The following is a 52,130-nucleotide window of genomic DNA, read 5'->3' as shown; positions in this document are numbered from 1 at the left end:
CCTATGACCAAGAATAATTTAGATTAAATTATAAAAGATTTATCTCTCAATATTATGATCACTATCACAATGATAAATCTCTAAATTTAATCAAGGACCTTATTATATTAACATTTTAATATAATAAAAATAACAAATTATTTGACACATGATTGATTGGGTTGTGGTCATACTCCTTATTTCCAACAATCTCCCACTTGCACAAGAGCCAATCATGATAGATTGGATCTCGGGCATACTATTATCACAATAGAGGTCAAACTTGATTACAATTTTTATAGTTGATGACAGTAATATATTGAGTTATCTTAATGTAATTATCTTAATATAATATATGTAGTTTGTAATTTGGATATTTATTAATATTTTAGATTTAAAATTCTTAGGAATATTGTAGTTGTTGTGGGGTTTAGGAGTGGATTTCACTATTAATATATGTTTTGTTGTTATTATGCGTTGTTGAATTGCGACTGTATATTCTTGTTTTATCAACCAACTCAATGTGTAAGGAGCATTCATAGGCAACAGAAGATGATAATGCATGATAGTATAATAACGTACCTAGATAGTGCCGGATTACTATATATTGCAAGGCTAAATGATTATTGGTTTAAGCTTGATGAGCCACTGATTAGTGAATTTGTGGAGCAATGGTGTTCCGAGATCCACACCTTTCACATGCCATTTGAAGAGTGCACGGTAGCTTTACAGGATGTGGCATATCAGTTTGGCCTCCCTGTTCATGGATTTCAAGTTAGTGGATGTCTCAACTACTTTGAGCAGTTGATGGAGGGGGAAGCCTACATGGGTGTGGTTTGAAGAGTTGTTTGGTGAACTTCCACCTGACGATTATATTGATGAGTTCTCTGTGTCGTTTGCCTGGTTTCAGAACAAGTTCAGAGTCGTGCCAGCTGATGCATCAGAGGTCACGGTACACATTTATGGTTACATCATAATGTTGTTGTTCACAATGCTTTTCGCGGACAAGTCTGGTGCCAGAGTTCAGTTACGGTGGCTCCCTTATGTTACGGACTTTGACGGACTCGGCAAGTATATTTGGGGTTCAGCCACATTGTCCTAGTTATACAGGTGTCTCTGCAGAGTTGCTAACCGAAATGTTAATAACCTACTTGGACCACTAGCATTGCTGCAATCTTGGATGTTTTGAAGGTTCCCCACATTCAAGCACAGAGAGTTTGACACCATTTTTTGGCCGCTTGCATCGAGGTGAGTGCGTTTCATGAAGTGGTTTATAGTGCACTAGTTGATATACTTTTTTCTTAAGTTTAATGCTTATCACTATAAATCTTCTAGGTAGGGTAGGTACCTGCCATCATCAGACAAAAAGGGTCCTCGGGTCATCGCTACTCGACATAGACTAAGGTTGAGTGTAGATGATGTAAGTATAAGCTTCCATTACTTGCTTTCAATTATACTGGTTTGCTGTTTAGGGTTATGCCATAATACTTAAATCTGACTAATTGACATGTTGCAGTTTTGTTGGATGTCGTACAGCGCTCCTAAGGTTATCCAAGTAGTCCATCCTGATATCCATAGACCTGAGCACACGCTATTGTGGAAGTCGACTACTGCGTTGATTTACTTTGTATCAATTGAGTGGCATCAAGTTAACAGAGTTCTATATCAGCTTGGGGGAGTTCAGCACATCCCCGATCCAGCCATTAACATTGAGGTTACGTTTGTTTACAGAGACGAGACACTAAGACACAAAATTGTGTTTGACAAATGAGACATAGATAGAGACATTGTGTCCAGAGACACTGAATTAATGTATTTTCTGTCTATTCTTATAGAAAGGACACAAAGACACTAACAAATGACACAACTTATATTTTATTTTTTCTTTCATTATTTTTGTTAATTTTTCATAATTATATTTCTTATTATATTTTTTTCTCAAATTTTTTGAATGAAAAAAATGAGAATAAATTGAAGTTTCATAATTTATTCTTATTTATCATCAAATAGAATACAAAAACACTAAATTTTATGTCTCTATCCTTTGTGTCTTGTCTTGTCTTGTTTTAAAAAACAAATGCAGCCTGACTTCCTGTTGTTGAAGGATAGTCGAGGACCGACCCGATGGTTCCCTAAGGTATTTGCCACATGGCATGAGTTTTAGGACCAGAGACATCAGAGTGTGCTCGCATTTCAGTTGGTACCAGATCTTCGACCTTCGGTGGAGTATCTTGATTGGTGGTATAGGGTAGCTTGTAGATTCTTTTCACATGATTAGGACCTATTTGACCCTCGCCAGGCTGGGATTCTTGTAGATGCTCTTGCTCGGGGTCATATTGCTATGCTGGCTAGACAACAGGGACCAAACTTTCCAGGCAATTGTCGTAAGACTACTCGTGAGCATGTTGGAACTCGATACAGCCAACCTATGGCACGGGGGGTCGATGATGCATAGGGTTTGGATGAGGCAGGGGACATTGATGATGATGACAATGGGGGAAGTCAGAGTCATCGGGCAGGTTAGGGACACGATGGAGGTGGGTCTGGTTGGGGTTGGAGTGGTGATGTCTTCAGTTGGGGAGGTGGTATGGGTGGCTCTGGGTAGGGGAGTGGTGCTGGAGGCTCCGGTCGGGGATTTAGTGCGGGTGGCTCTGGTAGAGGAGGGGGTGCGAGTGGCTCTGGGCGGGGGAGTGGTGCTAGAGGCTCCGGTTAGGGAGGTGGTGCAGGTGGCTCTGGTTAGGGAGCGGGAGGGGTGACTCTAGGTGGGGAGGGGCTACAGAAGCTAGTGGCTCTAGAGGTGGAGGAGTTGGGGGCTTTGGAGGGTAGGGTGGTGGTGGAGTGGTTGAGGCTTCCATGCTATTCTTGGACTTCGGCAGCCCGAACCAGATGGAGTAGTTGTTTGGTGCTGGTAGTGATTTTTTTGCTGAGATTGGGAAATTTTCCAGCATAGGTGGTGATTATAGGCCACAGTTTAAGGGGAGGTGCAGTGGACCTTAACGTGTATCTGAATGAAGCGTCGACTGGTTATCACGGGGTCTATTTGCTATGGGTGGTACTCCGACATCTGCCTTTGGTAGACATACATAGAGACCATCTACTGATCAGTCAGAGCAGGTTTTAGCACCTATGGTTCAGCCACCAAATCCATATGTACTAGTCACCCAGAGGAAGAAGCGTGTCATTAAGCTAGCGAAGTGTGGTACTGGGTCACATATGTGTTAGCTAGTGGGTTTGGGTATTTCAATGTTATTTTATTGTTATTTCTATGTTATTGTATCTTTTTGCTATCATGGTACACTGTGTCTGTAGCTTTTATATTTTGAACTCTTTGCATAGTAATGTAGTGTTTCCTTGTTATGTTGTTGTATTATCTGAGTTAACGTCAAGTTGGATGTTAAATTTAGTTCATCAAGAAAAATAACTATACCATAAACATGATTTACATGAATTCACTAACACAGATGACATACACCATATTGTCTAGGACATTGTTACTAAAAAAACACAAGTAGTGCATCACTTGAAATATAAGATAAAGCTAACATAAAGCGAACATGAAATCCTAATGGCAAAAGATGACTTGCAGATAAGATAACCTAATAGGAAAGTCACAAACAGCTACACGTTGCTCCCTTCATGAGAACCAGAAGCACATGGGCGATGGGAACATTGTCTCCTAGTATGACCCAGAAGCCTACACATACCATATCTTTTTGGGCAATCATGATCAGTCTCATCTATACTATTTCTTATCCTTGTAGTCCGAGGACGACTGACTATTGCTTACATCATGCCGGGATCATCGTGAATTGGTGGCGAAAAACCCATCTTATAAACATTGAACACGATGCTCAGGTGATACATGTCATCAACACAAGTCCTCCAATCCAGTCTGTAATACGAACAATCTGCAAACACATGACGACGTGGATAATGGAGGGCTTGAAGGGCTTAAAAATATCCACAGTCACATGTGCGCAACGATAGCGAAACCCTACATGCACTGAAAGCAATTCTTCCCCTTGTCGGTACAATCTCATCCACAACAAATTTTGAGTTTTCTCTGTCATATAGTTCAATCTGCATGTTTTTGGAGGCCTGTAGATTCTTCTCAATCGCCCTCATAAGTGTCTGGCAAAATTTTTGCCTAGCCCCGAGCTGCGACTCTGCTTTCTTTCCTTTCCTAACAAAGAGCTCAGCCAAACGCCCATATGTTGACTTGACAAGTGAACTCACAGGTAGGTTACGTGTACCCCTTAGGATGGTATTAATACACTCAGAAATGTTGGTTGTCATATGACCGTATCGGCGGCCGCCATCCCGGTGTTGGGTCCACAACTCTAATCCAATCTGCTTACGCCAATCAACCATTGTCGGGTCTTCTTGCTTCAAGATATTCATGTAATATTGATGCTCCTGTTCAGACTTTATGTATGCTGCATTCACAAGAATCTTTTGTGCATCCTTAGGTTTGAAGTTTAGCGCGAAATTAACAGCTGTGTCTTGCACAGTATGCACGATATGCGGTCGGTGGGATCCACTCAGTGTCTTCGGCAACCAACGCAGCCTTGATTGTGTTGTGGCGGACAGAGATAATTAGAATGTCGGGGTGCGAAGTCACGTGCTGACGAAGTTGACTCAGGAAAAACTCCCACTAATCTATGTTCTCACCCTCGACTAACCTGAATGCAACTAGGAGAATGTTTGAGTTTCCATCTTGTGCAATCACCATTAGTAAAGTACCTCATACTTGTCATACAAATGAGTACCATCGACAGATATCAATGGCTTGCAATACTTGAAGGCCTCAACACATGGAGGAAACGTCCAAAACAATGAATGAAAAAACACCCCCATTCCATCAACTGTAGTACCAACCCTAACAGGTGAAGTACGCAACACAGTTATAGTGCCAGGCATATATATATCTGAACCCCGATGATCCTCCTCGGAATCAGGTTGTAAGACTCCTCTCAATCACCATATATTTGTGCAATCGCCTTCTGCTTAGTCATCCACACCTTCTTGTAACTGCGCATGAAACCAAATTTCGATGAGATCATATTCTACAATACTTTCACGGAGATTGATGCATCCGTCATTAGGAGTGTTCGGTTTGCAGTTTAATTCGATTTTTTAAAGACCAATCAATCCAAACCAAACCAATTAAAACTAGATCGGTTTGGTTCGATTTTTCGATTTTTACGTTAATAAAAAAAGGAACACGTTCTAATCACATATAGTGTACTCAAATATTGTCTTAAGCTATTTTCAACCAATATTATGGAACAAAATACCACATATCAACATATAATTAACAAAATAATAAGTTCAATTTGATAAAGTCATAAACTAAAATCATACAATACAATAATTAACAAAATGCTCTAATACTCTAATAGCATTAGTAGCCCTGCATACGTCTTTTCATGTCTCCAATAATGTATAATTTTTTTCTTGTTCTTCAAGACTTACTGAATTTTTATTGGAATGGCTCACTTGAACTTCTACCATGTCATCTATGGCTTCAATATGTTCTCCAACCCATATGAATCCATTACCATATTGCACAAGATGATGATAATATTGCTTTTGCTTTTGCCTCAACTAAATAAGGTGGTATTGTGAGCATTGACCTCTATTAAGCTGGCACAAAAATGTGAGCAATTAGCATCAGCATCAATAACAACAATAAAATCATTAATAATATAACAAAATTTAAGGATATAACTTCTATACATATATATATATATATATATATATATATATATATATATATATATATATATATAATTAGAGTATATTGCATACAGTCTATTCTATATAATCACCTATAGTACCATGGCATCAAAATTCTAATATCCTCGTTCAAAGACATTTGCAAAAAATCTTTGTTCTTCCTCTTACAAATCACCTCAACCATAATTATACTAAAAACAAACACATTCAATTCACAGCAACAAATTAAAACATAACCAAATAAAAGAAAAAGAATTCAGAAAAGAACCAAATATAAAAAATAGCATAAATAATAAAAAAAATCATAACGAAAAATCAAATAATTAAAAAAAAAACCTAATAAACATAACAAAAAATAAACAGAGCAAAAAAATAAACAAAACAAAAATCAAACGCTAAATCATCACTAACAATTTCAAAAAATGGCAGAAGCTATCAGTGAAGAAATAAAAGAACAATAATCAACAACAATCAGAAATAGAACCAACCTGACATGGAGGCGAGGTGCTTCCGCGAAGTACTATCCGGCGAGTCGGCGATGGTACTGTGAACGATGGAGGAAGACGTTGCTGTGGCCTGTGGGTGGCTGGGTGCTGTCCGCAAGGTGTTGTCCGACGAGTCGGCAACAGTGATGTGGATGGTGGAGGAAGACGGTGCTGGCCGCAGGGAGGAAAGGGTTCGACGGCTAGGGCAGGCACTTGATGTTCCTTCATTAAAGAGAGACTGTGAGAGACTGAGAGTGGCGCTGCTAGTGCTAGGTTTAGGTTATATGGGGTTTGGGCCTTTGGGGGGTTGGTTTTGTTAGGGTTTTTTAGGTGGACTAGTTCTATTCGGTTCGGTTAGGGTTTTCAGTGTCAAAACCGAAAACCTAACCGAACTGCAGAAAAAATAGCAAAACGTGATTTTTTTATTTTTTTGGTTTTTGGTTTATTCGATTTTCGGTTTTAGTCAGTTTTGTTCGATCCGGATCGTTTTTGAATATCCCTATCCACCATGACCAGCGATAGAATTGACGCACATATATATGACATGATAATCGATCTACCTGTGATCAGTTGATATCTCAGTTGCAAGACATATGTGTGGCCCGTTGTACTTTCGGACTTTCCAGTAGCCTTTCCTCTGCTGCATAGTCACATGTATTAGCCAATTACATCCATTCCCAAACTGTACACACTTTCCGTGATACTTCAATTAATCAGACTCAAACAGTCCCCAACGAATATTATAACTCTTCACTGTCAATACAACTTCCTCTTTGCTTTGGAACTACTGGTAGATTTGAAACTCGTCTGTGCCAAGCATACCAAGCCCGTCTTCATGAATATTAGGCCGCTGTTGATCTGAAAATGCCAATTGATTCATTGCCTCAATATCCAAATTAGAGAAGTGTGGAGGGTACTGTTGTGTCTGAGAGCTTGACTAAGCTTGTGATCTCCCAAATCATGTTGTGTCTTCCTCATCGTCGGTATCATCACCAATAATAGGTGGTTCCGAATCTGACCTATCATTGCCTATAGCCTCAGCAAGTGGATCCCTATCTCTGACCTCCATAAATGCTGGTGCACCATCCAATATAGGTGATGCTCTCATTCCAACTGCAAGCTCCCTGAAGATACGCATATCACCCAAGCCGTCTGCATTATCTGCCTGAATGGGCAAATATGCTGCAAATGATGGAGACGAAACATGAGCCGTAACCTCATGATCAGTTGGAATGGTGCTAGAACCTCCTTCTATCACGCCGGTGCAGATCCACTCGAACTACCCTTTACATCAACCATTCTCGCAAATAAGTCCATATCCCCCAAATATAGAAATCTAGATTGACTGTGAAATATAACTCGCATGTCGTCATCGCCTAGCATCTCATACTTTCTAAACTTAACATAACCTTGCCTGAGTGAGATAGGAATCCGAAAAAATAATTACTTTACATGTTTTTTGCCACACTTTTCTAACTTCTGTAATATACTATTTTGTAAATCCAATAAACTTGTTGAAGGATTTACAAACACTCCAATATGCTTTTTACTAGAGAATGCTACACCCTCACTTGTGTTTTCATCAATTTTTTCTCAGTGATGAACTAGCAAAAACACACTCTCAACCATCTCTTCCAAAACTTTTAATTCATCTATGGCTCGTTATACATCATACTCGTTTATTTATAGGCTCTTTGTCTTCATAAATCATCCCAAGGTCTTGAACTTTATGTTTTCGAACGTAAATCGTCCCAGCCCATTGTGCTTTAGATTTTTCACGTAAATCATGCTAGGTTGTTGTGTGTTGTGTTAAACACATAAATCGTTCTATCCCTATTGATTTAGGTCAAAAACATGTAAACCATACTACTCTGGGACAAGTTATATTTAACTTAGAAAGCTTAGTGCCTTGAGACGATTTATGTGCATTTCTTGAAGGAATTCCATGCATAAACTGTCATAGGGTGTGGTGTTTAATATATTATCTAATACACAAAATTTTGGGATGATTTATATATTAATAGGTTTAGGGAATTCGCATGTTGAAATTTCATTTTAAAAAAACTGATAAAATTTTTTCTTTTTATTTTATTTAAATAAAAAAAAAAGCCTAATATTAATTGTTGTATTGACTATATTAGCTCTCAATTCGACATATTTCCAAGCATTAATCATGTAGACATGTAGGAAAAACACTTAGCATGCAATATAGGCAAATAAGGGGTTGGAGTATTTGTTTTTGGTCAATAAGGTAGCGTTTGGTGCAGAGACAGATACTGAAAGACTGAGACTGAGAGACGTAAATTAAGAGACAGAGACTGAATAAATTTTAGTATTCTGTTTGGTGCAAAGTGGGAGATAGAAATTGAAACAAGAATGAAACTCTAATTTAATTTGCACAAAGAGTAAAATTGGAATTAATTAATTGAAATGAGGATATTTTAGGTATAAAATGTTATTAAAGTTTCAATCTTCGTCTCTAAAAATTTCAATCCCCTGTGTCCCTACTTTTTGGAGGTACTGAAATACTGAAATTTTGGGGACAGAGACAGAAATTTTAGTACCAGTCTCTGAGCCAACAAACATGATACTGAGTCTCAGTCTCCCAGTCTCTGTCTCAGTAGCTCAAAATAAACGCTACATAAGGGAATTAAAGTTGTCCATGCAGAATGATCATGTAAAAGAAAAATGTGGGCAAAAACTATGTCCAGCGCATTTTTTTCACACCAAGTTGAAAGGTCCAGCGGTCCACTATATTTTTAACAAGAGGTACAAAAATAACAATTATTCTCCAGATACAAGTCATTTACACATATAAGTCCATACAAGTCATTTACATTCACGTGCCCTACACGTTCTTCTTCTTCTTCTTCTCCTTCTTCTTCTTCTTCTTCTTCTTCTCCTGATACTTCGTCTTCTTCTTCTTCTCCTTCTTTTTCGTTATTTTTCTCTTTCGTTATCGTCGTCACCAACACCACCACCACCTCCTCCTCCTCCTCCTTCTTTTCTCGTTGGATTTTTTCTCCTTCCTTTTGCTCCTTCTCCTCTATCATCTTCATCAACATGATCATCATCGTTATAGCATCGTTGTCTTCTTCTTATACGTATCGTTGTTATTGTTATTGTTATCGTTATCGTAGAAATTTTACCATATTGATGATGTTGCCTGATCTAAAATTTTTGCCATAGAATTTTCTCAATTTGTGTAGTTGCAGCAAATTTTGGGGTAAAACTAAGACATTTAGGTGTATTATTTAAGAATTTTCGGTGAATTTATACTAATAAATTCTGCGTAATTCAAAGCTCTTCCTCTTTCTCCTCCTCATCTTCTACTGCTTCTTCTTCTTCTTTTTTTTTTTATCATCATCTACTTCTTTTTTCTTATCCATCTTTCATTTCTTATTTTATCTTCTCAAGTTTCTGCTTTTTTACTCTTTCTTAACAAGAATAAAAAAAATCAAATAAAGAATAAGAAGAAACACATAATGCTACAAAATTAGTTGGAAGAGGATGAACCTACATTCATTCAACTAAAAGAAAGAAAGAAATAGGAAAAAAAAGAAGAAGAAAAAATGCAGCATTAGAAAAAATATTTATGTAGTTGCAGCAAATTTCAGGATAAAACTAAGATATTTAGATGTATTGTTTAAGAAAAAACACATAATGCTACAAAATTAGTTGGAAGAGGATGAACCTACATTCATTCAACTAAAAGAAAGAAAGAAATAGGAAAAAAAAATGCAGCATTAGAGAAAATATTTTTGTACAGTTGCAACAAATTTCGGGATAAAACCAAGGTTGCGAGAACCGGACCGGTCAATGAACCGGTAAGACAACTGGTTCACTGGTTCAATAGTCCGACTGGAGTTCAACTGGGGTTCAACCAGTTTAATTAAATATTAAATAAAATTATTAAAAATTAATATATGTAATGCTTGATCACTATCTAGTTGTTCTATCTTTGTTAAGAGTAGTTAGTTGGATGGCTTCTAATTAGTACTCTTTTGGTACTCTTACTTTGAATTATGAGAAGAACCTACTCTTACTTTGAATTATGAAAAGAACCTGGTGTCACCAGGTATTGAAATTATTATCCACCAGTTAGAAGAGTACCAATTAGAAGCCATCCAACTAACTACTTTTAAGTGCATGTTTGGACGCCATTATTTTGTTAAAAAAAGATCTTTTTTCAATGAAAAAAGATCTTTTTTTTATTTTTTAACGTGTTTGGCAAATTTCTAGTAGTAAAAGTAAAAGCACTAGTAAAATAAAAAAAAATCTTTTTTGAGAAGCTGTAATTTACATCTTTTTTTAAAAGATCTTTTTTCCTTAAAAAAAAAAGATGTTTTTCATGTAATAAATGAACAAAAAAGTACTTTTATACTGTTATACCCAAACATAATTGATAGATAAAAAGACCTTTTTACATGAGATATCCAAACATAAAATTACTTTTACTTCTCTATAAGATCTTTTAAAAAAAGATAACTCAAAAAAAAGATCTTTTTTTAAAAGCTTACCCAAACAAGCCTTTAACAATCTTCAAAAATAAAAATTTCTAGTTAGTAACAACTACAATTTAGTAATTTTAAAAACACAAATTTACACAAATTAAATACAACCAATAATTAAATATTGATTGTTGAACAGATTTACAGAAAATTTCTAATCACATCAAGAAGCCAACAATACATGCATCAAAAAGTTCAAAACAGAAAATTTTGAATTACATTAGGCATCAAAAGTTCAGAAAACAAACTCAAGAAATCAGAATCCCTACAATTAAACAATTAAATCAACAATCAACAAAATTAATAAGTACCACCAAAAGATAAAAAAATTGAAAAGATAAAAAAATTGAAGAACAGAGCAAAGCAGAATTCTCAAATTCAACATACATCAAATTTATTCTCAAATTCAACATACAACAAATTTATTCAACATTTGATTAATCATATAAAAAACAAAATTAAAAAATTAAAAAACAGAAGAACAGAAGCCCAGAACAAAAAATGAAAATAGTAAACAGAAGCAAGAAACCCAGAACTTAACTCAAGAGAAGAATGAACAGAAGCCAGAAAATAGCACGACAGAAGCCAGAAACCCAGAAGCCAGAAACCCAGAACCCGCGATGGTGCGCCACAGTGGGAGTGGGAGTGTTCTTCACGACGTCAGTTGTCCGTCATATGCAGAAGCTCCAGCCTCGAGCTTATGGTTGGGAGTGGCCGTGGAGTGTTCTTCAAAGATTTTGGGAGATTAGGGAGATTAGGGATTTAGGGTAAACTCAACTGGTAAAGTGGCTAGCTGCAAGTCACGGCGAGGAGCAGCAAAGCAGCGACAGAGAGACAAAGAGCGCGACAGAGAGAGAGAAGGGAGAGAAGGGTTCAGCGATGACAAACGATGCGGGGTTCTGGGGGCTGCGGTGGCTGTGGGTGGCTAGGGTTCTTCCTCTTCTTTCAATCTCAAGCTTTCTTCAGTTTGAGAGAGGAGACGCCGAGAGGGGTGAGAATGGGAGTGGGAGGGGGAGTGGGAGTGGGTTGGGGGTCTTGGGGGACGGGTAGCCATTTAGGTTTTTTTTTTTTTTTAATAAAGTATAAAACGGCGTCGTTTGGATGGAGTATTCAAACCAAAAATCCGTTAAAAAATCAAACGGTTCTACCGGTTCACCGGTTAACAGTCGATTCGACTGATTTTTTATTGGTTTTTTGTCAAACGGTTTCTGACCTTACCCGGACCGATTAGGTGACCGATTCCCGGTTAATCTGGTTGAACTGGCCAGTTCGATTCGGTTTTCAGAACCATGGATAAAACTAAGACATTTAGGTGTATTGTTTAAGAATTTTCGGTGAATTTATACTAATAAATTCTGTATAATTCAAAACTTTTTTTCTTTCTCCTATTCATCTTCTGCTGCTTCTTCTTTTTTATCATCATCACCATCTTCTTTTTTTTTATTTATCTTTCTTTTCTTGTTTTACCTTCTCAAGTTTTTTCTTATTTTATTCTTTCTTAACAAAAATAAAAACAAAAAATCAAACAAAGAAGAAGAAAAAACACATAATGCTGCAAAATTACTTGGAAGAGGATGAACTTACATTCATTTAACTAAAAAAGAAAAAAATAAGAAAAAACGAAGAAGAAAAAAATGCAGCATTAGATAAAACATTTTTGTGTTGTTGCAGCAAATTTCAAGAGAAAACTAAGACATTTAGATGTATTGTTTAAGAATTCAAAATCAATGAAAAGAGGAGGAAGAAAAAAATTCAGCAACAACAGCAGCAATAAAAAGAACAACGAAGATGATAAAACACGCGATGAAGGAGAAAGAACGCGAAAAAAAAGAAGGAAGAACGCAAAGAAGAAAGAAAAGAAAGAGGAGGAGGAGGAGAAACGCGAGATACAAACGTTGGAGAAGGAACGTCGTAATTTCACGTGCTCGTTATAAAAGTAGATTTTGTTAGGTTAGGTTAACTTGTATAAATTTATATGCCAAAAAGACTTGTATGTACAGCAGATCTCAAAAATGAACAACCGTTAACAAACTAACAACCTCTCTAAAACAATTGTACCTATCAATCTATCATACAGTTACCAGGCAAGTTCCATAGAACTCCCATGGATAACTCCTTTGATGGAGCTCTCATATTTATTAGCAAATATGCCCCAAATCCCAAATTTAATGTTGACGGCTGCCTACCTGCAAAATGCCAAAGCTGGGTGCGGAGGCATATTTGAAAATCAATATGATCCCATCCATGAATACCTAGCAATCATACAAAATCAGTATAGTATCATCATTAAAAGTAACTATATATAATAAACAAATATTAAAAGCACGGATATTCATTTGACACTTGTCAGAATACGTTTATACACATTTAAATACCATCACAAATCAACAAGTCTAATTTTATTCTTAATATGTATTTTTAAATTTGAATTTAGAAATAATATATATTATTATTTATTAAAATAAAAATATTTTTAATATTATATATAATTAAAAAATACATTAAAAATAGTTTAAAAATTAATTTATATTTTAATATCAATAAAATATAAAAATATCATTACAATTCATCCAAAAAATATTTTATATTTTACATATATATGCAATATTCCAGTGTCTTATAGGAACTTAAAATTAATGTGTTTGTCGGGTGTATGTTCGTCTCCGTGCATCTTAGGAGAGATATATTCTATAACTTCAAAGAGAAGTTATCTCTGAATCAACATCGATGATTATGACTCGCTGCACCTGGATGACATTAGGTGTCCCAGATCATCACAACCGCTATCACTCCAACGCCAAACAACACAGCAAGAAACTTGAAATAGGCTGAATCCACCACTATTGGCCTATGGGGTGCGTATCCCTTCGACAAAAGATGGTTTATTGATACATAGACGAACACCCCACAAGCTAGACCCATCGATATAGCAAAGATCCAATCCGCGACAGCACCTTGTGTCGTGGCGTCTATTACAATTCCAATGGCTACGCCAATTGGACTGGAAATTGCAAAGGCAAAAGCATAGGCCGCACATGATAGTAAAGGACGGTCAGGAATCATTCTTAGGAGAGCAATACCCATGGCAATTGCAGCAAATATTTTGTGCAGACTTATTGTCCATAAAGCTTTCCAAGCATCTGCTTTTGTCTCGGCAACTCCTATGGCTAAGCCCTCGAACACGGAGTGAGAGCAGAGAGCAACAATTAACAAGATGGTATCTCCAAGTGAGGTGATAGATGTAAGAGCAGGGTTTGCTAGGTGGTGGCTGGCACCGGAACGATTCTGCAGCCAACGCATACAAATAAAGAAAGAAAAAAGGAAGGGACAGAATTACTAAATGAGTGATAACAATGACTAAAGTGAAATTTGTTATGTAAACATATCATAGTGTCTAACCTGGAATTGTGACTGAGAAGCAACTCCATTGCCACTTCTTTTGACTGTCATAGACCCTGCAACAGGAACATAAAAATAGAATGCAGCCTCGTGTTAGGTAAGGTCAACCTTGGATTTGCTTATATATATAAACAATCAAAATTTGATTTCATGTTTGCCGAATTAATGTCCTATGATAACCATTGACCAAGTCAAAGAGTACCACTATCCTATGAAATAAGGTCAAAATTTTGATGACTATAATAAGTTTATTAGTAAAATTTCTTTTGTATTTCATAAAGAAGTTTATTTATTTTTTCTAACGACAATCAAACATCATTACAGAATACAAACAACCCTCTATCCTTAGATTTTCCGAACTTATAGCAGTACAAGAAAGATTGTTCATTTCTACTTTAAAACGGTTTAGAACTCATTACCCTTTATACAAGGAGTAAAATGTTAGCACAATGAATCATGTATCACCATTCACTAACATTGCAGATTCAAATCCCATAAAAGTGTCACATGCCATCTAAAGACTTAAGTGGTCACAGCTCACTCTTTAACAGTTACTTAAATATAATCCTAAACCTCTAATTTGCTCAAGAACTATAAGAGACTAAAATTAACAAAAAATGAAAATAAAATTTGAATTGCATGAAAGCAAATAAACGAAACTAAATTACCAATTTAGCCCCTGAAAAGATCAAACAAGCCTTGAAATTAGTGAAACGAGTTACGAACCTTGAATCTCAACATCGGCAGCAGAAGATTGAGGAGCCTGCTTGTTCAAAACAGTTGAGATGACACAATCTAAGAGCATAGTAATCAAGTAACCAACGCAAGCTAACATGAAAGCGAAAGGGTACTCTTTCTCCGTCAAGCTCCCAAAAGTCTCGTTAGCATCGCTCAGAAAATGCATCATTGCTGTTCCCAAGAACACTCCGCCAGCGAACTGTGTTCCCAAAACAAGAAACCCTTCGTTCCATTTCAGCAAGTATGGGGAAACTCCGGCGATGAATGTCGCGAAGAAGATCACTATGAGGCAGTAAATCTTGGCAAGGATCAATGACTTGGAACGGAGATTGACGGCGTCGCCTCCACCGGCATCGGCATCGGCATCGGCATCGTCGTCGTCGTGACCGCTGTGAGCTGAAGCGGATAAGACAAGGAGGAAGAAGAAGAAGATGATGAGTTGAGAAGACATGGCGAAGAAGAAGGAGGAGGAGGAGAAAGGAAATAATGAAATAAATGTTTGTTTTGAAGATTGGCGTGGCGTGGAAGAGAAGAGGGTTAAATAGAGTCAATGGAGGAGTCATTGATGAGGGAGATTTTGGGGATTTTGGATTTGAAGGGTTCTTTGGCAGCTATGGTTGATGGTACTACTTACTTGGATAGAGATAGAAATTCGTGTAGTACACACACACGCAGAGAGCGAGAGAGAGAGAGTTTGTACTTTGTACTACGCTGGGCAGGATTTATTACCTTCCTTAATTATGTTTACACCAAGATGGAAGGAAAAAAAGTGTGCTTACTACTAAATTAGACCTTTCTCCTGGTTTTTTGGTTCTTTTATTCTAGGCTGCGGACTTCTGTGCTGGTTTAGCCATCAGTTGATTTTGATGCGCAAATTTTTTTTTCTCTTTTCCAATATCTTCAATTTTATAAAAAAAAGTTTTGCTATTTCTAAACTTAAATCAAAATTTATTTTATAAATATTTATTATATCTACCTTTTATTCATTTTATAGTTAAAAAGGTATTTTGAAAAACTTAGAAAGTTATATCACTTTTAATTTAAGGTAGGATTATTAACTCAAATTTAAATAATTAAATTTCATACCCCAGAAATTACTTTTAATATGAAAATAGAGATGGTGTTTTGATTAAATATACATTTGAAATGTATTAGTAAAAATTATTCAACATGTTTCCACACGTTGACTAAGATATTGTTACGTATTCACGCTCTCCGCATGTTGGCCAGAATATTGCCACGTGTTTAACACGTCTCCTACTTGTTATAACACGACTCTATGTGTTGATTTTTCACCTAAAAAATTCATCTATATGTAATTATACCAAATACTTTCATTTCTAATAAAAATAATAATATTTTTTTTATATATATAAAAAAATTAGCCTTTATATGCATCAGCATTAGACCATCTCCAAAGGTGAATGCCTTACTAACTTTTTCTGACACAAATAAATTCCTCACTGTTGGAACAAAATGAAATAGGTCCTTGCACAAAGACAATGGAACAAAGTTCCGCTGAATGGGAATTGGGAGCAACAAATAATAACTTGCCATTTAGCAAGTTATTATTTAAATAAATAATTATATAAAATTTTAATTAATTATATTAAATAATTATATTAAAATAAATAATTATATTAAATAATTAAATAATAATTAATTTAGTAATAATTATAATAATTAATTATATTAAATAATTATATTTTTATTTAATTAATTATTTATATTAATTATTTAAATAATAATATAGACAATTGAAATAAGACTTGATTGAACACATATGGTAATTTCACAATGTTTGTCGTCAACTATAGAGCTTAATTATATTTTTTTTGTATTAAGTAATTTTACAAATTAGTGTAATCCCGAATTATATATTATGTATTGTTGTTATATATGAATTTATTTAATATTAATATCTTTTAATAGTGAATTATTTTTAAATTTATAAATTTAAATTATATTATTGAAAAAAATTAATTACATTAATTTTAAGTATTTTAATTAATTAATTAAGTGGGACCACAACAGAGACTAAAGTTAGTTCCTCCTAATAGAGAAGAGAGAGATGATTTGAGTTTCTATTTACTGTTTATGATGCAAAAACTGATGTGGAGTTACTTTTTATGACCCACAAATAAAAACTGGGATGAATTTCCTACTGAACAGTCTTACGGACCAAATTATTCGGTTTTTGCATCATCTTTTCTTCAGCATACCGCATGAATTGTGTAAAGTGTGGACCGGGTTTTCAATCATGTCTCTATCTTACATTCTTACTATGTTTTGCTTGAAGAAAATTATATGGTACACATCTAAATCTGTACAGATTTAAAGATTTGTTTTCTTAAATCACACTTTCTAAAGCCACACTTTTCACTTAAAACCGTAGCTCTTAACAAAGAAAAACGTCACCTAATGGAAAAAAGTAAATTAGAAGATTTAAGAGAATAAATAATTAAGTTATCGAAATTAATAGATCAAAAATTAATGATTTTAACTAATGTTAACTGTAATGACACCGAATTCTTAAAATCAATACAAAATGATTTTTCTCAAAATCTTTATTTTACTATAAGTTTTATTGAAGGAATTCAAAAACCTGAAAAAACTTATTTTTCACACGGAATTTCTAAGAAATGTTACCATGGAAATGATTCCCCACATCTTTATCATACTTTTAACCCACAATTAAATTCTATAGTAGATATGCTTGAAGAAATATTAGTATCTATAAAATTTCAAAGAAATAAGGAAAAAAAAAATTCCAAAGAAGAAAAATTTCAAAATATAATCAACATAACAGATTTAAAAGTAAAACCACCACTAAAATTATGAATATTGAAGAAAAATTAGAAGAAGTTACAATGCTTTTTAAACAATTAAAAATGGCTCAAGAAAATAATATTATGGAACAGGGATTTCAGATAGAAGAAGAATTAGTAAATTCTGAAAATATAGAAAATGAAGAACACATCCTAGATTATTCAAGTGACGAAGAACCAGCAATTCCAATACAAGTAAAAAATGAAGCTGAAACATCTAGGGATAATCAATCTCAATTTAAATGGGAAACAGGTTTTGATAATTATGCTTTTAAAAAAGGATTTATAAATAAAGATTCAAAATATACAAAAACACCATCAAAATACGTTCCTAAAATCCAGGAAATAGAAGGAGAAAGAATGCTCGATTTAGACTGTAAAAAGAATGAAAAAGAAATTTTCGAAAACTGGTTGAATTCCTTCTTATTAGAAGCCTTTACTAATCCAAAACTTAATGAACTATCTGGAAGAGATATTTGGAATTACATAGGATTTCATACTAAAGGAGCTATAAGAGATTATATGACATCAATAGAAAATCAAATAATAGAAGAATTAGCAACAAAAACAACAGCTTATGATAAGATATTATATATAATGATGATTCTATATAAAGAATTTTTTGGAAAAAATATTATAGATCATAAACAAGAAGTCTATAATAAAGAATATCAAGAAGCAAAAAATCATTTAGCTAACATTCAGATATATGATCTATGTAATGTGGAGTCTTATATATGTGAATATAGAATACATTATTACAAATTAAAAGAAGAAGATAAAAATCATTATCTTAGTATGTATATAACAAAACTTCCATATCCTGCTAATGAATTTATTATGGGAAGATTTATAAGAGAAATAAATAGAGGAACAATTGAAAATAATTTTGGTGGAACAACCTCTGCAATAAGAGAGGAAATAAAAGAACGTTGTATGCAAGAAGCAACTCAAAAAAGATTTGCAAATATAATTAGAATTTGCTGTCAGGATAATGAAGAGATACCTCAAAAATATGGTCTTAATAAAAATTTTCAAAGAAAAAGAAAATATCAATTTAGAAAAAGAAAATATTATCCAAACTGGAGAAAAAAGAGGTATTTTAGAAAAAGAAATAACAATAAAAACAAAAGACAAAAAAGTGATTATTGCCTGAATAAAAAAGAAAATTGTAAGTGTTAGTATTGCCAAGAAGAAGGACACTATGCAAATGAATGTCCGAAAAAGAAGGATAAAAAGGATCTTACTAAACAAATAGAAATTGCTAAGTCCTGTTTTATGGAACCATTAGAAGAATCTGATGATAACTTAGACTATATTTTTGAATATGTCTCGGAAACAGACTCAGAGACTGAGTAATAATGCTACATTTATTACTATAAAAATAACAGAAAAGTTTATAAATGCTTTCATAGATTCTGGGGCAACGCAATGCTTTGCTAGTTCAAACATAAAACTTGATTGGAAAAAATTAAAGAAACCATTAAGAGTTAGAATAGCTGACAAATCAATACATAAAATTAACCAAAAAGCAGAGATGGTTGAAATTTTTATTCAAAATTATAGGTTCATTGTTCCATCTATATATATGTTAGACTCTGGAATGGATTTTATCATAGGAAATAATTTTTTAAAGCTATATCATCCATTCATTCAAGAATTAACATATATAGTTTTAAAAGCACCACACGATTCTTCAATAAATCAAAAATCAAAACGTATAAAAATACCAACTACCACTATAGATAAGATCTTAAAATTTAAAATATTTTCTATATTAGAGACATGTTATTTAAATTTATACTTTCAGATAAATATCCCAAAAAATAGTCTTGAAATAAAGATAGAAGAACTTTTGGATGAAATTTGTGCTAAAAATCCTTTAGATGTTAAAAATACAAATAACGAATTAGTAAGTATTAAATTAAAAGATCCTACAAAAGAGATAAATGTTCCAAATAAAATTCCTTATTCCGCAAGAGATAGAGAAGAGTTTTCATTAGAATGTAGAGATCTTTTGGAAAAAGGAATTATAAGATTAAGTAAAAGTCCTCATGCGGCTCCAGCCTTTTATGTCGAAAATAATAATGAAATTAAAAGGGGAAAACGAAGAATGGTTATTAACTATAAGAAGATGAATGAGGCAACTATTGGTGATGCTCATAAACTCCCAAGAAAAGATTCTATTTTAGAAAAAATCAAAGGAGCAACTTGGTTTTCATCTCTTGATGCAAAATCAGGATATTGGCAGCTTCGTTTAGACGAAGAAACAAAGAAATTAACTGCTTTTACTTGCCCAACAAAAGAATCAACAAGTGTGTTACTCTATGAATAGAATGTATTACCATTCGGATTAAAACAAGCCCCAGGTATTTACCAAAGATTTATGGAAGAAAATCTAAAAGAGTTAAATGAATTTGTTTTAGTGTATATTGATGGTATACTAATTTTTACAAAACAGGATAGAGAAGATCATTTTCAAAAATTATTAATAGTTTTAGAAAGATGTAAAGAAAAAGGACTAGTTCTTAGCAAAAAGAAAGCAAGAATAGCAAAACAAGAAATAAAGTTTCTTGGATTAATTCTATCTACTCAAGGAAAGCTAAAACTTCAACCAAATGTCCTAGAAAAGGTAAATTTATTTCCTAATAAAATAGAAGATAGAAAACAATTACAAAGATTTTTAGGATGTATAAATTATATTTCTGATCAAGGATTTTTAAAGAATATAACAGAATACACTAAAAGCTTATTTCCAAAAATAAGTACTAAAAAAGAATGGAAATGGGATGAAAAAGATAGTATGCAAATTCAAAGGATTAAAAAATTATGTGAAAAACTTCCAGAACTTTATATTCCAGAAGAAAATGACTACTTAATAGTAGAAACAGATGCTTCAGACATAACCTGGTCAGGATGTCTAAAAGCTAAGAAAGCTATAAAAAGTTTGGAACAAGGAAAAGAATCACTAGATTCTAAAGATTCCCTAAAGGAATTACTTTGCAGGTATATTTCAGGGACTTTTACTCCAACAGAACAGAGATATACCACTCATGAAAAGGAAACTCTAGCAGCAATTAAATCTCTTAAGAAATGGAAAATTGATTTACTACCCAGAGAATTTACATTAAGGACAGATTCAAGCTACCTAACAGGTTTCATACGATATAATTTAAAAGTTGATTATAATCATGGACGATTGGTAAGATGGCAATTATTTTTGTTACAATATCCAATAAAAATTGAATATATTAAGGGTGACAAAAATGTTATTGCAGATACATTAACAAGAGAATGGAGTTCGTCTACAACGCATTAGATCAAGAAATTTAGAAATACGAACAAGAACTCGAAAAATGCAAGCATTGTCAGCAAATAAGGACACAGATCCAATCCCTCAAGAAGGCCATCGAAGCAATGAAATCAACACAACAACCAAAACCATCAGAGCTCAGCCAGCTAAGCGTGGTGGACAAATCAGGTGAAGAAAAAATTCCAGAAAATAAAACAATTGCTGAAATTATCAAAAAATTCACCCAAGATAAAAAATATTATGTAATTTATAATGGCCCCATGAAAGGAGTATATGATGCCTGGGAAAAAGTAGCACCATTTACACATCAATCAAGGATAATTCATAAAGGAGGGTTTTTAACACTGGAAGAAGCAAAGGAATCTTTCAGGGAATATGAAGCTCTTCATCCAGAGCAAACCCTAAAAAGAGCAGATAAAACTCCAATTCAAACCCAGAGAACAGGGATAATAAGAAACATTCCTACAAGGGCTGAAATCAAAGAAAAGAAAAGGGTCTGTAGATCAAATCTCAGAGAAACCCTTAATATAGTCCTGAACTGGACTGAAGAAAAAAGAGCAATTTTGGGATATTATCCTATTGCCAAAGAACAGCTAACAAAGCTGGTTATATTTCCAGATGCATCCCCATCGGACACCTATCAGTTTTTCCAGTATGGATTAATTGATACAATTTTAATTTTTAATGATCTAAAAATTATTAGTGAGTTTCCTGCAGGATTCGTTGATGCAGTGAAGAGATTTAAAAATATGATTGACAACGTAAATCCAAGGGATATATCCCTAAAATTTACGAACAGTCAACCTATTTTTAATGAAGAAGAAGAATGCTTGGTTCCAGCACACCAAGTAATATTCATGTCCGTCTTCCCAGGAAATTTTCAACCAATTGATCAAGTTCAAGATTTAACAATCTACAGTCATGAAGGAAGGCTAGCCAGCACACTAGCAAGGGTCTTCGAAAGAACTCAAAAGATAACAAGGGAATCTCACACAAGAATTAATTATAAAAGCAGAAATACTTTGCTTGTGTCTAGTAAAAGGAATGAAATTGAAGAAAGAGAGATGAGACTCTTAGTGGAATTTGAATCAGCATTCTACAACTTATCTGGACTCTTAGAAAAGCTCCCTGAAGGGATAAAGAGGAATCTCTGCTATTTGATAAAAGACAGAGAAGACCACAAGTGCCAGCTATGCGTCTCAGAGTTATCTGAAGAAAGCAATAATAAAACGGAATCAACCCACATGATAAAGGAAGAAGACAACGCATCTGAAGGTCACATAATGAAAGAGGAAGACAGCACATCTGAAGCATCTCTCAACATTATTGCATAGTGACGTAAGCGCTTAGGTCATAGAGCACCAACAATGTAGCTGGTGCAAGATAATAAACAATGACGTAAGCAATGACGTCATAAGAAGGGTAAGGATGGGAATTGTCCATCAGACCCAACCATTATAAATAGGTTGCTTAGGCAATTGTAGAAATCATCAGACAATAGAAAGCAGGAGGCTAAGAGTACTCATATGCTAGGAGAGCAAGGAGGAAGCTGCCGAGGCGATTCTATAGTCTGAGGAAGAATCCCCTTAGGGAAAAATAGTTCTAAACTCCCCTCTAGAGTTAGTATCTACAATCTCCCCTCTGGAGATAAAAACCCCTTATGTAAAATATACTGAATAAAAGAAGTTTTTCTCCAGAAAGGTACATCTTCATTCTAGTCTTTCAATTATGAATTATTTAGAAAGTTTAGAATTAACAGAAGAATCTGATTATTATAGATTAACTGCTTTATTAGATAATGAAAAGCAGGCTGTTCTAAAAACAGAATTAAATCTCAAATCAAATGAAAATTTTAATAAACAAAATCTTTTAAAAGAAGTTTTTAACAGAAAAAATATAATATACTATGGAAAAATTCAACTTGAAGCTCCTATAAAAATAAAATCTGCCAATGGAGAACTTGAAATAGCTTTGATAAATAATGAAGAATTGAGTAAACAGATTGAGAAAATTAAGGATCAACAAAAAAGATCTAAAATTGGATGGATTCATATTAGTACTATACAAGTCTTAATTAAATCTACATATATGAAAGGAATTAATTCACCAATAAGTTTAGCAATCTGTGACAAAAGAATTACTGATGACCCAATAGATCAAATAATTGGAATTGTTCATGGAAATTTGGCAAACGTAAATGTTAAATTTAATGCCCATCTTGGATATGCTATACCTTTATCAACTGAAAATCTTGGAAGATCTGTAAGTTTGGCTTATAAATTTCATAGAAAAAATCTAATGGAACAAGATGATGAACCATTTTCAATTACATATGCAATAAATTATGCTTTAACAAATAGCCATCATAGTATAATATTTAAAAACAGAGAAAGAATTTATGTCGATGAATTATTTCAGAAAATTGTAAAAACAGAAATACCAAAATATAAAGCTATTGAAAATTCAGTTCTATTACTAAAAGAACCATCAGGAAAATTGGTTTCATCAAATTTTCAAATAAGAGAATCTAAAATTAATAGTCCCTTAAGTTTATCTAAGTTAAAGATTAAAGAAGAAGATTCTGAAATAAAAGACTTAACAAAAAAGGTCGAAAAATTAAATGAAACCCTAAATACTAAATTATGACAATAAATAAAAAAGAAATATATGTAACTTATCAAGATAAGAAACAAGAGCTCTTTGAAAGAGAAAATCGTTTGAATTATTTGCAGTTCTCTGAAATAAATCAAAGAGCATTTAAAGCTCTAAAAATAATCTATGACAAGTTAAAAAGAGAAGTTGAAGAGTTAGAAAAATTAATAGAATCTCTAGAAAAAAGTGATGAAGCAATGATAGAATTTGCAGAAATTCTAAAATAAATAATGAAGCATACAAAAATTGAAAGACCAGAAAATAAAATAAAAAGAAAAAGAGCGAAAAAATTAAAAAGTAAAATAAAGGAGTATAAAAAGGAATTAAATAATCTTCAGATCGAAATTGATGACCTTATAATAAAAAGGATAGAAATAAGAATAAATATAAACAAGTTGGAGTTAAACTTAAAAAATTTATAAATGCCTGGAAAACCATATTATGACTTAAAAGAATTAAAGCTGTTAAAAGAAAAAATGGAGAATGAGGTTGAAAAATTAAAAAGATATTTAGAAACAACGGAAAGTGTAGAAATAAAAGAAGTTTTTGAAGATTTGAAAAAATATATTAAAGAAAAAGACAAACAGATAAAAAATTTTATAAACAATAATCCATGCAAAAAAGAATATTATAAACTAAAACAAGATTAAAAAACTATAAAAATGAAATCAGAATTATAAATACTAGTAATAATAGAAATTTTCAACATCTTCAAATCTATACACATTATAAACATAAAAGAGTTAAAAATTGGTATCAGAGCCAAGTTAACGATTAAGGGTAACACTTTCTCTTTAAGCAACACTTTTAGTGATACACTTTTAAACCAAATAAAAACAAAAATCTGTAAATCTGTACCAAACTGCATCTGTACACTAGATAGACCCTTTGCTTGATTGTAAATTTGTAATGTACTGGGCCATTCTGGCAGCGTTTCTTCATAACAGACCTGCGCAGTTGCTACTTGGTTGCTTAATAATCTTTCTTTATCTTCTTAAGGGGCATCAATGTAGACTGTAGTTGCTTGCTAGCATTAAATCAGATTTCAGAACCAGTTTGAAGGTGAAACCTATGTTATGCCTCGCTTATTCAAGTCATTTAACGGTTTTTATTTCTAATTTTACATACCCAAATATTTTTATATTATCCTTTTTTTTTTCTTGTCAACATTAATTTTTGGACAAGTTACATATATAAATGGTTTAGAAATCAAAATTACTAGATTACATCTTTTTTAATATAGCGGACGAAATTGTAATTTTTCTATAATTATAAAAATCGCAACAAGATGTAGTGGCTTTTAATTGAACGTAATCTACGTAACGATTTACGTAGAATTCGTGTTGGGTAGAAATCAATATAGAATATACCGGTTTCTAGAGAAATTTTACTGATCAGAAACCGCGAGTGACTATAGCAGTTTCTAAAGGAATACTACCCTTAGATAAACCATATCACACAATAGTAATTTATGGGGTTAACTACCAAAAACGCCTCTGAATTATTCAAATGCTGACAAAGATGCATCCAAATTTTACTATCGACAAAAATGCTTTTAAATAATTTTAAAAACACAACAAAAATACCCAACAGTAAATATATATTTTTAAAAAATGTCTTAAAGATTGAATTTTGATACAATTTTTTACAAACATGATTATAAAATTGAGATATTATTATCTTTAAAATTTGGTGATTTTTCGTTAAGTATATATTTTTTTTATAATTTTTTTGTTATCAACCAATAATACTTTTTAAAAATTACAAAACAATATATACTTAACAAAAAATCACCAAATTTTACGAATAATAATATCTATTTTTTCTAATCATGTTTGCAAAAAATCACATCAAAATTCAATCTCTAATATATTTTTTGAGAAATACATATTTAATGTTAGTTTTTTTGCAAGATTATCTAACATTAAATATGTATTTCTCAAAAAATACATTAGAGATTGAATTTTGATTCGATTTTTTGCAAGCATGATTAGAAAAATGAGATATTATTATCCTTAAAATGGTGATTTTTTGTTAAGTATATAATATTTTTGTAATTTTTTTGTTAACAACCAATAATACTTTTAAAAAATCACAAAAAAATATATACTCAGCAAAAAATTACCAAATTTTAAGAATAATAATATCTCATTTTTTTAATCATACTTACAAAAAATTACATTAAAATTCAATCTTTAAGGTATTTTTTGAAAATACATATTTACTGTTGGGTACTTTTGTTGTATTTTAAAATTATTTAAAGATATTTTTGTCAATAATAAAATTCGGGTGTATTTTTGTCAACGTTTGAATAATTCAGGAACGTTTTTGGTAGTTAACCCGCAATTTATGCATAGGGTTGTTAGAATTTTATTCTAAACATGCAAAAAAACAAAGCAAACACTATCCTATATCCGAGCTGATGATTTGTTAGAGATCAACACAAAACTTATACCAAATAACATGATTAGAGTTAATTTTGGAACCATACCTAGCCATCCAATCTGCAACTCTATTTGCTTCCCGGGATATCCACTCAAGATGAATATGCTAAGGACAAAATAAAAGCTCCTAAATCTTGTCAACCAAATTTGTTACTTCAGATGAATACCCACTTGTAAAATCATGCATGATGGGCAGAATATCAAGGCAATCCATTCCACATATAATATCCCTCAAACCGCAATCTCAAACTAAAACCAACCCCTCTAAATAGCAAATAATTCACATATGATAATAGACCAGAGAGAAATACTTCCAAAGCAACCCGATATCCAACCTCCCTTAGAATCTCTTAATAATACACCCGAATCCCGCTAAATTTGAATCCAGATACAAGCTTGCATCACAATTAACTTTAAAACTGTTGTCTGCCGGTGGTTTCCAATACAGGCGATTTTGGAGAGACCTAAAAGCATTGTTTCGATTCTTGTAAACTTGTAAGTCCTTGGCGGTAATTCTGGCCAAGGCAACAACCTTGTGATCTGTCCAAGGATTGTAAGCATTGAATATGTCATTGTACCTATTTCTTCATACCCACCAAAATTCTGCATCAAAAGACGCCTCATTGTCAGCTAAGACCTCCCGAAACCACTCTTCAAGAGCAATACCAATCGTCGAGTCCAAGATACTAAAATCTAACATTTGTGGTCCAATTTGTTAATATAGAAATTAGTCCGGGTGGTAATATGATTATTAAGAAATTATACTAGTTAATTGTATTTTCAGTTAGTTTATTTTTTTACGGAAAGAACGTGACCGTGCAAAATTTATATTTGAAGAGTAATTATTATACTGCATCTAGAAGAGAGAACAATGAAATTGTATTTCAAACTTAATTATCTTATTTAATTATGATTAAGGATTTGTTCTAGTTCCACATGCACTGATAGTGTAAAAAGAATAAACAACAACAAAGCCTTGTCCCACTAAGTGGGGTCGGCTACATGAATCAAACGACGCCATTGAATAATATAAAATAAAAATATTTAACTTAATCACAATTTTTACGGCAGTTACGCATTTAACTTAATCTTAAATAAGCTCCAAATTAAAGAATTAACATATTTTATTTTTCAAGTATTATATTTTCTTACAACTTAATATAAAAAAATAAAAGAATATTAATTTGATTGCTATATCAAAATAAAACCATTTAAAAATTTTATATGATTTTTTATCGAAATAAAACTATTTATAAAAGAGACTATTGTGCTACTTTTATAGGAATTTTTTTTTATTTTATCACTTTATTTTTATAGTCACCAAAAAAAAAAAACTTTATTTTTATTATTAAATTTGTATTTAATATTGTATATGGTATAGAATCTCAGTTTTAATTATATTTTTTTTTACATGTGGTATTATTTTTATATAGCTTGCTATATTTTTTTTATATAATACAGCAAGGTCTAGACCCCAATACAGGAAGAGGCCAGGAAATTCTAGTAGGAATAGCAAAAATAAAAATCAGCAACAAAACATACATGACACATATTTCATATTTATTTTCTATTTTCACCTAGCATATCATACACAATAAAATATCAAACACTAACTATACAATAATTTTTTTGGCATTATCATTAAAATTATTGTGAATTAGAATTTTATTGGAAGGTACTTGTTATCATCATTATTTAAAATATCTATTTTCTTGTGTAAAAAAAAATATACTTTTTGAGTCATTTATCTATATAGCAAAATTTCTGGTCAGCAAAATTTTTTTAGAAATCGCTGTACCTGTAGCGGTTTCTGTCCAACACGAAATCTCACGTAAAATGCTACACTCAACTGAAAATCACTACACCCTGTAGTAATTTTTATAGAGATAGAAAAGTTACAATTTCGTCTGTTGTATTAAAAAATTGTAATTTCATAAATTTGGTTTTCAAATTATTTATTTAAGTAACTGTTAGTTGAAAAATAAATAATTTCTTCGAAGTAGAAACTTGCTTCATGGGGCTTATCGTAGATGACATATCGATAAGGGAGTGAATTTCGATGGATAAGGACTTATCGAGGAAGAATGAAGTAATCGAATAAATGAAAAAGTTGATAAGTGAAGCTAATTAATGGCAGTTACCAACATCATGCAAGAGAGCGGGAACGATTACTCAAAGATTAATGCACGTGGGAGTTATATTTGAATTTGATTGGTCGAAAACTCTTATAAATAGGTGAAGGTTCGAAGAAAAAAGGGTTGGAATTCGATTTTAGAAAACACTTTCGCACACTTACATCCCCAGTGATTTTCTGAGTCTGCAAAGAGCTTTCTTTTCTGTAGGATTCCTTTCATGTCTTTTAAATTTCATTTAAGTTCCTTGTAATCTTTATTTTATTGCAAATTTATCTTTCAAACAAGTTTATTCTTTCTGTTTTCTTTTAAGATTCAGCACTTTGTTTTCGATTTCAAAGTCCTTCGATATTGCCAAAGGCAGTTTACTACTTTATTTAAATTCAATGTTATTCCTTTAAATTTCAGTCATTTTACTTTTAAATTTGTTTTACTTTTCTTTCGGATTTTTTTAATTGTTTTGTTCAATTGAAAGAACCTTTGATGCACTTTCGAAAACTAGTACTCATAAGAGGAGTAGGTTTCACTTCCAGATCATTAGATATTGAACCACTTAGATTTGCTAAAAATTGTAAAACAAATAGGCACGCCCGGTCAGACAGTTTTAAAAATTACGTATGTTAAAAAGTTTTATAATGATCTAGTGCATGCAACTTAGAAGTGGCAAGATTATTCGAATGGCAGAAGAAATTTCTAATACTAATGTGGAATCATCTGCAAATGATAATGTTGCTATAGTTGCATCAATTCCAATGGAGATATCATTGCGTGCTGAAAGTAGTACGATTGGGGAGAATGTAACAGTACTAATCCCCAGTTGGGAATAGTGGGCGAAATCAACGCCCACGAATTGTAGTGACGCAAATGCAACTGCCAGTAACTGCTGGTTGACCTCCTTATGGTCTTTCGCTAGGTTACACTCCACTAATAGGTGGGTATGCTCCACCAATTAGAATTGAAAATTCATCAAATTTTGGTGGTAATCCAATACCTCCATTATATTCTGAATTTTCTCGAAATTATCAATTAAGTTCTACATCGAATGCTTCTAGTTCGATGGATGCTTTTCAACAACATATTGATGAAAGTCATCACGATTTGGTCAATTTATTGACCTAGCAGATGACTACAATTTTGAACCATATGATGGCTGATATGAATTAAAATTTGAGCGCCGTGCTAGATAAGTGGAGAGAATTGCTTGAATTGTCAATTATGATGAAGGAGATCAAAATTTGCAAATAAATCAGGAGGATGGGATGGGTATGCCCAAAAACAGGGGAGGTGATATGCATTTTGAAAGAGATACTCCTCGAGTTGTTCGATGAGATCAAAATACAGATGATGTGTTGGCTCGAATGAGAGTCAATCAGTGTGGTGATGTGACCATCACTGACTTGGTAGCTTTGAAACGTGAGGATGGAGAATCAATCAATGACTTTATGCTTTGTTTTAAAAATGCTCGAAGTCGATGTTATGTATCTCTTCCTGAAAGTGAAGTATTTAAAATAGCCACCATAGGTTTAGGCTTTTATATGCGTTGAAAATTGCTTAATGTTCATATTCCTGACTTGGCTCGTTTGGCAGAAAGAGTGCATCAGGTAGAGATTCTTCGAAAAGAGAAAAAAAAATTTAAAAGTGAGAAAAGGTTGAAAAGTAAGGCTTTTTCTCGAAAAGAAAAAGTTTCATACGTCGAGATGGAATCCTTAAGTGGGGATTCTGATTTTGAGTTTCCCAAAGTTGATTTGGCTGAATTAAAGAAAGGTCCACCTTATGTGTGCTCTTTGCTTAAGAAAATTGTAAATGTTGATAGATCCAATGATACAAAACATAAGAGTGGAAAGAAATATAGTTTCAATATTTAAAATATGATCAAATATTTGATGTGTTGCTTAAAGATAAACAATTAGTTTTGCCTGAAGGAAAAACATTGCTATCAAAAAAAGATTAAAAGGGGAAACCCTATTGCGAATTTCATCAAGCAACTAGCCATTCAACTAATAATTGTGTCCGTTTCAGGGACTGATTCAAGAGACAATTATAGAAGGGAGATTGAAGTTTGATGATCGCAAAAAGGACATGATTGTTGACTTTGATCTCTTCAATGCTGGCGTAAATTTTGCAGGGCTCTTTTTAGAGGTCAATATGGTTGGTCTTTCCTTTGATTTTGATACTGCTTTGGGGATTTCGAACTAATGTTCGGGTAGTGTATCCTGGTGTCAGTGAAGGATTGTTGGAGTTTTTATGCAACAAAAGTTAAAAGATCGAAATGTGTCTTTATGTCCTTAATGTAATGCTGTATTTGATGCTGATGCTGCAGCTATATTCGAAAAAGAAAGAATGAAAAAGGCGTTAGCTCATAAGGAAGAACAAGTTCGGCAAAGACAACCTCCTCAAAGGCAAGAAGGACAAAGTTCTGGTGTCCTTTGTAACACCCTACCACACAGAGCTTTATGCCTATGACGTAAATCAGAGGTGGCGAGGCGCTACGACCTCTTAAAGTAAAAATATATATATGACATAATTGAAGAAAATTGTAACTAGAAGCCTTGAAAGAGAATGGATACGATCAAAATGAAACCGAAGATAAAACGCTCATGAGAAACGGAAAGACAGAAAGCTTATACAGAAAACCAAACGGCATATATATATATATATATATATATATATATATATATATATATATATATATATATATATATATATATATGAGTAATGCTAGGGAACCAAAACGATATTAGCCAAAAATCAGCCAAATACTTTTGGTAAATCTAAAATATCTATGAGTTAATATATATGGATGTTTCTTCTGCTAAGTATTAGAATGTTTCTTTTTCATACTAAATGGATGTTTTTTTATATATTTTTCGAATTTTTTTGTATTGCAAATGTGAATGTTCCTATTTCTTTAAGAATTTTATATTTTTTAAATTTTATAAATATTTAATTATTTTTGCTAAAATATAATTGAATGTTTCTTTTTTCATATATTTTTTTAAATTTTATAGATATTTAATTATTTTTGCTAAAATATAATTAGATGTTTCTTTTATTAAGTATTATGATGTTTTTTTTATATTAAATAAATATTTTTTTATAATTAATAAAAAAATACAAAACACTATTATTATATTATATAATATTTAATTAAATTGAATAATGAGGCGATTTGGTATTCAAATGTAAAATCCCTCTCAGTACTCAGTAGCTTGACTAGCTAACAGTAACAGTAGCTATCAACATTCAACCGTGCATTTTCTTCAACGAGTTCTATTCGGAGGTTCATAACCCGCAATCGCAATAGGCGGTGGCAACGATGATGATAACCACCACAACGATGGAGGAGAAGGAGGAAGACATGGAAATAGAGAATGACGTTAATGTGGCTTACGAAATCGACCTCGATTACGAGTTTGATGCAGCGCGCTTCTTCGATTTCACGGTGCAAGAATCTCCCGTTTAAGCTCGCCTAGCCAAGCTTTGGTTTGAAACCGCCGCCAGCTACCCTCCTTCGTTTGTTTTTTTATAATTGGCTTTCTCGCGCGTTAGGATGTTCAGGACCGGGTAGAAGGTGGTCGCACTGGTGTTGAAGCAGTTGTCTTGGATGCGCTTGTTGAGGGCGTCGCGGAGAGCATGGAAGTCGTCGGCGCTTCAGCAGCATTGGTGAGAGGGAGAGATCTGTGTGTGATTGTTGGAGGTGGATAGGTTAATGTGAGAGAGAAGAGGAATGTTTTTATAGGTTTTAATTAGGTTTACTTAATTAATTTTAAATTTTTTAAATTTTGAATTTAAAAAATTTAAAATTAATTATTAATATAAATTAATGTGGTTTTGTTTAGTTTTTGGCTGATAACCTTTTGGTTTCATATATATAGTTTCAACAGATAAGTAAAATCAAGCTCTAAGCTCAACCTACAAAGCTAAGGCCAGCCAGAGTATATATATATATATACAACCCCAAAACATTACTCAAACTACATTATAAACTCTTGTTTTTCCATAGGCAACCTCTAAGAGGGCAAAATACAAGGTGCGGAGAATAACTATGAACATACATGTATACAAATACAATCTATAACGATAAATCCAAATATAGTTCTTCACTTCTTGAAAGTCTCCAGATGCTCAGTGAGGTGTCTCCCAACCTGCATCTGAAAGACAACAATAGATGTATGGAATGAGAATCGGGAGTTCTCACTATGGTAAAGGTGCCCGCATAGTTAATATAAAAGGCCATGGGAAAGCCAGAGGCATTCCTAGAACTCCGACACTCATATTTAAACTTAAGATTAATTCTAAATCAGAAAATCTCGGTAATCTATCTAAGGAGACTCAAGTTCTAAATCTAACCCTAACTCAATACTTCACTTTCTGCCTCATTCAACCCTCCGAAACATTAGTGGAACAATCCTCAGCGTCACCTCCACCAACATGAGGGATCTCTCAGTTGCAAACACATACAAAACAGATAAGTAAAACACAAGTATATATAGCAGTTACAGCAAGTAGAACAAGTAGCAGATAAGCAGGGATAAAGTAGTTAAACAAACTAAAACAATGCAAACTCAAGCGAAACATACAAATTCACATGATATATACCTGTCCTACTGGCCATGAACTCACGTGTCGGTTATTTTGCCAGAACCCGACACATCCGACAGCTAACCCGGATATCGTCTCTCTGACGTGCATCCACACTCTTGGGATATAGTGCCCATCACACTCATGGGATATAGTGCCAGCCGTATTTTCCGAGATAAAGTATTCCCACACTCTTGGGATATAGCACCTGCTACGCTCTTGAGATATAGTGCTCGCCACACTTGGGATATAGTGTCCGACACACTTCCCAGGGTAAAGTGCTCCCACACTCTTGGGATATAGTGTCCGTCACACTCATGGGTTGACACACTTTACAACAGAGAGAAAATGATGCAACATAAACATAATAGATTATACACAACCAGTATCACAACGAAAAACGTAACTTAACATAATCATTCTTCAATCCACCTCATCATAGTCACAGTCACTACCTATCAAGGATATAATGCCCAGTACACTCTTGGAATATAGTACCCGTCACATTTTTCAATCATAATCATTATCCTGCTAATCACAATCAATTATTCTCATTGTTCTTCTTCCTCATCTCTTACCCAGAGCAAGTGGACAATGCCACCACCTCTTAACTGGTCACATATACCTCATTTAATTACAAATCATCATTACTTCCATCATCCTCGTCAATCTCCTCTCATTCAACATTACCAACACCTTTTTACTTCAGCTAACACTTTGCAAAATCCTTCCAAATATCTCCCCAACTTATTTAACAGACTCAACCTCATTCTAAGATTTAAAGGCTCACTAACAGACCTTAAACAAGGAAAAAAATGTTTGAAAAACTAGAGATTTGGTTAAACATCCAAAAATATCACATTTGGCCAAAACATGGATTTCGCGTATGCATGCCATGTTTCGCGTACACGGAGGTGTCATTTGCCATTCTTGCGTATGCAACAGTTGTCCGCGTATGCGAGCCCCTTGGGCAGGGAAAACTTCCCGCATCGTTTGGCACTGCCCGCGTATGCGAGCCTATAAATTCTCACATTCTGCGTACGCATGCACACGCCCGCGTACGGGGGACGTCTGGGCAGAGCCCAGAGTCCGCGTCGCGTATGTGTTTGCATACGCATACCCCTCAAAAGTGTTAAAAAGCTGTTAAGTCCTGCAGAATTCTCTTTTACACAGTAAACTTCTGGCGCGCATAACTTTTTCGTTAAAAATAATTTTTAGTCTGTTCTTTAAACGGCATAAACTTCACAGACCCAATTTTTATTTGAAATAAGTTTGACAAAAATTGAGGATTCGAAACTCGAGTTATAGCCCGTCGAAGTTTGGTTAAAAATCAATTTTTATCAAAAGTACCAAACCTCTATTTTTACCAAAAACCTCAACCCAACCCAAAGTTTTCCATTTCAAAACGACATCAATTATGACCAAAACAACCCCATATCCATTCCATCTCTTCCACAACATACCAATACTCCCTTGTATCAATTTCATTCCAACATTCCACATTTCAAACAATATAACTCATATATGTATAAATCAACATCCAAACAATTTTATTATCCATCAACTCCGTACGTGTTAGTCGAAAAATAAATAAGTTATGAGCTTTGAAGTAGAAACTTGCTTCATGGGGCTTATCGAGGATGGCATATCGACAAGGGAGTGAATTTCGATGGATAAGGACTCATCGAGGGAGAATAAAGTAATCGAAGAAATGAAGAAGTTGATAAGTGAAGCTAATTAGTGGTAGTTACCCACATTGTGCAAGAGAGCGGAAACGGTTACTCAAAGATTAATGCACGTGGGAATTATATTTGAATTTGATTGGTCGAAGACCCTTATAAATAGGTGAAGGTTTCTAAGAAAAAAGGGTTAGAATTTGTTTTCAGAAAACACTCTCGCACACTCACATCCCCAGCGATTTTCTGAGTCTGTAAAGAGCTTTCTTTTATGTAGGATTCCTTCCATATCTTTTAAATTTCATTTAAGTTCTTTGTAATCTTTATTTTATTGCAAATTTATCTTTCAAGCAAGTTTATTCTTTCTGTTTTCTTTTAACATTCAGCACTTTGTTTTCGATTTCAAAATCCTTCAATCTTGTCGAAAGTACTGCTTTATTTAAATTCAATGTTATTCCTTCCAATTTTAATCATTTTACTTTTAAATTTGTTTTACTTTTCTTTCGGATTTTCTTTTATTGTTTTGTTCAATTGAAAAAAATTTGTTTTACTTTTTTTTCTTATTGTTTTGTTCAATTAAAAAAATCTTTGATGCACTTTTAAAAACTGATACTCATAAGAGGAGTAAGTTTCACTCCAAAATCATTAGATATCCAACCACTTAGATTTGCTAAAAATCTAAGACCCAACTACAAAAGTAAAAAGTTGGAAGCAAAGAATGAACGACCAAGCTGTATTTGACAAACAAAAAGCTAGCTGAAATTTATAAATTGGGCAGGAACAGAATTTCAACAGAAGGCAAAATATTGGGGAAAAAAAACCAAAAATTTACATTTTTCTCTCTAGATGAATCCTACTGGTTCTCCTAGAATTTTGAGACCCCTTTTACACTGAACTTTTTCGAGGGGGAGAGAGACAACACAGTTTTTCTCTCCCTTTATGAGGGGAAAAAAGTGCAAACGGAGAAATTGAAAAATCATGTGGGCTAATGTTTCTCTAAAATCAATTACAATGTAATCACTCATCATTATCATCAACTTGCAATGAAACTAAAAATATTCTCATCTTGCAGCAATGAGGAAGCGCAATCATTTTTCCATTTTTACGTTAATCCTGAGATCAATTTTTCCAGAAGCGACCTCGACCTTTCTGCTCTTGCATTTTCCTGCATCATTGGAAACGTTCAGGAAAAAAACAGGGAGTTAATGACAGGATCAATGAACTTGCAAAATCATGTACATAAATAGAATCCTTCAATCACCGAAAAGTGATCCATCCATCGAAGGAACATTCTGGCATGAACTATCAATATCCGGAGTCTATTGGACTAATGGGAATATAGTTTACATGAGAGAACTTAGTGTCAAACTACCTGCACAGAAATAATCTGATTTGAAGATAGAAACACCCAGTGCAGATTACAGACTAGTACAGTACAAACAAGTTCATAGATGAAATAGGTGTAAACACGGGAAAAACCTCCATTATGACTAATTCTAATTTCTAGCTAGTTTCTCCAACTCAACCTACGCTATATACTTGTATATGTATATGGTGGATGCGAGAGAAAAAGAAAAAAAAATGCAAGACCGGTATTAGTACATGAAGCAAGATCCAACAAGTCAGTTTACAACACAACACACACATTACCTAGGAAATCAGACAATAATTATACCAAACAAATATAAAGAAACAATACCCATCTTTGATCTCGCTAAGTTTAATATGCAGAAAACTCCAAATATTACCTTTGGTGATCTTTGGAACGTCTAATGAATTCAGCTGGAATATCACATCCCTGATAAGATGCTAGCACTTGCCTTATATCAGCTGGACTACTACGGGCAACAACTACACAAAGGAAATAACTAATGCAATATAAGACACCATCTGTGCTGATAATTAGAGTTAGTGGTTGAACATATCATAACTAAGTGCTTACACTCAAGAAATGGTATAAAATCCAACAGAGCTGTATCATCTTTATCGGTCTGCTGCCATGGCTTAATTGGGACACAGTTCTCAGGTTGAAGGCAACTTTCGAAAGCATGGCCACTTAAATAGAGAACTTTTGCAGGATCCCTGTTTAATTTTGAAAGATCCTGCCAAGCAAGGCGAGTAAAAGAACAAGTTACAAGAACATCAAAATATATATGTTTTTTTACAAACATGTTAGTCACTTTTATCAAAGCACTTTTAATGAAGCGTGTAGATCGTACATTTTATAATGTAGGAAAAAATAAAAAATCACATGCAATGCACACTCTCCTCACAAATTTAGTTACAATCTTCACTCTTCATCCAACTCTACTCTGCATCAGATAATTCCCTTCCATTATCATTAAGCAACATGCATACAAAATTCAAGGTTTTATTCTTCAACATTGGGAATTCACAGCTAATTATCATGAAGCAACATGCACATTAAAGAACAATAAGATCACAGACAATTTGAGACAATAAAGTAAAGAACAGCAAGAACAAGGATATAATATGAGCGAACACAAGAATAATAACTTAAGCATACTCTGAAATGTTTCCCATCTTGATACTTTGTAGCTGTCCTTGCTAGCCTATATCGTACATAATGGTTGGTATCCAGCCTTTCCATGACAGTGTCAACAAACTGGGAAAATAAAATAAATATATTGAAACAACAAATGACTAATCTGTCATAAAAGTAACATATCTGTCATCAAAGGGAGAAACAATATCAACTTACCATATTTTGTTCATCGCTGTAGACGACAATTTCATAATAGTGAGCAAGATGTTCCAAGAATGCATCAACACCAGGTCTCTTAAATGTCTGCCAGCCTGTCTCTCGCTGTACATATCAAACAAAAATACAAACCAGTTTCATACAACACATCCCTAAGTAAGCAGCAGTGGCAAGTCACGAAGAGATAAAAAATCTGTGTAACCGTGTATAGAATAAATGGTTACCTAAAAGAATATGCTACCAATCAGTCTAATTATTCATTTAAGGTGACTTACAGTTGAAGCCTTACCGTCCATATATAATGAATCAATGTCTCATTGAGATCCAGAACAAGTGTAAACGCATGTTGCTCGGGAGGTAACAAATCTGGAAGAAGCTTCTCTGCATGTGGCTCCGTGTAGCTCTAATGATCAGTAAAAAGATCATACTGTTATTTAAATAATGGTAAAAAAAAATTCATACTAAAATCACATTTATAGAAGAAAACTGTACACGTACCCGAACTTGTTCTTCAACTAACTTTCTTGTATCCAAATAGAGCTCTATCGCTTTAACAGGCACTGAGATGTTACATATAAAACAATCAAATGCTGTTAATAACTATCACCACCAATAGCAGTCCTTTTACCACCAGGAAGAATTAATTACATGAATAAAACAAAACCCATCATGTTCTAGTACAAACCAAGTAATTGTGAAATATTTAGCTCTAAATTCATTTTAATCATTTAAGTACTGTTGGATGCAGATAATATCGGAAAAGGGATCGGGAAGGGAATGTAAGAATGGCCACCACTCTCATTAGCTTGATGAGAGGAAAGGAGGGAAAATAACGGGAAAGCAAGTAGGGCGAATTTATTAAATTTAATTAAAAAATAATTACATTACATTTACATTATAACTATTTCTTTTCCTCTCAATTATTCTTGTATGTCCTAGCCGAAAGCTCCACCCACCCCCTCCAAAACAAAACAAAAATAAAATCCATTATCTCTCCTACTCAAAATGAAAGGCATTTCCCTCCTTTTCACCAATACCATAAAGTATCACCATCCTCCGTTGATCAACTCTGCTAAACAAATGAAATGGTCTCTCAATAACTCTAATTAATGGCCCATGGTCCTAACAAATGATTTTATTGCTCTCCTTTGAACATGTCCAAACCACACTACTTTAGACATGCTTTTACCACCTTTACTACAGTAATTTTGAATATACTCATTATAATCTTATCTTTCTTGTACAATGACAACTCCTACGTTGCAACAATTTCATCCTCGCAAAACTATCTTATGCTCTTATTGGCACTTCACCACCCGACATCTAGTATAATAAAGTATGGCTCGTCACAGCACTTTAGCACCCGAAAGTTAATAGTTTTTCTACACCAATCTTCCCTGCAGATCACAATTGCCATGAGCTGAATCTCTATTAGGCATCAGAATATAGTATTAACAATTAAATAATCAAATATAGTAGCCAATTACACAAATACCTTTTAACTAGAAAAATGACACTAACCTAATCTCTCTACCACTGAGATTAAGGGCAAAGAAAAGAAAACTTCTCCCTTGAACTTAAGAATAGAACTAGAATCCTAACCAAACGTGTCCTAATTGACTGTCCCAATTTCAATGTTTTAGTTGCCTTTCATACCTACTCTCTACTGCCTCCTTCTTTAAGCCCTTCGTATCTAATCAATTGAATTTATTATTTGATCAAGAGGGTAATCTTTTCGGTTGGTCAGGTGGCTAAAAGAATGTCCTCGTACCATATCACATTAACAACAACAACAAAGTCTCATCCAACAAAGGGGAATTGGATACATAGACCACTCACACAATCTGCTCAATAAAAGGACTTAAAATTTTCATAATGGTATTCCCTTTTTCTTTTTCATTTTTTTATATGTATAATGGTCTTCTTCCATTATTAATTGGACAATCTTCTATCCAATTGACTTTTCTCATTGGAGCCTTTTATTGTTGTTCTCACTAGAGCCTAAAATCAAGTTCCCTACCAATCTCGTCAGGCCACACACATAAAAGACGCATGCATATATCTCCATACTAGATAAAAAAAATTAATTAGGTCCTTACTATGAATAAACATCAGGTTAGATTGCGTACATTACACCCTTTGAGTGCGGCCCTTCCCTGGACCCTGCGTTAACGCAGGATGCTTGTGCACTGGGCTGCCCTTTTTTCAAGGTCCTTACTATGAACAAAATAGTAGGGGTTTGTGATGGAACTCAACCATCAATTATGTGTTAGTGTGTTACCATCAATTACATCACTAAAGCATCTGTTGCAGCTAATTATTCTACAACTAGGTCCACAAAAACCCAGAGACTTATATTTAAGCATTATTTTCAGTTCATGGATAAAAAAAGAAACAGGGCTACTTGAAGAACCACCAAAACTAACTATAGAAATCATCCAAATCAATCATATGAAGAAAGTAGAAGACAGATAATTCTTTTAAAGAAGCAGCACACATATATAACGCAAGATGCAAACATCATATAGCTTGAGGTTGAGGGAAAACCTGTCATTGCTGCAGAGTATAGCAACCCTTGAAATTTCTGCAGAAACATATACACAAGAACATGTTATCCCTAACGTGATTCTTCTGGCCTATAAAGAAAGACTGAAGTGAAGAGATAATTGTAATTTATCTTTTCAAAAAGAATGGAACCAAAAGCTATGTAAAAGTGTAAGATTGGCAATGAAAGATCCTAATGGACCAGGCAATTACTGAGTTACTAGCATAATCATGTTAGTCCTCCAACTCAATATAATGGGAAAAACTTCAAGCACAATCTACTAAACCAAAACCAAGAATAATAGCCAGTCAATCTCAATCACATTTTTTCCCCAAAATCCGTAGGAACAAGATCAATCATGTGGTGCTTAAACCGAAATGGATCAATGTTTAGTGTCATCAGGTATTAAAAAGATTGCCATTTCAAGTACTAAAATAATATAATCTTTAATCTGTTATAGCTAAACTTTACTTCTACAACAAGTAGAAAAATACATATAGAACCCAAGCAGAAAGTTGTTAAAATGGTGAATACATTTTTTACATTCGATTGATGCCAAATTCTCAACATCAAACAAGAACGGCGACATTCCAAGAGTTGTTTCATATACTCAACTAATCAACCCTGAATATCATTTGAAATAAATTTATGAATCAATAGTTCCCAAAAAAAACCGTGAAACAAAGAATTAGAGCAAGAGATTGAATGTTAAGGAGGGTGGAGAAATACTTAATACTCACATCAAGTGAAGTAGCTCCATCACCTGGACTCTTCTTCACTGACTCACGGAAAGACTTAGTTTTTTCTTCTATCTCATTCAAACTGTAAGCTGCAGAAGGAATTTCAAATGATTTAAGAGCAGAACCAATACAAATTAAAGCAAATCTTCATTTTCGCTCAATTCAAAATCACTTTGGAATTTGGATCAATAGCAACACTATAAAGGAGGATCAATGCACACAAGGTTCTTACATGGTCCTGCAAGAAAATTATGCTGTTTGTAAGATTTAAATTTATGATCTTCGTGTCACTACTCACTAGGCAGCTAGCTTATTGTTACGCCAAGACTCATGCCCTTGTTCAATAAAAACACTAAGCATGTATAAAACAAAAGGAATAAATTTATCATTCCATATCGATTTGATCAAATAGCTGTCCTAAGCGCATAAAACAGTTGCTCCAAGCCTCCAAATTTATTAAAGAACAGATAATTCAATGAACAATAACCAAACTAATTCAAATCTACGTAAAGATTACATCAAAATAAGTTCCAAGATTGATATTCAGAAAAGAAGTAACAGCATTAAAAAACATAAACCTCCACTTTGAATAATTTCCATATCAACTTTATTCAATGACAACAGTACATTAGGCACATTTAGTTTTTGTTTTTTTTATCATTTCCGAGTTAAATTGATTCAATAGCAACGCCAACAGATAGAACATAAAAAACAACTCGCTTTAGAACGCTAAAGAAGTAAAGCGAGAAAGAGGGAGAAATCTAACCGTAAGATGCGTAACCGGCAGTGGCGATGGCACCGGTGAGTATGCTTCCGACGGCGAACTTGAGGAAGCCACCGGGGCGGCGTGGCTCGGCCTCCGGTGGCGGAGCCGACTCCGAAGCGGAAGCGGGGGCAGAACTGGCTGTGCAGAGGAGGCGGGTGGCTGCGATGGAAATGGATCGCGATCGGAGAATGCTGAGAGACATTGTTGTTTGGTGGAATCAATGTGAGTGTGGAAACTTGAGAGGGTTCAGGTAGGGTTTTGCAATTTGCACGGCGCACACAAATACAATTACAAGTGTTAGGACTTTGGAGTTTGGAGCTTGCTTTGGTTTGTTCTTGTTACGCGTGTATATGGCCCGGTGAAGTTTGGTTAGTCTTATTTTGGATTCGGCTCTACATAATAAATTAATAAGAGCCATATTACACATACAAGTATTTTTGACTTACAAGTCTTACAAGTTATTACACATAGGGGTCTTTTTGATATATAAGTCTTACAAGTTGGTACACATACGGGCCTTTTAATGCGTTATTCAACCGTTTTCTGTTTTCAAAGCGCTACACTCACCATGTATTATGAACTCTTCCTCTTCTTCCTCTTCTTTTTCGTTTTTTTTCGATTTTCATAGTTTTTGAAATCAAGTTTTGAAATCGTTTTGAAGATAATGGAACTTCAGAAATACACCCAAATAATTACAGAAATACATCCAAAGGATTTAAGAAATACACCCAAAATTCGTTGAAGTACACCTTATGCATAATTCAGAACTCTTTCTCCTCCTCATCTTCTGCTGCTTCTTCTTCAAAAACGATTTCAGAGCTTGATGTCAAAAAACAATAGAAATTGAGAATAACGAAAAAAGAAAACAGGGAGAAAAGAACGTAAATGAAGAAGGAGAAAGAGAAGGCAAGCAACGAAAGAAAAGAAGAAGAAGAAGAGGAAGAAGAATGTGCAGCAAGAAGAAGAAGAATGTGCAGTGAAACGGTGTAGTAACGGTTGAAGAAGGAGAAAGAGAAGGCAAGAAACGAAAAAAAAAAAAGAAAGAGGAAGAAGAACGTGCAGCAAAAAGAAGAAAGAGGTGCAGTGAAAACAGTTCGAAACGTGTTAATATAAATGACTTGTAAAGACTTGTATAAAAAAATGCTTGTACGTGAAGAATTTCTCAATTAATAATTGGGTATATTTTTTATATTTTATTTGGTCTTAAACTCGACCAAATCATATTATTTTGGATCATACTAAAATCAGGTCTAAATCGATGAAGTTCGAATTTTGATAAATTTTATGTCAAAAAAATATGATACACTTATTTATAAAAAAAAATATACTTGTTACCGAAAAGTTAATATCCATATTTAAATTTAAATTTGTCTATAAATTCTAATTTCATGTTTTTTTATTTATTTTTTAATTCTACTAAATATGATTAAAAATAAAACAATAAACTTATAATTTATATAACATAGAATTCGCTTTAATCTAGATTCGACCCTAAATAATAACCGAGTCTATTTTTGAGATTTTTATCCGACCTTAAATCCGATAAAATCACACTAAATTAGTCCCTAAAATACTCGAGTTCGGACTAAACCTTCGAGTCAGGCAGAGCCATATACACCCCTAATTCTTGCCTTCTTGAAATAAAAAATCTCGTAATGAAGTAAAACTTTTTAGGATTTATTAATTTATTAGTTATTATAAGCTTTTTTTTTTTAATCTATCTATCTATAATTCTATACATTCATACCAAAAATTAATTTTTAAATCAAATTTATTAAAATAAAGTTTCATGTTTTCTTTTAGAATTTAATTTTCATATGTCTTTAATATAAATTTTTCTTTTACATAAACAACTAATCGTATATCATTATGTTAGGGAAAAAAACTAATTTTAAAATTTATTATTAAAACATTATTTAAATACATAAATTTAATTAAATTAATGCATAATATTTTTTATATTATTAGTATATTAAAATTAATTTTTTTATTCATTTCCTTCTAAAATAAAGTAATTTAGTAATAAAATAATCAAATAAGCAATTGAAAGCTACTGTAATTAATTGCTTCTTATTCTTATTAAAATTTTCTATATATTTATCAAATTAAAATTCTTTTTATTTAAACTAATATCTATTTTTTACACATAAACCAACAAAACTAATCAATCTAATTGAATAAAATTTATTCTAGATTTAAATGTTACTATCATTTTTTTTGAAATAATTTATAGGATAAATTATTAATTCTGCATCCGAATCATTAGAACGTTGACAAAAATAATTTCTACTTTTTGGTGTTTAAAAAAATTAAACAAGAACTAAAAGACAATAAGAGAAAAAAAGTTAAAAAAGTTTAGCAATGTCTCTCTAAAAGAGATGGTCTGGCGTCTCCCCAAACTCTAACCACACCAAGTAATCTCTGTTATCCTTTGCACTAGGTTTGGTTAGCCAATCAACGGCGCTATTAGCATCACACTTGATAAGATCAAACTGAACATTCCAATGTCGAATTAGCAGGTCTTGGATTTTGTTTAAAAGATCGATGTCACAAGCATTATCAGAATTTCAAATACCACCTAGAAGAAGGAAGACATCTAAACTATCTGTTTCACAAATAACCTGTCGAAAACCACACTCCCAAGCTAAGACTAGGCCATGTCAAACCACAAAGAGCTCGCACCTCTTTATGGACCAAACAGGAAGAGTCCCAAAGCAACCAAGACACTCCAAATTATTCCTGAATGGTGCGAATTTTTGGAATATCCGTAACTTAACCGGCAAGTGCGCCGGATCGTCCAAGTAATACCTCAGGTAAGTGAGGATCGATCCCACGAGAATTAATGGATTGAGCAACAATGATCGAATGACTGGCTTAGTCAAGCAGGCAAAAAAGATTGTTTAGTGGTTTTTAAAAGCATTAAACAATAAAATAAGAGTAAAGAAAGCAAATAATGAATTTAGTGTGAAAACAAAATGAGAAAACAGTTAAGGTTTTAGAAATGTTTATCTTTTCGGATTAAAACGTCTTACCAACTATTTTAACAATGAATGATTCATTATATGGCAAACCATAAGTGTCTAAACTATAATCTCTTAGTGATTTAGCCTCCTCTAACCTTCATCAACCGCCACTCTCGTGGTCACATAACTCAGATTAGAGGGTGAAGTTTAGAAAACTAGTTTAGCGCTACAAAAACCATAATTACCCAAAGCTAACAGGATTTTATATCACATATCTCAATTAGTTCATGTAATTAGCAATTTAGGAGGAATTATTTGTTTTCAAGCTGTAGTTCAAGCGAGATAACTCCCTCAAAAATCACAAAAACTCAAGTAGAAAAGGGTCATACTCTCGTTCCACCCAATTCATAAGATTAAGAACGAAAACAATCTTTAGAATTGAATCAAAACATTAATTAAAATAGAAGAATAATAGTTCTAATCCATAGAAATAAACAAAGCTCCTAACCTTAACCAGGAGGTTTAGTTGCTCATACTTACAGAAAAATATGAAAATGCAGAAGTGAAGAGTCCCCCTCCCAGAGGAGAGATCGAGTGTGTTCTCTAGGGAGGAAGGAAGTCCCCTATTTATAGTAAAAAAAACTTCTAAAACTAAATCTAGAATTCAAATTCAAACTAAATCAAAATAAAATCAAATCTAGATCAAATCAAATCTTTTGATTTGAAACTTGAATTCTAAACCTAAAAGATTTTGTTTGTAAATAAAAATTACAGAAATAAAAGATAAGATAACAATTAAGAGCTAAATCCAACTAAAGATGCTCTATGAGTGAGGTTGGACCCGTACTACTGCTGTTTAGTGCCAAAATGGGGTTCACCGCTGAGAGTGGGCAATTCTGGCGTTTTGGTGGACGTTCAGCACCGAGAGGGGGAAGTTCTAGCGATGGTTCTGTCCCTCTTGGGTGCTAAACGCCAGGATCGGCATTTAGCACCAGATTTGGCAATGATTCTAGAAGAAAAGTATAAAGTATTATATATCATTGGAAAGCTCTGAAAGTTGACTTTCCAACGACATTAAAACAGCATCAATTTGACCTCTGTAACTCAAGTTATGCCCGTTGGAATGTAAGGAGGTCAGGATTGACAGCATCTCACTATCCTTTCTTTGTTCTTGCACAAAACTCTGCCAAATTCACCCAAATTTCACCTGAAATCATAAAAACACCAAAAGAACTTAAAGTAGCATCCAAAGAGGATTTTTACACTAAAATATAATAAAATTTAATAAAATCTATCTAAAAATAACTAGAAAATGAAGGGAAAAAGGGTATAAGATACTCACACATCACAACACCAAAATTAAATTGTTGCTTGTCCTCAAGCAACCAAAATAATATAGGACCAAGAAGAGAAAATATCTGAGACTTGAGTTGTCATTTAAGCTCAGGTCTAGTTATTGAGTGGGGCTAATGATACTCTAATCTGAATAGCTTCGGCATCTCACTATCCTTTGAAGCTCAGAAGTGTTGATGCCCTCAAGAACTAGAACTCGGATGATATTATGAATTCTCTTCTTTAGGCTCTAATTGATCCTTGAACATAGCTTTTTCTTTCTTTTCTTTGGTGCTTTGCACCTTTAGCCTAGCCATGACTCTAAGTATTTTGTCTTCAAGCTTAACTTGAAACAAGAACACCACAAGCACTTAACTGGGAAACTCTTTAGTTTCGAATTTTTCTTTTTACTTCTCCCAGACAGTGGTACTCAGAGCCTTAGACATACTCTATAACAGCAATGAGTTACAACTTTAAGTATTAAGTCTCAAGGGTTACTTGACACTTTCACACCACAAGCATATGGTTAGGAAAAAGCACTCTTTTGAGCTTTAGATCAATTTTGACCCTCCTACCCATTGATGCTCAAAGACTTGGGCATTTTCTTTTGATTTTTCTTTATATCTCCATTCTTTTACTATTTGTTTTACTTCAAGAATCAATCTTTTTTTCTTAATTTAGAGAATCAATAATATTTCTCTAAGTTCTTGTTCCTCGAGAACCAATATACTCAACTCCAATATCAAATATGCACAGTTAATTTATATATTCAGAATAGAGATGGTGCCTCCATTTCAAAGTAACTAGAATCACGAAATATATAACCCAAAATCTCATGCATTTTTACTACTTCTTTTTCTTTAGAGTTTTGTTTAAGTTTAGTAAGTAATACATGAGACATCTTTCAAAATAAACATAAAATAACTAAATAAAGAACTAAACTAGAAAACAAGGACATCCTACTAGTGATCATGCAAAAGTTAGAACAGAAAATAGGAAATAAGCTAAAAATATTGGAAAAACAGAAGATAAGATAAGGCAAGGGATAATGAAACTCAACCACCTCAATCATGGTGGCTGCTGCTCCCTCCTCAGGCTGTGCTCTTCCATGAAGATGATTCACCTCCCTTTGGTGTCATTGATGATAATATAACCCAAGAGCTCGCTCTACCATACTTAAAAGTTTGGTTGTCCTCAAGTAAAGAAAACTGAAATGGGGAGGGACATGAAGAGCACATGGATGAGTAAAAATAATACAAAAGAAGATAAGAGTGATAGAGGGGGAAGAAAAACTTAAATTTAAAACTTTTTTTTTGGATGACCCCTTGGTGGCGTTAAACGCTCATTATGGGCGTGAAATGCCCGAAGGGGATAGAATTTGGAAGGGAACACCTATTTTGGACGTTAAACGCCCATACTCACTTGGTCCTCTTTTGGCGTTAAATGCCAGGACTGCTTGCCTCCTCTCTGGCGCTAAACGCCAGGCTGGGCGTTTAGCGCCAGAGCCTTCTTGCTCAAGAGCGTTCTGTTTTTCCTTCTGAGTCATCCTGTCCCTGTTCTAAGTACTGTACATGATCACAAACTAGATTAAACCTAGGAAAACTATGAGAATCAATGAAAAATAAGAATCAAACTAAAATAAAACTGAAATAAAACAGAAATTAACTTAAGGATACTTATGGTTGGGTTGTCTCCCAACAAGCGCTACTTTAATGTCATTAGCTTGACACTTGATTGTTGAATTTTCTTCCTCTTCTTTCAGTCGGTTGAAAGAAATGACTCCAAGAGAAAAAAGGAGAAGATTAGTGCTCTCAGATTTGAATTCCTCCTAACAAGCTTTAATTTCTTTTGTTGTTGTCAACTTGATTCACAGTGCTTGTTGCGGTAAGGGTTGGATTGCTTTTTGTTGATTTTCTTTCTTTTATAGATGTGGTCTTTTGTTCCTTGGTCACAATCCCATTTTCAATGCTTTCTTTGATTATCTTTTACCACTCTGAATTCAGGACTTGGGTGTTGTGTGATGGATGGAGTGTACCCTTCGTCAAGAACCTCTTGAATTGGTGGTTCAATGAACTCACCCTCTATGCCACTCTCTGATTCATTGGAGTGTAAATTCCCATAAATGTTTTTCTCCCTTACAACCTCCTTCTTCATTGGGGTTTCACTTGGTACAGGGGCCTCTTTTTCTTGCTCTTGTACTTCTAACTCTTCTTCTCTTTCAGGGCTTGAGTGTTGTACAGTGTTTGGAAGGACCCCTTCATCAAGAACTTCTTGGATTGATGATTCAATTAAATTAACCCCTATGTAGCTTTTTTATTCACTCGAGGATGAACTCCTTTAAATGATTCCCTCACTTTTTGTATGAGTCTGCAATGATTCTTTTGAGAGGGACTTTGCATGTTCTTGTGCCACCTCTTGTACCCTTTGAGGGTATGGCATGAGCCACTTAGGCTTGTATTCGGGAGCCTTGAGTAAAGCAGGATGTGTATCAAGAGAGATCGGAAAAGAGTTATCTGGATGCCTTGAGGGGGCATTCTCTAATTTTTCATGGGCATTCAGCGCCCTTCCTAGCTCTACTCCTGGGTGTTCAGCGCCCTCCCTGGCATTCTCTGTCACTGCCCAATGCTTGATAATCACCTCCACATACCCCTCTATATTTTTGACACTTATTCTCATATCATGTATGCAACTTTGAGTGGCATCCCTTAATTCTTTTATGGTAAGCTCTAAAGCTGGTAGTTCTTGATATGAATAAGGAGATGATGATTCTTGATATAAATAATGAGATGGTGGCTCTTGATATGAGTAAAAGGAGCATGGTTCTTGGTATGGATAGAGAGGTGGTGGTTCTTGGTATGAATATGGAGATGGTGGTTCTTGATATGAGTGAGAAGATGGTGGTTCTTGATAGATGGAATATGGAGCACTGAAGTTTCTTTGGTCTTGACTTTCCCAACCAAAGTCTGGATAATTCCTCCATCCATAGTAATTTGAATCATTCCTTGGGTGTGAGTAGTAACCCATGTGATCCCTCTCCATTATTGTTCCTCAGCACAAAACACTAAAGAAAATTAAACGCACCATGTGGTAAACAAAAGTAAAGAAGAAAGAACAGAGATTCTTTTTTTTCGAAATTTATAAGAAAATAAATGGAGAAGAAAATAAAATAACTAGGGACACCAAACTTAATTTCAAAAATTAAGGAAAAATTTTAACTAAAATAAGAATTAAATTTTCAAAAATTTTAAAAAGCAAAACAAAAATAAAAAGAAATCAAAAACTGAAAATGCCTAATATAAGCAATCAAACAACTAACAGTTGTCAATCACAGTCAATCCCTAGCAACGACCCCAAAAACTTGGTGCGAATTTTTGGAATATCCACAACTTAACCGGCAAGTAGTGCACCGAATCATCCAAGTAATACCTCAGGTGAGTGAGGATCGATCCCACAAGGATTGATGAATTGAGCAACAATGGTTGAATGACTAGCTTAGTCAGGCAGGCAAAAAAGATTGTTTGGTGGTTTTTAAAAGCATTAAACAATAAAATAAGAGTAAAGAAAGCAAATAATGAATTTAGTGTGAAAACAATATGAGAAAACAGTTAAGTCTTCAGAGATGTTTATCTTTCCAGATTAAAACGTCTTACCAACTATTTTAACAATGAATGATTCATTCTATGGCAAACTATGAGTGTCTAAACCATAATCTCTTAGTGATTTAGCCTCTTCTAACCTTCATCAACTGCCACTCTTGTGGTCACTTAACTCATATTAGAGGGTGAAGTTTAGAAAACTAGTTTAGCGCCACAAAAATCATAATTACCCAAAGCTCACAAGATTTTATATCACATATCTCAATTAGTTCATGTAATTAGCAATTTAGGAGGAATTTATTTTCAAGCTGTAGTTCAAGAGAGATAACTCTCTCAAGAATCACAAGAACTCAAGTAGAAAAGGGTCATACTCTCGTTCCACCCAATTCATAAGATTAAGAATAAAAACAATCCTTATAATTGAATCAAAACATTAATTAAAATAGAAGAATAATAGTTCTAATTCATAGAAATAAACAGAGCTCCTAACCTTAACCAGGAGGCTTAGTTGCTCATACTTACAGAAAAATGTGAAAATGCGGAAGTGAGGAGTCCCCTTCCCAGAGGAGAGATCGAGTGTGTTCTCTAGGGAGGAAGGAATTCCCCTATTTATAGTAAAAAACTTCTAAAACTATACCTAGAATTCAAATTCAAACTAAATCAAAATAAAATCAAATATAGATCAAATCAAATCTTTTGATTTGAAACTTGAATTCTAAACCTAAAATATTTTTTTTGTAAATAAAAATTACAGAAATAAAAGATAAGATAACAATTAAGAGCTAAATCCAACTAAAGATGTTCCATGAGTGAGGTTGGACCCGTACTACTGACGTTTAGTGCCAAAATGGGCGTTCAGCACCGGGAGGGGGAAGTTCTGGCACTGGTTCTGTCCCTCTTAGGCACTAAATGCCAGGCTCGGCGTTTAGCGCCAGATTTGGCAGTGATTCCAGAAGTAAAGTATAGAGTATTATATATCGTTGGAAAGCTCTGAAAGTTGGCTTTCCAACGCCATTAAAAACGCATCAATTGGATCTTTGTAGCTAAAGTTATGCTCGTTGGAATGCAAAGAGATCAAGATTGACAGCAACTCACTATCATTTCTTTGTTCTTGCACAAAACTCTGCCAAATTCTTCCGAATTTCGCCTGAAATCATAAAAATACTAAAAGAACTCAAAGTAGCATCCAAAGAGGATTTTTGTAATAAAATATAATAAAACTTAATAAAATCTATCTTAAAACAACTAGAAAATAAAGGGGAAAAGGGTATAAGATGCTCACGCATCACTGAACCACTCATAAAAATTGTCCTCTCTTCGAAGAACAAGATACTCCAAATCCAATAGGTTCCAAATTGCTTTGGCAGCCTCACACTCCCTAAGACACTGAAGCACCGATTCTTAAGTCATGTTATATCGAGGACAAACATCAGAATCAATAAGACCTCTTCTAAAACGAAAAACAGCAATTGGGAGGGCCTCATTGAGTGCCAGCCAAATAAGCATCTTAAACTTTTTCGGAATCTTTAATTTTCACAACCAATATCAATCAATCCTATCATTCCATTGAAACTTTTTTTGAGCAAACCAGAGGTATCCAGTTTTGGTGCTATACTCCCTATGATTATTTGGATTCCAATACCAACCATGGACATCATTACAATGTTTGGGTGGGGTAAACTCAAGATCATATCTCTAACATCTTCTGGTATAGGTGATATCAAGTGATCTAGTCTCCATGAATTACCATCACATGAATTACCATCACAGGCATCCGCAATAGTAAAGAGCAACTTGGAAATGTGGATATAAGGAAGAGTACCTCCAATCTTGTCAATTGGGCTCCAATGGTCATGCCACAAAGACGGCTAAAGATCTTCGTAGCACCACATAAACCCTTTTCTTAATCTGAGAGTAAGCCTTCACAATACCACGCCATACATTAGAAACATTCTTATCGTTTTGGATGAGATCCACCGAGTTCTTCATGTATTTACCTATTAGAAGCTGGACCCATAGCTTGTCTTTGTAGTGAAAAATCTGTCAGATGAACTTACCAAGTAAAGCATAGTTCACACAATAGGAGTCTCTAATACCAGCCCACCTACCTTCTTGGGAGTCACAATCTGATTCCAGTTTACTAAGGAGAGTCCCTGCCCTTTCGCACTCCCTTTCCAAAGAAATTGTCTTATCAAGAAATTTATTTTCTCATTTGCATAAGCTAGTAGAAGCGACACTTGCATCTGATAGATAGGGATTGATAAAAGAACTGATTAAATTAAACAAAGCCTACCTGCTTTATTAAGCAAACGCCCTTTCGTCCTCAATGTTGAACTTTATTTCAAAATCGTCATTCAGACAACTCTCTCTCTCTCTCTCTCTCTCTCTCTCTCTCTCTCTCTCTCTCTCTCTCTCTCTCTCTCTCTCTCTCTCTCTCTCTCTCTCTCTCTCTCTCTCTCTCTCTCTCCGATTTGCTTTGCATCCTCTATGGCTCTATCTCTCACTTTGAATCAGCTCTCCTTTGAGGCTTTCAGAATGCGTTGTTAATGGATTGATGCGAAAAATGAGAAGCAATGATGAAAAATTTGGAGAAGCAAAAATTGTGATGAGAATCAATTTTAAAAATAATGTCACAATTTTCTGTTTCTTCAATTTTGGGGTTCATAAGAATAAAAATGGAAATTTTGAGTTTGTGTGTGTGGGGAGATGGTGACAAAGTAGGAGAAGAGAGGTGGTTAAAGGTGGTGACACCTTTTATGTTTCTTCAATAGAATGTTGTTGTTGTTGTTATAACGGCTTCAGTGAGAAAGAAGAAGATGATGTTGCCGTTGTTGCAATTTTGGAAAAGTGATTAAGATCTGTTGTTGTTGTTCTTGCGGCTGCCCCGGAGAGGTTTAAGGAAGGGAGGAAGTGACTCAGATACTATTTATTGTTGTTGCGGTTGCTTTGGGAAGTGAGGGAGAACAAAGAAGAAGAAAAAGGAGAAAAA

General features: G+C 33.8%; 3 protein-coding genes across 3 annotated transcripts; 1 reads left to right on the top strand and 2 right to left on the bottom strand.

Annotated features, from left to right (window-relative positions):
* The first annotated feature begins 537 nt into the window (after positions 1 to 537).
* On the top strand, positions 538 to 2,434 carry LOC140176009 (serine/threonine-protein phosphatase 7 long form homolog). Its single transcript, XM_072205851.1, has 7 exons — positions 538 to 813; positions 890 to 1,050; positions 1,171 to 1,227; positions 1,324 to 1,399; positions 1,496 to 1,693; positions 2,063 to 2,116; positions 2,258 to 2,434. The coding sequence occupies exons 1-7, from the start codon at positions 538 to 540 to the stop codon at positions 2,432 to 2,434; spliced, it is 999 nt and encodes a 332-aa protein (XP_072061952.1).
* A 10,788-nt stretch (positions 2,435 to 13,222) lies between these two features.
* Positions 13,223 to 15,667, bottom strand: LOC112720141 (zinc transporter 11). Its single transcript, XM_025770972.3, has 3 exons — positions 14,840 to 15,667; positions 14,114 to 14,169; positions 13,223 to 13,999 (listed from the first exon to the last, which is right to left on the bottom strand). The coding sequence occupies exons 1-3, from the start codon at positions 15,300 to 15,302 to the stop codon at positions 13,472 to 13,474; spliced, it is 1,047 nt and encodes a 348-aa protein (XP_025626757.1). The 5' UTR covers positions 15,303 to 15,667; the 3' UTR covers positions 13,223 to 13,471.
* Positions 15,668 to 35,213: 19,546 nt separating this feature from the next.
* On the bottom strand, positions 35,214 to 41,627 carry LOC112720140 (mitochondrial import inner membrane translocase subunit TIM50). Its single transcript, XM_025770970.2, has 10 exons — positions 41,251 to 41,627; positions 40,485 to 40,573; positions 39,747 to 39,783; positions 37,698 to 37,759; positions 37,489 to 37,602; positions 37,200 to 37,304; positions 37,005 to 37,103; positions 36,420 to 36,579; positions 36,226 to 36,328; positions 35,214 to 35,642 (listed from the first exon to the last, which is right to left on the bottom strand). The coding sequence occupies exons 1-10, from the start codon at positions 41,450 to 41,452 to the stop codon at positions 35,597 to 35,599; spliced, it is 1,017 nt and encodes a 338-aa protein (XP_025626755.1). The 5' UTR covers positions 41,453 to 41,627; the 3' UTR covers positions 35,214 to 35,596.
* Between the last annotated feature and the right edge of the window lie 10,503 nt (positions 41,628 to 52,130).

The sequence above is a fragment of the Arachis hypogaea genome, chromosome 11 (genome assembly GCF_003086295.3).
Source record: "Arachis hypogaea cultivar Tifrunner chromosome 11, arahy.Tifrunner.gnm2.J5K5, whole genome shotgun sequence".
Classification (NCBI taxonomy): Eukaryota; Viridiplantae; Streptophyta; class Magnoliopsida; order Fabales; family Fabaceae; genus Arachis; species Arachis hypogaea.
This window is presented reverse-complemented; position numbering and strand designations above follow the sequence as displayed.

Excerpts from the sequence above, each read along its gene's own strand:
- LOC140176009 (XM_072205851.1), top strand. The coding sequence starts at position 538 with ATGCATGATAGTATAATAACGTACCTAGATAGTGCCGGATTACTATAT. Across the intron at positions 1,228-1,323 it reads TTTTGGCCGCTTGCATCGAG|GTACCTGCCATCATCAGACA; the intron begins GTGAGTGCGTTT and ends TAGGTAGGGTAG. Across the intron at positions 1,694-2,062 it reads ATCCAGCCATTAACATTGAG|CCTGACTTCCTGTTGTTGAA; the intron begins GTTACGTTTGTT and ends AAACAAATGCAG.
- LOC112720141 (XM_025770972.3), bottom strand. The coding sequence starts at position 15,302 with ATGTCTTCTCAACTCATCATCTTCTTCTTCTTCCTCCTTGTCTTATCC. Across the intron at positions 14,170-14,839 it reads TGCCGATGTTGAGATTCAAG|GGTCTATGACAGTCAAAAGA; the intron begins GTTCGTAACTCG and ends TTCCTGTTGCAG. Across the intron at positions 14,000-14,113 it reads CTTCTCAGTCACAATTCCAG|AATCGTTCCGGTGCCAGCCA; the intron begins GTTAGACACTAT and ends CGTTGGCTGCAG.
- LOC112720140 (XM_025770970.2), bottom strand. The coding sequence starts at position 41,452 with ATGTCTCTCAGCATTCTCCGATCGCGATCCATTTCCATCGCAGCCACC. Across the intron at positions 37,603-37,697 it reads TAGTTGAAGAACAAGTTCGG|AGCTACACGGAGCCACATGC; the intron begins GTACGTGTACAG and ends ACTGATCATTAG. Across the intron at positions 36,329-36,419 it reads TTTTATACCATTTCTTGAGT|TTGTTGCCCGTAGTAGTCCA; the intron begins GTAAGCACTTAG and ends TCCTTTGTGTAG.